Source organism: Rhodamnia argentea, chromosome 7 (assembly GCF_020921035.1).
Source record: "Rhodamnia argentea isolate NSW1041297 chromosome 7, ASM2092103v1, whole genome shotgun sequence".
In the NCBI taxonomy this organism is placed as follows: domain Eukaryota; kingdom Viridiplantae; phylum Streptophyta; class Magnoliopsida; order Myrtales; family Myrtaceae; genus Rhodamnia; species Rhodamnia argentea.
In genome coordinates this window covers 19,744,376-19,816,464 of record NC_063156.1, presented here as the reverse complement: position 1 = coordinate 19,816,464, position 72,089 = coordinate 19,744,376, and the positions used below count along the sequence as shown (strand labels likewise).

General features: G+C 39.5%; 4 protein-coding genes across 6 annotated transcripts in view; 3 read left to right on the top strand and 1 right to left on the bottom strand.

The window, feature by feature from the left end:
* LOC115745852 (jasmonate-induced oxygenase 4-like) overlaps nt 1-1,313 on the top strand; it is a 3,578-nt gene extending 2,265 nt beyond the window's left edge. Inside the window, exons 2-4 of one of the 3 annotated variants that reach the window (XR_007199393.1) lie at nt 1-274; nt 530-877; nt 1,300-1,313. The exon at nt 1-274 is cut by the window's left edge and continues 60 nt beyond it. Coding sequence is in view for 2 of the 3 variants with exons in the window: in XM_048283112.1 (XP_048139069.1) it covers nt 1-274; nt 530-796 (541 nt within the window). In the remaining variant the exon portion in view is untranslated. Of the gene's footprint in view, nt 275-529; nt 1,073-1,299 lie in introns of those variants that run through there. The other 2 variants (XM_048283113.1, XM_048283112.1) reach the window with 2 other exon arrangements.
* A 14,154-nt stretch (nt 1,314-15,467) lies between these two features.
* On the top strand, nt 15,468-18,278 carry LOC115745876 (pyruvate decarboxylase 1-like). The gene is made up of 5 exons (XM_030681491.2): nt 15,468-16,170; nt 16,328-17,142; nt 17,217-17,334; nt 17,602-17,790; nt 17,894-18,278. The coding sequence occupies exons 1-5, from the start codon at nt 15,535-15,537 to the stop codon at nt 18,062-18,064; spliced, it is 1,929 nt and encodes a 642-aa protein (XP_030537351.1). The 5' UTR covers nt 15,468-15,534; the 3' UTR covers nt 18,065-18,278.
* Nucleotides 18,279-25,214: 6,936 nt separating this feature from the next.
* Nucleotides 25,215-30,025, top strand: LOC115745860 (BAG family molecular chaperone regulator 4). The gene is made up of 4 exons (XM_030681474.2): nt 25,215-25,593; nt 27,252-27,508; nt 27,618-27,764; nt 29,569-30,025. Exons 1-4 carry the CDS (start codon nt 25,371-25,373, stop codon nt 29,764-29,766), a joined length of 825 nt encoding a protein of 274 aa, XP_030537334.1. The 5' UTR covers nt 25,215-25,370; the 3' UTR covers nt 29,767-30,025.
* Nucleotides 30,026-44,640: 14,615 nt separating this feature from the next.
* LOC115745842 lies at nt 44,641-47,227 on the bottom strand. The gene is made up of 5 exons (XM_030681453.2): nt 46,889-47,227; nt 46,580-46,656; nt 46,353-46,389; nt 46,143-46,251; nt 44,641-45,310 (listed from the first exon to the last, which is right to left on the bottom strand). Exons 1-5 carry the CDS (start codon nt 47,178-47,180, stop codon nt 44,728-44,730), a joined length of 1,098 nt encoding a protein of 365 aa, XP_030537313.1. The 5' UTR covers nt 47,181-47,227; the 3' UTR covers nt 44,641-44,727.
* Nucleotides 47,228-72,089: the final 24,862 nt, after the last annotated feature.

Sequence of the window (72,089 nt, the reverse complement as noted above, 5' to 3'; positions counted from 1 at the left end):
AATATCAAGAAGCTTGGGATTGGAAGGAGACTACTTGGAGAGGGCATTTGGAGGACGCGAGGAGTTTGGGGCATGCCTGAGGACCAACTTCTACCCGAAGTGCCCTCAGCCCGACCTCACTCTCGGCCTCTCCGCACATTCCGACCCGGGCTTCTTGACCATTCTCCTCCCCGATCCACATGTGTCGGGTCTTCAGGTCCGACATAGAGACCACTGGGTCACGGTCAAGCCCATCCCTAATGCTTTGATAGTCAACCTGGCTGACCAGATGCAGGTGTATCCCTTTGATTTCCTCTCTAGATGTGGTGCCACAGTACTTGTTTATATAGTTTGTCTACAGTGTACAATTTGAATTTCACAACAATTAATTCATTTTATCAACTCTGATGCATGTGGGCTCACCGTATACAAACCTCCTCCTTTATTCTTGAACAGCAAGAAACATAGCTATATAGTTATGATTATGAACATTCTGCATATTTACCAAGATTCAGCAAGTTCTAACACTTTCTGCTTCTGCGTGATTAAACACATTCAGGTGGTGACGAATGCAATTTACAGGAGCGTGGAGCATAGGGTGATCGTGAATTCGGCGAGAGAGCGAGTCTCGTTGGCATTCTTTTGCAACCCCAAGAGCGACCTACTGATTCAACCTGCCAAGGAGCTTGTGACCGAGGACCGGCCTGCTCTCTACTCTCCGATGACTTACGAGGAGTACAGAACTTACATCAGAACCAAAGGTCTTCGTGGCAAGTCGCAAGTTGAATCCCTAGTTCGATTACCCACCAAAAATTGATGCCGTAAACTTCTGACGTTTGATAAATAGTATCCTATGAGGAGGACTTCTGTCCCATCTCGCAGCATCTATGTATGTGAAGTTCGGCTTTGTTGCTGTAGTCGATTTTAAGTCTGGAATGTCAAGTTGTGTGTTTATGTTTTAGTAGTGCGTAACGTGTTCTTCTAAGGTCGATAATTTAGAAAAACCTGTCTTTATTAGGTTAGTTCTTCAACAATCAATCAGTTATTTTAGGTACTCGTGAGGATTGGAGAACTGGACATCCTCAGTTACGTATGCAGCATGTTCTTCGTAGTTTTACACTACGGCTGAAAGTATAATGATATACACATATATAAAATAATATAATGTATTTTAAGGCATTCCGTAACAATTTAAACTTTCAGAGCAAGCAGGGTAAATATTTCGCACGATCAACTTCAATATGACATTAGAGTCACGAAGACAAACTTGAAGTTAATTCCCATGGTAATTTACATGTTAGATGAACCATTTAATGTAAGGCTCCTTTTGTTTCGTAAAAAATGTGATGTTTATGGAAAATATTTTTTGAAAAGTCACTTTTCAAGAAAATGACATTATTTTTCGGTGTTCAACTGAACTTGAAAATGGACTAGAAAATATTTTCTACCGTTTGGTATGGAAATCGAGATCTAATTCCCCTCTGTGCAGTCCTTTCAGTAATTACATTTTTTTTTTACCTTCTTTTTTTTTCATTTCGTTTTATTTTTCGATTATCATTTTCAAGAAAATCAATTTTTATTATTTTTCTCTTTTCCTTTTTTCTTTCCTTTTCTTTTTCCTTCTTCCTCCATCACGACCAATCAAAGACAGCCACTAGCGAACTTGAGGGTTGTTGGCGATGGCCAAAAGCGAGCTCGAGCTCGCTGGGTCGTGTCTATTGCTAATCGTTGGGCTACTAGCCGTCGCCGAGACTTTGTGACCAGCATAGAAAGAAAAAGAAAAGAAAAGCAATTAAAAAAATTTTAAAAAAAATTGTTAAAATAAAAATAAAAAATATTGAAAAAAATTGAAGCATGTAGATAGAGAGAAGAGAGATTGGTCTCCAAGAAAAAATGATTTTTTTCCTTTCAAAAATAGGATGTCATTTTCCCTGCTTTTGGATGTGCTCTTTCCATTAACATAAAATATTTTCCTTGACTATTTTTTTTTTCCGTGAACCGAACGCCGGAAAATTCAAAAAAAAAAAATCTGAAAGTTGTTTGCCGCAAAATGCACGGAGCCTATAATTGTGTGTGATTCCGGTATCGCCTTTCTTTGAAGTCAAAGGCCATGATCGCGTCTTCAAAGCCCAAAAAATTAACTCCGAGAGTACCCAACATTTTTTGCTCAAACTTCTTGCGATTGTAACAGGGGCTACAATTGTGAATTGTGCGGACCACTGGGGCCAACAATTGAATGAGCAGTGCTTTAGATATATTCATTTGATCGGGGGCCCGAAAATTTGAGATATTCCATATCACAGGCCCATAGCATGATAGCAGCTTCTCTCATGCATCCCATCGTAAGTTTAAATTTTTAAATTCGAAAAATCACATAAAAATATTTAACCCACTTGCTGAATTATCATGTATATAGATGAAGACATATACTTTTATAACAGATTGTTGATTTGTGTTTGTGGCTCCGTCCTTCTGTGTCGTCCTCTATTTACTCTTAGAAAAGGCAACTACGGCTGAATTATCACAATAAAATCCTTATAAGAATCGACAACCTTCAGCCCAAAGATGAAGTTCCTTAACCATAACACCTGTGAAGTAGCTTCTAGCGAGCAATATCTTCATCTTTCGCTGTGGATATTAATGAAAATTTAAAGGTGAAAATGCTTACAACTCTTCCAACACACAAAGGAGAATGAGGCGTATAGACCTTTTTCTAATTCACCTTATTTTATTTTATTTTTTTGTAATGAAATGATTACAAAACTTGTCATTATATAAGCTTGTTACATGATTATTAATCTTCCTCTTAAATGACTCATAAATGGATCTAGCATTTCAAGAAGATACATTTTGGGAACTCATAAAACATTAAATATAGAAACACGAATAGACTCTTGAGAAATACATCTAATCAACACCTTTAATAACGCTACAACAAGGACTCTTAATTCTTGCCACAGTCTTAGAAGCCAAACAAACATCGACATCAATTCTAGAATACCGACATCGAGGTAACTAATCGACAATCGCGAATCAACATCGACATCTTTTCAACTAAATTGACAACTCATTTGACAATATTTATGAATTTGGTTTAATTGCTAACATTTTCCTTTAATCAAATTCTCTTACATCAATCATATGAAGCAGACTCTTGAACTTCTAAAATGCATCAACCTTGAGAGGTTTAGAAAAAATATCAACTACTTGTTCTCGAATGAATTGATTTGTAGGCCCACTTGTAGTCCATGATTGTAGACCCTTTAGGTAATTCAACAATATCATAAACTTAAATTATTTTGTCATAGACTCCAATTCTTCTTTCTCAGCATCATAGTATAGTGACGAGTGATCACCACTTGAAGCTTATGAAAATGGGATAGGGTCACGTAAAAGTGCACGTAGAATACTAAAGGGAGTTATTCATGTTCAAGCAAGTTTCAACAATATCATTGTGATCATTACAGATGAATGGGATTGGGTAATTCCTGGTTCTCCATCGGAATGATTTTTCCATTTTTCTTTCTTTTCTTTTCTTTTTCATTTTTTTTTTTTTTTTTTTTTTGCGGCAAAGGGCCGGCGGGGCTGAGGGCCGGGATGTGACGTTGTCGCAACCCCCTCACGGATGTGAGTGGTTTAAAGGACTAAGGGGTTGTCATGGTCCACAACTCGCGGTGGTGTGGGTTTTGGACGCGGGCCTCTCCTAAGGCCCATTACCCAAATCGCTACGGATGAAGGAATTTAAAAATCGGGGTTAACCTTAGTGTGGTAGGGTGACATGTGTATAGTATGCATGCCAACGAAATTGCCACCAATCATTTTCTAGAGGGTATGATTGGAAACCCTATCGAGTGATTGGGAGAATCCATTCGATTCTACGAAAATTAGAGAAAAGGGTTAGGGGACTCGATTACGTCGAAATTGTCAACGACGCCATTTCGATACCTAAGTTGAGTGATTTCCTAAACTAAGAATTCATGGACATGCGTCGGGAGATGAGGTAGGTTCTAACAATCGAAATAGTTTCATGCAAATGGGAATTTTCTATCTTATCGGTCACAATCAATATTGAAAGTGAACAAATCAAAACAATCAAGAACGTGCGGATAAAACGCATCAAATCATCAATCAATTGGTCACATGGCATGCCTAGTATAGCCCTATGGGCTTAGGGAATGAATCATTTTTAGTTCGAGGACAGTTCGGAAAAAGTTCGGGACCAAGTGTCCCGACGGGTAAAACTGTCATTTTTAAAGGTTCGAGAACCCAAAAATCAAAAATTGGGTTGGGCCAGTTGACTATGGCCATTTCCATTTTTTTTTCAAATTTTTTTAAATTTTTCATATTTTTTCAAATTTTTTTTAGAATTTTTTTATGATTTTTTTTTTTAAATTTTCTCACATTTTTACTAATTTTTAATATTTACCGGACCGGATTGACCCGACCCACGCGAACCGAGTGCCCAACCCAAACCCTAATTGTCCCGGGCTGGCCTAAAACGACGATGTATATGCATTTTTTTATTATTTTCTTTTTTTCGAATTTTATCTATTTTCGTTGAATTTTTAATTCTAATTACTAATCCAATGGCTTAGAATGAGCCACGTGGCTACTCCACGACTGTTTGATTCATTTTTTAATCCACTAAAATAGAATTAATGGCATCGCTAACGTAGCGCCACGTCGGCGCCACATCGGACGTTAATCTGGTCAACAAAGTTAACCGTTCTTCGTCTTCTTAGCGAGGCCATCGAATGGACGGCCGAGACTTCTTCGATGCCAATCGACAGCCAAATCTCAACCAAATTGGCTGAAATTTGTCTCATTCAATTCGTCTTGACCTCTAGTTTAACATATCGAAGAACTAGACCTAATTACCCACTAGAACAACAAGACTGAAGCTCGCATACAGCTCGGCCATGGCGACTCAAACTCGAAAACTAGAGCATAACAATTCAATTCAAGCACAGAATAGCATCATTTCAAGTTCGGAAAACTTACCTTGTGCTCTGATCCAGCTCTAGGTTACCAGATTTGGCTGGCTAAATCTCGATAGGTTTGGCTATGGCAGAGGTTTCAACTTCAGATTTTCAATGAAGATCAATGCAAAAATAAAGTTCAATCATGCTTAGATTAGCTTAGGGACTAAAATGCCTCAATTAATTTCAAGAATGAAAACCAGAGACGAGCTCCGCCATTAATACACAAAGCGAAGGTCAAGAGCTCGATTCACCGGTTTCGGCGGTGTTGAGCTGCGAGACCGGTGGCGATCAACTCTTTGGAGCTTAGGCAAGCTTCCCGTGGTGGTCCGATGCTCCGATTTGGCCTAGTTAGCTTGGGCGGAACTTCCACAGTTTCAAGCTCAAAGCTTCGTCTATAGTGATCGCAGAGAGAATTCTCTCTCTATATTCTATTAGTCCGCAAACGTAATGAACTCCCTTTGATAAAAAATGCACGAGGTTTTTATACTTCCATGTCAAATTGAATATGCGCGCGGGAGGGGTATTCACCGACTTCAATTGCACGTGATCTCACGTACATTATGGTCCAAACGGCTCTAGAGACAGAGATGATTCTGTCCAACTTAGTTTGCCTCTCCGGTGTGCGCAACTTAACGTCCGATTTGGTCATTCTATTATAGTTGACTTTCCCGAGCTGTCACAGCATTAACCGAGCTCGTTGGTGCAACGCCGATGGTCCCAAGCGGCGAGAATGGTGGCGATGGGTTTGATCCATCAAGATCTTCAAAGCCGACCCCATGGCACCGTTGATTATGGCCGGGAAGGCCATCAATTTGATCGTTGAATCATTGCGCGGGAGAGGGGAAGTTTGGGAAAGACGATCGCCCGAGTCGCTAGGTTGGATCCATTTTGACCCAAAGGACCCGATCGGTCTAAAATGACTAAATTGACCCCTAAGACTTCAAATATTTTCAAATTAAATGTCAAAAGTTGAATCGGGGGCATGAATTTGATTAGAAAATGTGATTTTCCCCAAAATATGTGAAGAATTATACAAAAACCCCAAATTCGCCATTTGACCCCAAAATAAGAATTGTACAATTGAAACTCTAAATAGCATAATTAGACCCTATTAACCCTTCCAATCAATTCGGATGGTCAAAAACTATAGGATAGTAGTCTTGGTTTGCTTTGGCAGTCCTTAGATTTTGATTAATTTGAATTTAGGCAAGATCCAAGGATTAAACTGAAATTTTTTACGCATTTAAGTCCTTTTCGCCAAAATTGATAAATCTGCTAGACTTTTGGACCGGAAAGAAATATAGGGGACACGATGCAAATGTCATAACTCGTAAAAAGTAAAAAAAGAAAATTAAATGACTTAAAACATATTTTTTGGCTCGAATTGGAATTGTGTTTAATGAAGGAGCTTATTTTTGCGTATTTTTTCGTCCTTGAATATTTTTTTTCCCAATTTTCTAATCATTTTTCTATTTTTGGAAAATATTAAAAAATGAAAAATATGAAAATTTATTTTTGTTCAAAAATGGTTTCTTAGGCTTGGCCAAGGCTTCCATAGTAGATTTTGTAATTTTTGACTTTTTATGGATTTTCTAAAAGTTTTCTAAAAATAAATCTGATAAAAAAATCGGGTGTCAACAGATGTCCCAAGATAATCCCCTCCTAATTTATCAGTTACTAAATCCTCTACCCAATGTCTCTATGATGGGAATTTCCCTACAATTTTAGCACGCGGATAAAAAGCAACTAAAACTTCAGGTAATAGACTTCTTCATTTGGGCCGAACAACCCTTTTTATTTACTATATTACATCTACTACTTATACAACACATAACTTCCCCGGAGACCTATACCTAGTCAAGATTATGGGGAAAGGAAAAGGGTTAAGCTTACAACTTCTTCCATCAAATAAACACACATATTTAGACTTCTTACTGGACATCCAGGCCCTCGGCCTCACAACCACTCCTATTATCATATTACCCGGCTTGGGGCTCCATGGTAGCTAACTCCCGAGGATGCGACTGTCCTCCATGAAAACCGCTCAAAGCGCCTATCCATTATGAAGCCTTTGACCTAGTCTGAATTACAGTCCTCTAAAAAAACCTTTTCAAATCAATCGGATCATGTGCACTATGAATAGTCCTAAAACCCTAGGTTTAGGTTTTGTGAGGAAATTCGAGTATTTCTTTGAGAATATTTCCCAAAGATGGAGTCAAAAACCTTCCAAAATGGTGAGAAGCCCTCTTTGATGAAGGAACTCTCTTTGAATATTTTAAAAACAACCTCTTTTGAAAAATATTTAAGTCATGTGATTCAAAATTTTCCCCCAACGGAGTTTTGAACACGAATGTTATGTGTTGATGTGTTTGGACAGGTTTCCTTCACGAATCCTATTCAACAATATCCTTTTATGATTCCTAGTCTTTCCTAAAGTCATAGGATCATACTCTTCTATTAAATCTTTTAGTCGCTTAGTGATTCCAAAAAGGATTATCCAATCTTTTAAATCCCTCGGTGATTCCAAAAAGGATGATCCAATCTTTTAATCCCTTAGTGAATCCAATCTTTTGATCCCCTAGTGATTTTGAAAAGGATAACCTAATCTTTAAGAGATATTTCCATAGGCTGTCTTTGTCCTTAAGAGATATTTCATAGACTGTCTCTGTCCTTAAGAGTCATTTCATGGTCTATCCTATCATGCGGGATATTTTTAATTCGAAACCCTTTCATACAAGGTGTATCTTTAACAAATCCATTTTAGAACGAGTTATCCAATGGTCTGACCCACCATACGGATCAAATTTTAATCCACCTTAGGCATTCTTATAACAAATCCCTAGGTTTTCAACCATTATTCACAAACTAATGTCCTTCGAGTCATCGACAGATAAGCTTCGATTAAATCTCTCTCTCAAATTAAAAGGAACATAATGTAATCTCGCCTGGACCTAAGTTTACACTTGAAAGGTATGAAAGCCGAATATCATGACTTGTCATTTCAATTTTTCCCAGTCGAGTTGATTAAGACTCAAGTGTCACCTTGTCTTTCGGAGTAACCTCTAATGAGGTCCCTCTAAAAAAGGATAGCTATTGACAAATGATTTTAAATTAGTTTATTTTTAAAAAATTCATAAAAAATCCATAAAAAGTAAAAAACAAAATTACAAAATCAACTTTGAGAATCTTGGCCATGCCTAAGGAACCATTTTTGAACTAAAAATAATTTTTCACATTTTCGCAATTTTTAATATTTTTCAAAAATAGAAAAATACTTGAAAAATGGGGAAAAAATTAGTATTTAAAGCTGCAAAAATACACAAAAATAGTCAATATTTTTATTTTAGTTCTATTTTCATTTTTGTCTCTTAAATTTTAAAAATTCAATTCAAGATCACATATCTCTTCATTAAGCATAGTTGTGAATTGGGCCAAAAAGTACATTTTGAGTCATTATATTCAAACTTTTCTACTTTTTAGAGTCATGACATGAGACTTTGATACCTCGCATTTCATTTTAGACCACATGTTCAAGAAAATTACACAATTGGACGGAAAAGACCTAAATACATAAATTTTTTTCAATATAGTCCCTAGGTTTCAATCAAAACACAATTAGTCAAATTCTGTGGATCACCATGCAAAAGTAAGGCCACTACTCTATAGTTTTTGACCTTTTGAATCCATTGGTTGGTGTAGCTTGGATCGATTTGATCATTTTGGGTCTGAATTAACCAATTTTCACTTCCGGGTCAAAATCAAAATTTGGGGTTTTCGTATAATTTGATAATATTTTTACCCAATTTTGCCATTTCTAAACAGAATCCATGCTCCTAAGTCCAATTTCGTGATTTAATTGGAAAAATTCTGAAGTTTTGGATTCAATTTGGAACTTTTTGGCGAGCTAGGTCTACCAGGTTGAACTGAATTCGACCCGGAGACCCGGACAACCATCGTCTTCCCCAAATTAGTTTCGTGCACAGGTTCAAACATAGTCAATGCTAGCTGAACTTTAACAATCAAATTGAGTGACCAATTAGCCATGATTGAACATGCTAGGGGTGGACATTGAAGCTCTCGACGGTCCGAACCCATCGCACCAAGCTTCACCTCTTGGGACCGACGGAGCTGCGCCGGCTAGCTCGGTCTTTTCTGCGGCTATATAAAAGTCAACTTTTGCACAAAACCATCCAAATTGGACGTCCATTTACACTCCCCGGACTTGCTAACGGACCTAGACAAAAGCCCAACTAGCTTCGTCGATGTTTGGACTAATTGGCACGTGAGGACACGTGCGAAAGAGAGTCGGTGATCACCCTCCCATGTAATGCCAATTCTCATTCCAATTGGATAAGAGCAAACTCACGCGTTTTTGGACGAGGGGTGGTTCATTCGGCTTCAAGAGATCAAATAGACTAGAGAGAGTGAGATGAGGAGAAAGAAGCTCTCACGAAGCTCCAGCGATGCCATTGTCGAAGTTTCGATTGAGAATTTTGGAACTTCAACCCGGGCGATCCGAGGCAAATCAAGCAATCAAACCACCACCGGAAGTTCGCCAAAGCTTAGAGGAAGCAATCGCGAGGAGTCTCCTAACTCAGCATCCTCGAAATCGCTAAGCCTCGTTCTTGTGCTTCTCACTGTGCATCCATGGCATCTTGCTTCTCCGGTGATCATCTTTCGAATTTTTTGAGGCATTTTGCTTGTTGAACTTCATTGAGCACGATCCCACCTTGTTTGCGCTTTGATTTTGTATGATAACCTCAAGTCGAACCTCCTACCAGTCTTGAATTCATCGTGACTTGGCTAGCCAAATTTAGTCATCCACAGGTCGATCAAGACCTCATGTAAGTCTCTTGAACTCATTTTGATGCTATCTTGTGATTTAATTGAATTGTTATGCCTTGTATTGTGTACCGTGCGGGCTTGATTGTTTGTGTTTTAGTGGATAACTAGAGCTGATTTTGAGATATGTTGCTTTGGAGAGTAGATGAGTCGAATGGGACCGGTCTCGAGTTATTTGGCCGAGGTTATGCCGTTGATCGGTGCCGAAGAAACCTCGGTCATTCATTCTTCGTCGTCTCCGCGATGACGAAGACTAGTCAACATTCATTGACTTGGTCAATGTCGATGACGTGGTGCCATGCGGTAGCCACGTTAGCCAGGCGGGTATTATAATATGTTTTTTTGAAATAAAAAATAAAGCCTAGATCGGACGGTTGGTATTTGACCTCGTGTCATAATCTAGGAATTTTGCGGAATTTAAAAAAATCGTTTTTGTATTATAAAAGAGTTTCAAAAAATAAAAATAACAAAATGTTGATCACATGGTCGAGAATTAGTCTTGCCGTGCGATTATGGCCGTAAGATTTAGTATGCGGATCGAACGGCCGAGAGTTAATCTTCCCATTCGATCTCGGCCGTTGGTGTTAGTAATTAGATCGGATGGCTAGGGATTAATCGTCGTTCAATCCGGGCCGTAGATCTTAGTAATCAGATCCGAGGATTGTGACCTAGCCACGTGGGTGAACCTGGACCGAAGGATCGAATATTAAAAAATAAAAATCCTCAGAAATTCTAAAAAAGTTAGAAAAATTAGAAAATAAAAAAAATGTAAAAACTACATCGTTTTAGACCGGCCCAGGACTATTAGGGTCCGGGTCGGACGTCCGGTCTTCGTGGGTAGGGTCTACCTGGTCCGAAAAACATTTAAAAAATAAAAATTCATAAAAAATCAATAAAAATTCATAAAAAAATTCCAAAAAATTAGAAAAAAATACTAAAAATTCAAAAAAATTCCTAAAAATCACCAAAAGGTTTTGGGGGGGGAGAGAATGGATACATTCAATAGACCTAATCCAAAATTTTTCAATTTTGGATTCCCGAGCTCCCAAAAATGACCATTTTACCCATTTGGATATTTTGTCCCAAACTTTCCCAAACTGTACTTGAACTTCAATGATACATTCTCTAAGCCTTTAGGGATCGACTAGGTATGCCATGTGACAAATTGTGTGATTGCTTTATGTGTTTTATCCACACGTTTTGGATGCCTTGGTTTGCGTATTTTCCATTATTGATTATGATTGTTAGGATAAATGATCCTATTTGCATGAACCCTCTTAGACGTTAGAGCCTACCTCACCCTCAAGACATATGTACAACAATCTTAGGTTAGAAATTCGATTAAGTACTGAAAGGGCATCAATGACAATCTTGACGTAACCAAGTCCCCGAACCCATTTCTCTACGAAAACTAGAGTCACTGTCCAATTACTCAAGCAGGTGAAAGTTCTAAACTTGTCCAATAATCTGAACCCATTAATACTAATTTACCTTTTACTCGAGCAGGTGAAAGTTCGGGTCATCGCATACCTAGCGTCACTGTCCAATTACGTAGCAAGGACATGATTTTCCGGCGAGATTTAGGGACACGCATAGGTCCAAAAGCCGTTCATTAATGTTGGTCTGGCAGACTGCTACAATAAGGTCGAAGACAAGATCGCAAAAATCGTCATCGATTATCTTTAGCAGCACGCTTTGAGGCGACCGCTCTATGGCCGTTGCCAACTTTCGGTAAGGGCGACGTCGCGAGGATGAGAGATTGGTTGTCAAAGCAAGATTCTTCATGAATTGTCATGAATGATATCGAAGTAGGTTTAGCTGCTCGAGGAAGTTGTGGTTAAAGACATAAGCTGTCATCAATTACTCGTTTTTCGCCAACCGCGATGACGGACTATAATTGAACTCCTTCACATGTATGAGAAGTATTTTGAGGCTCGATTTCATCATTTCTGAAAAATTTCGGAGTACATGTACCAACCAAAGGAATGACAATAACATAATTAGGTACCTCAGCGCCACATTGGCTTTTGACTAAGTTAACGGACATTGACTAGTTAGTGGTCGAGTGGTTGAAGATGACTGTGGATGGCTATGGTTTCTCCGGCCCCGATCGATGGTGAAACCTTCACCGATTGCCCTGATATATATACCAATCAAATCCTTATCAAGCCTAGATTAACATACTCCATTTTCAGACAAATCTAACAGCCAGAACTAAGCTAATCGAGCTTGAACCAGCTCGGCCATGGCGGAACCAATCTCGCACACTCAAAGAATCAAAGCAATTTAAGCATAGGCAGCTTCAATGGAGTCTAATGACACTTACCGGAGGTCCTAATCATTCAAATGATATCTAGTTTAAGTTCACAAACTCGCAATAGGTTCAAGGAGGTTCGACAGTTGGACATGAGGTTTTATACCAAATCGAAGCAAAAGTGATGCAATATCTTGATTAGCAATGCTCAAGGAGTAAAATGCACAAAAAATTACACAAAATGAAAGTCGAAGTAGTGATTTGCCATGGCCGACCAAGCTCAAGGTTAAAGATGGCAATTACCTTTTTAGATATGTATAGGCCTCGCGAGCTAGTGCGATCTCTTCCTTGAACTAAGACAAAACTCGAGCACGTGGTGGCGTGGCTCATTCTACCCGGAACGCCTTGGCGAAGTCTGCGAAGCTTCAGCTCAAGCTTGCATCAATGGCAGACGTTGAGAGGAATCTCTCTCTCTCTCTCTCTCTCTCACATTGAGTCTGGTGCAACAGAATGAGCTCTCCCTTGCACAAGAATATGTTAATTGGGATATAACCGAATCAAAAAATTTTGGTGCGCGGGAGGGTGATCACTGACTTACTCCCGCACGTGATCTTATGTGCAAAATGGTCCAAACGTGACAAGGACGGTTGGAAATTCCGTCAGGCTCCGTTTGGTTCCCGACTTGAGCGAATTAGCTCGAATTTTAGCTTGATTTGTGCTCGGCTGTCTTCGGGTGGTAGCAGTGGCAAGAACGAGCTGGCCATCCTAGCTCCGTTGGTCTTTGGCTGCGAAACTGGGTGCGTAGGGCTCGGAAAAGTGTGGCACCCAAAGCCACCAAATTTTCATTTTTGTTGGGTTTGTCATGACTTTTCATGAGTAGTCACATCATGTAAACCAAATTACTTTAAAATCCATTAATTATGGGGCAAAACATCGAAAGGGAATGTTTCTTAAAAAAGGAATCTTTTAGGGTAGTTTTTTATTATTTTATTTTCTCATGATTTTTCATGAGTAATCACATCCTGTACACCAAATTACATAAAAATCAAGCAATTATAGGGTGAAGCATCGAAATAGAGTCTTTTTGGCCAGTTTCTGATTTGTTTGTATTCTTATGACTTTTCATGAGTAATCATATCCCGTACACCAAATTGCATAAAAATCATGCAATTATAGGGCAAAATATCGAAAGAGAATCTTTCTTTTAAAAAATAAAACTTTTAGACCAAATTTCTTTTTTTTTTAATTTTCTCTTGACTTTTCTTGAGTAAACATATCCTGTACACTAAATTACATGAAAATCAAAACATTGAAAGAGAATCTTTCTTGAAAAATGGAATATTTTTGGCCAAATTTCTATTTTCTTTCTCATGACTTTTCATGAGTAATCATATCTTGTACAGCAAATAACATGAAAATCAAGCAATTGCTCTTCTTTGAACAATTTTGCTTCTCTACGATGTTTTATGGGGTAAAACATCGAACAAGAATCTTTCTTGAAAAGAGAAATATTTTATACAAATTCAAAAGGCCGCAAGGAAGATCATACATATTTAAACGGGCTGACTCACCGACGGATTTAAAACAATTAATATATTTAATCCTTTTGAAAGCAACATATGTTGACAACTAAAACTACCTTGAGTTTCAAAAAACCAGAAAGCCCATAAAACATCATGGGCTTGAAGACCCAGAGCCTTTAGAACATGTCAGTGACCAGATAAATGTAGTGGCCAATACCCGAATAAAGGAAGCATTGGTGACACTACAAGAGTGGCAAGTAATATTGAAGTGCAAGCAGAGTAGATAAATCAGAGGACCAACAACTCAGTGGATAAGATGAGCAGTTACTGAAGCCTACTCGAGAATATAGGAAAGTAACCGTTACCGATGATTATCCTTTATACTCGGTATAAGTAGTCGGAGATGAATCTTTGTAAAGAATCACAATCAATAACACTTATCAATTTATTCTATAATTTAATTTATCTGTTTTTACTATTTCATTCCAGTTATCTTTATTGTTCAATTTATCTTTTATTTGCACAGTTACTTCATGTCCGGAATCGCTACAAGAACCCAATTACACATCAAAGCCAAGGATCCAAACCTTTGGTTAAAGATTTTTCATCACGGACATTTTTGGCAAAATAGACGCTAAATACTAGATTAGCATCATGAGTCGGACAAGGATGTTAATGAGTAAGGGCAAAGGCGAAAATTGCAATCCCCACTTCATGCAGTGGTCGACTTGGTTTGGTACCTCGACCAGTTCTTTGTGATTAACTCTTTCCATGTTTTGTATCACGAAGGGCAAGGACTGGACCATGTCCCCGCCGGGATATTCCACGGATCGAATTCGACGTTTGCTGGATTGTGAACCATGTGCCGGCACCAATTTTTCTTTTTTTGGGTTCGAATGTGGATTCTCAAAGTTCAAATCACTACCCTTTTTTGAAATACTGTGACTCATCCTAGATTCAAATTAAAAGCAGCATGAATACGCGGGTTGGTTATGTCGTATGTACGATTTTTATCCTTGCCTGCACTAGTGATATTGACCGTCAAGCGTTGAGGAATTACTACATAGGTGGATTATATGTCTTAAATTGAATCTAAACTATTGAAAGTGATGGATTTCATGTGTGCCAAACCACGAATCTCATTGGATCTGACGGACCAAGTTGAATCTTTACCGAACAATTTACCATCAAATTTAGATTCAAGTGTAAGGCTGTTAGTAAAATAGTTCGTCGTCTAGGTGTTGGTTGTTTAAAGGAGCAATTAGGGGTTAGGAATCCGTTTGGTTGATTCGTTTCTAATAGGATTTGGGTCGAAAAAGCAACTAGCTGAGGAGTTCCAATGTTGGCTTAGGGCCCTAAAACTCATAGGTGATATGCTGGGTTCATGATTTTGGCCCACGAATTAACCCACTTAAGAATTTATTATTCTAAATAGCTGTTAACATAATTATGGAAGTTTAGAGTGAAGTCGAAGGAAGCTTTAGGTTCATCGATTAGGTGCACCCACTACATTTATTGCTCTAAGACAATGAGTGAGGGAATGAGATTATCTACCCGATCAATGTATTCTTTTGGCGTCCGATCCGTCCAAATCATCAATATACATAACAATTCGAGTGGAGAATTTCCTTATTAATGAATGATGGCTGAGCTTTATTGAATCACCAATAAGGGAATCAAGTAAGGTGGAGGATCCTTTGTCCATGTTGGGACACTAGATCCAAGGGCAGTAGATTCATCGGGTGCACTCTATGACGCACGTGAAAAGTTGTCATGAAAAGTAATATGCTATTGCTAATCGCACATATAGGTCGGCTCAAGTTTAGATTTCCTCCCATGTGTTCTTCTTAGTTATGAGGGATCTTTGTTCCTTTGAAATAGAATCTGATATCCGTTTTACAAACCTGCGCGGCAATCTTGTACATTGGTAGCAGCAGCTGCCACGTGGACGGAAATGTCGTCGTTAACCGCGCCGTGTTTCATCCCGATCACACCCTCGAGCCAACGCTGCCGGAAAACCACCCACCTAATTACCAAGTCAGCAAGAATTCGTTGCGCGATAAACCTCGACACCAATATTGGCTCGCTCGAGACGAGCAAGCACCCATGTAACGGCGTGGCCGGGGCCCCCAATGGGGTCGCCTCCATCATCCAGCACTCCCACTCCACCGCGGCCCTTGGCACCTCAGAGGCCACCCTTGGCCGCCATCTGGCGCGTCGGCTCCTTCAGATCGGCGTGGGTGACGTGTTCTCCGTCCCGGGGGACTTTAACCTAGCGCTCCTCGATCACCTCCTCGCCGAGCCGGGCCTCAACCTCGTCGGCTGCTGCAATGAGCTGAACGCTGGGTATGCCGCCGACGGCTACGCGCGGTCCCGGGGTGTGGGCGCGTGCGTGGTGACGTTCACCGTGGGCGGGCTCAGCCTCGTGAACGCGATCGCCGGCGCGTACAGCGAGAACCTGCCCCTCATATGCATTGTGGGTGGGCCCAACTCCAACGACTACGGCACCAACCGGATCCTCCATCACACCATCGGCTTGCCCGATTTCACCCAAGAGCTGCGGTGTTTTCAGACTATCACGTGCCATCAGGTTCGTTCGTTCGAATCGAGATTGCCCATGCACTTTTTTGTTTCTCAATTTCAGATTTTAGGAGGTCCATTATCGTTATGAGGGGCCAGTGCATATTCCATTATGTGTTCGTCAATGTGGATAATGTTGTTGAGTTATTTTCCTTTCAAATCTGTAGGCGGTTGTGACTAACCTTGAAGATGCACATGAACAAATCGACACTGCAATCTTTACGGCTCTGAAGGAGAGCAAGCCTGTGTACATTAGCATCAGCTGTAACTTAGCTGCGATCCCTCACCCTACTTTCAGCCGCAAGCCCATCCCCTTTTCAATCCCTCCCAGGTTGAGCAATCAAATGGCTTTGGAGGCTGCAGTGGAGGTGGCCACCGAGTTCCTGAACAAGGCGGTGAAGCCCGTCATGGTGGGCGGACCCAATCTCCGCGTCGCCAAGGCATGTGAAACATTTGTGGAATTGGCCGATGCCTGTGGTTACGCCCTCGCAGTGATGCCCTCTGCCAAAGGTCTCGTCCCTGAGCACCACCCACGCTTCATGGGGACGTACTGGGGTACAGTGAGCACCGCGTTCTGCGCAGAGATCGTGGAGTCTGCCGATGCCTACTTGTTCGCAGGGCCTATCTTCAATGACCTTAGCTCCGTTGGATACTCTCTCCTTATCAAGAAGGAGAAGGTGATCATAGTGCAGCCCGATCGGGTCATGATCGCGAACGGCCCCACCTTCGGGTTTGTCGGGATGAATGATTTCCTCAAAGCACTTGCCAAGCGACTTAACCGCAACACAAGGGCTTATGACAACTACCGCAGAATATACGTTCCAGACGGGCGTCCTCTCAAGTGTGAGCCTAAGGAGCCACTGAGGGTCAATGTTCTGTTCCAACATATTCAGAACATGCTGTCGAGCAAAACTACCGTGTTCGCTGAGGCAGGCGATCCTTGGTTCAATTGCCAGAAACTTAAATTGCCCAAGGGTTGTGGGTAAGCAAGCAGGCATTCTTTCTCCATGATACTTCAAGCCTTCAATATGTTGAATTACTAGTTCAATGGCGCAGTTACGAGCACCAAATGCAGTATGGATCAATTGGTTGGTCCATCGGAGCGACTCTTGGATACGCTGCGGGTGCGCTGGATAAGCGGGTTGTCGCTTGCATTGGCGACGGGAGCTTCCAGGTATAATACTGCTTTTCTAGTCATTGTGGTGATTATTCATATTCGGCCAAGGTTTGAGATTATCTTCTCTTCGCAAGTTGTTGTGACCCAAATTTTGAAGTAGTTCTTCACATGATCATCATCTACTAACGAATCAATACTCCTTTTGTTTCACCATCGATCCTCGGTAACCATGCAGTTAACAGGCTAGAGGGGTCCGGGACCATTTGTACAACCTTCAATACTATTATTCAGTACGCTGATGTTCGTTATTTTGCTGTCAAATAGATGACTGCTCAGGATGTCTCCACGATGCTGCGATGCGGACAGAAAAGCATCATCTTCCTGATAAACAACGGCGGATACACCACTGAGGCCGAGATTCATGAAGGACCCTACAACGTAATCAAAAACTGGAACTACACTGGTTTGGTGGACGCTATCCACAACGGGGAGGGCAAGTGCTGGACAATGAAGGTGATAAGCTCGTTATAATACCGCTCCACTCCGTTTCAGGACCACATTAGCCTGCCAGGAGATCATGGAAAGGAAGGAAAACCTCACTGCTCTCGTCTTGCAGGTTCGATGCGAGGAAGAACTTGCCGAGGCGATCGAGACTGCGACTGGGCCCAAGAAAGATTGCTTGTGCTTCATCGAGGTGATTGTACACAGGGACGACACGAGCAAAGAGTTGCTCCCATTTGGCTCCAGAGTCGCAGCTGTCAACAGCCGCGCCCCCATTCCTCACTGAACCATTTGATCTCCTTCTACGCTTGCACTGGAAATTCCCGCACTATTAATTGACATGAGTTTGCACAATACCCAGTTAGCAATGATACTTTTATGATTCCGACAAAAAAAAAAGTGTTATTCTCATGATGCAAGTTGGCTCCACAGAGCACTTCAATCCTCTCTTGGCATTAATTTCTGAGAAATCCCTAATGCAAGTTCAGCCTTTGAATTTTCGGGATGCAATGATAGATAGTTTATAATTATGTGGTGTACGACGAAAAAGACCATTCCTCTATGACCATCAAAAAAAGAAGAAACATACAAATAAAGTTAATAATCATTTTGTCTTCCAAGAATCCAAGAAATTATAGAGCTATTTACCAAAAATTAATCAAGTCACTGTAATCGGAATGATATCAATTGGAGCAAGCATATGACCCGAGACCAAGTGAGGTGGCTATCGGCAAGATACTAACTACTGGAGTCATTGTCGATGGCCATACTAATAATAGGTGTTCTTATTAATGGTCATACTTATCGATGACCATGATCATTTATAACTTTCAGATCTTTCTTATCACAATTTCGGCATTGTATCTTTTTATCATCTCGTTTTATCATCGATTAAATTCCAACAAAGTGTTGTATACTTTGACGTTGATTAAATCCCATTGAGGTATATCTATCGGTTTCCTTGTGCTCCAGTAATGTATATCATGTCTAAAGTCAACACAAGACCTGTCTCCTCTCATATAAAGAAAAAAAATTCACAAACGACTTTCGGTCAAAGGTGGTTTGTTGTCGAATGTACTTACGATAAAACAAGAACTCTCATTTTCTCGTCATACTCGTACATTAAACGCGCGCTACTCATGAAGTGACTTTTCTAGAGGTGAACCACGAAAGGGAAAGCTAGTGGAATTTCTTTTTTTTTTTTTACAAAGCTAGTGGATTATTATTGCCCCCATAAACTTAGCACGCAATCTCATAAGCCCATGCCAACTGGATTTTTTGGGTTTGATTTTAATCAATTTAACATGTAAATTAATTTAATTAGGGATCGCCTCTAATCGGTTTGGTAAGTCGTTTAGACACCTAAGTAAAGTGTCAAAGCACAATTTGCATTAACAAGCCCAAGATTCGTGGATACGAGTATTTGACTACGCCAAATAAATCTAGCACCATTTCGATACCTTTTCTCTTAAATTTAAAAAAAAAATTAACAAGCAATCTTTGTTGATTATAAGCCTAAGCCACTAACATGCAAGAGTGATCATGCAAGTGTGCAATCAATGATATAACAATCAAGAAGTCAAAAAACTAAATAAATTGTTAGAATAAGGCAAGAACTTTAATACCTCAAGCAAGCGAAAGCACTATTAATTCTAATATTTATTCTACAGGCATAGCCTAGACATGACTTATAAATGTGATTATGCAATTCTAACTAATTCTTTCCGGGTTTTTTTTTCTTTTTAGGATAACTAAACTATATGCAATTTAACCTAAGTTTCACAAGCATGAATTATCAAACTAATGACATGTAACATGACCTAATTTTAATGATGCGCAAAAATTATGAACTAATCTAGCACAACATGCAATTTAATTTATATGAGTCTAAACGTGCAATCACTAAATAACATCAAAATTATGACATTAAAATCTGAGGATGATGTGGTAGCAATGACATGGCAGCAATGATGATGTGGCAACGATGGCATGGCATGTAATGACATGAAAATGAGGACATGAAATTGACGCAACTATTCATATGATATATGCATGTATTTTTTTTTATTTTCTTTTAAAGTTAAAATAGAAAAACTACCTAAAATATGAAATTCCCTAGTTTAAATTAGGAAATAGTTGAGTTTCAAATCCTATTATGAATTATAAAATTTCCTAAATTACTACATTCTCCTATATTTGCAATTCTAAAAGTAGAAATAACTAATGAATGCAATTTATACTAATATGCAATGAAATTTTTTTGTATTTTCAAAATAAGAAAGTTCACTAAATTAACCGCATGCAATATAACAAACCCATATAATCAACACATTCATCACAACCCAAAATAAGAAATCAAAATAATCAAGAATTCGATCTAATGTCTTCCGGCTCGAATTCTTAATTATTAAGGTTTTCAATGGAATTTTCTTAATTAGAATATGCCTAGAAATCTCAAGATAACCAAGTTAGACTTCAATAATAGAAAATTTGGAAGCCAAATACTTGAGTTGAATTCGGTTTAAGAAATTACTTAGTTTGGGACGCCGTTCCAAAACAGACAGCAGTAACTGACGGCGAACAACGGGGCTAGACAAGGACCGCGGCGATGAAGCTATCGGCCTCAGGTTATAAAAAGGGGGGCTGAGTCGGGTGCGACTAACAGGATTGGTGCACACCTAGTAGCTGGCCTAGAGAAAGCTACTGGTTTTCCGTCGATTCACATGCACGATGAAGATTCCCGTTGAAAAACCTGCAACAATTGTTAAGAAACAACGCAGGACTTTATTGGGACTCATTAACAACGCTGCAGAGCACAGCGGAGGGCTGCAAAACCGATGGTGGTCGTCGGGCTTGTTGGGATGGCTGCAGGAACGCTGGATAGTCCACAAAGGAATGCTGGAAGCATCGGTGAGAGCTGGCTAGTAGTGAGATGGCCACGACATCGAGTTTGCAGTGTTAGTATAATAGGATTTTTCAATCACATGTCAAATTGATAAATATAGCGTATCCGAAACAAAAGAAGTCATTATTGATCTGATGAGAGAGAAGATGTCTTTTTATGGGTATGAATCTTCACCACTCTCCTCCTCCGTAGCAATTGAGATGGGTGTGTAAGATAAATATAGCGTATCCGAATCAAAAGAAGCCATTGTTAATCCGATGAGAGAGAAAAGGAAATATCTTCTTATGGGTATGAATTTTCACCGCTTTCCTTTATAGCAATTGAGCTGGGTGTGTATTTTTCTTTCTAAGATTTTGTAAGAATAGCGAAAACGTGATAATGCGATCATCACGTTCTCCACAAAAAGAGACTTTATATAGAGAGAGTGATGGGACCAACCCTAGAACTGTCAAATCTAAACAATTCATCAAGATTTAAGATATGGGTCTACAAGTCCAATTAGATATCACAAATATATGGCCCATATAATAGACCTAATAGGCCATATAATTAAGGTGGACCTCATCAAATACAACATGCAGGAAATAAAAATTGCCTCAGGACCAAAATGCACTTACCATTACCACGAAAAATGCCACGTGAATCGCACATGCTCACAGACCGGTAAAGATTTGGTTGCTTGGAAAGCTGAAGTTGGATTATTTAGGTTAAGGATCTCTTTGGTAACAATTATGTTCTCGAAACAATTTTTGAGCAGAAATAATTTTTTCTAATTTTGTTTCCGGCAACAGAGAAGTATATTTTTTTTCTTTTTGTTTTTGTTTCCTAACCGCGGATTTGTTCTCGGGAATATAAAATTAACTGACATTACCAATCGGATTTATGTTATTTTTCTATTCTCGGAAAAAAAAAAGAATGATAGAAAAAAAGAATCACCAAATAGATCCTAAGTTGCCCCCTTTTAATGCTTTATTTAACGCGATATCCACTTTGCTTATTCTTTTGAAAATGCGACATCATTGCAAGGACACATTAGAAATTTTCCCGTATTATGTGTATCCATATAACAACTAGAATCATTAGAGCTCATGGTTAATTATGTTGTCAATTTTTTCTTGGCAATGTTGTGAAAAAATAGATATGAATATAATAGCTTTTACGTTGGGTGCTCGTTGCAAATATTTTATTGCAACGAACAAGTTAATTTGAAACATGATAAAACCTATGTTGAAGTTTGCACTTTAGTGATGCGGTTGCAGGGCCAGGACAGTGTTGGTTTGAGTGATGTCTGAGGAAGTATAGGTATATCAGAGTGTGTAGAGATGGATGTCAATGGATGAAGGTAAATGTAAGGTAGATTACAATTGCCCGAAGGCGTAAAAGACGCACCACCAACAAAAGAACAAGATCCGAGCGATGAAGTTCACCACTAAGGCTTAAAGGGCGAATCACTCGCCGAGAATCAAGGATTTCGGGATAAGAGAAGCTCGCACCAAGACCTAAAGAATGAACCACTCATCAAGGATAAAAGGAATAATCCACTTTCTGAGGATAAAGAAACCGGGATAAGAGAAGCTTACTTCCAAGGCCTAAAGGAAAATCCATCAACTAAGGATAAAAGACTTATTGGCTCACCACCGAGGAGGTATCCACATTCCAAGAATTAAGAAATCGAGAAAGGATAATTGGTCACATAGAGAAAAGTCTTTTATATTCTCAATATTCTAGTTGACTTCTCTTATAATTGAGATTACACCTCTATTTACAAAGATATTGCTATAAAAAAAAAAGACTCTTAATTTTTGCAAACTGAATAGACTCTTAGAGAATTCACCTAATTATGACTCTTCAAAGCAATGCCACACCAAAGACTCATAAAAAATTATAAATTAAAAGACTCAATAAACAAATACATTTAACTTTGAAACTTGTTAAGATCTCTAACTCGTGCACCAATCTTGGAAGCAAGATAGTCACTGTAGAAGGTCATCAAATAGCTATAGAAATCAACCAGAATAGCCTCCGGTTGCTAGGTAGTCGACAGTAACCTTGGAATCGACAACAAGCTTCTAAATCAATGTTTAGGTATTCGATTAACTACCATGAAATAGCCAACTTGTCCACTGAATGGACAACTCATTTGTAGAATCGACATCTTCAACTTAAGCTCGTCGAGTCAAAGTGTAGTTGAAATCAGTTTTTGCTTGTTGGAATATAGATCAATCAACTAGTTCGATGTTGAGCTTGAGAATTTATCAATAGAGCACGATGCTCTACCATCAACTCCCCAGGTTGTTGAAGATTAATTTGTTCTTTTGTCATGGCTTCATCTCCAACATTTAAACTAGTCAATTTGCCACAATTACCCTTACCGAAGGAAGTTGATTTGAAAAATTCCAAGACAGCCTCTCCAACGAAATATATTATACATCAAATTCATACTAATGATTATCATCAAGGCTCATTGACGCTAAAAATAAGTCAAATTTATTTTAACAATTGATGAAGACTTTGAGAGAGAATGCTTCGGGACATACTACATGAAAGTGGTAGTTAAGACGTCCAGCCATTATAATCATTCCCTCTTCGCCTATGACCTCGGGATTCACCTCAACAATTTTATTTTGAGATTCACCATCCATAATATCATAGTTGCTTATTGGCATCTAGATGACTAGCATCTCTCCTTCTTCTATTTGCTCCACGACCTCGTCTTGCTCCTTGGATTCGAACTCTACATGATATGGATCTTCTTGAGTCTCTTCAAGTTCCCAATCAATGCTTTTAATTTCTTGAATGGTGATAGCCCTTTGGTTATGACAACCCACTTGTAGATGCTATAGCCGTAGCACTTGAAACATTTGCTATTTTCACCATTTAATTCTTTTTGGAGCTTTTTGACGATCTCATGGGGAGTTTTCCATTTCTTCTTCTTGTTTGGAAGTATATGCAGCTTGGTTAGTAGAATAAGTACCTTTGAAGAAATATGCGCCTTTAGTTGAAGGCGTAAAAGAATATTTGCTGCCACCATTTAGTCGTTTCTCTAGGAGAGTGAGAACTCTCTCCATTTGTCGCTAAAGATTCTCTATATCATGGTCTTGCCTTTCATTGTGTGCTTGCTCCAAGAAAAGCCTCTTCAAACCTGATGAACCATTGCCCTTTTTTTTTTTTTTTTTTTTTTTTTTTTATATAATGGAAGGATGAGATAGAATGAGACAGTAACAAAAAGAATCACTCAAAACGAGTTCAACCTTGAGTTTTGATGCCAATTTGATGCGATTGCGGGACCGGGCGAGTGTTGTTTTGAGTGATGTCGGAGAAAGTGTGGATAAATCGAAAAGTGTAGGATGGACGTCTACAGGTGAAAGCAAATGTTGGATGGAATATGGTCGCACCAAGGTCCAAAGGACACACCACTTACTAAAGATCAAGATCGGGATCGATGAAGTTCACCATCAATGCTTAACGGACGAACCGCCCGCCAAGGATAAAGGATGGCGGGATAAGAGAAGCTCACCACCAGGACCTAAAGAGCTAACCACCAACCAAATATAAAAGGCTTCTTGGCTCACCGCTAAGGAATGATTCACTGTTCGAGTATAACGATACAAGGATAAGAGAATCTCACTATGAGGGCCTAAAGGAAAATTCACTAGGTAAGCATAAAGGGTTTCTTGGCTCATCACCAAGAAAGTATCTACCTTATGGGGATAAAGAAATAGGGAAAAAAATAATTGCTCATATAGAAGAAAATCCCATATGTTCTCAATATTCAAGTCAACTTCACTTACAATTGAAATTACACCTCTATCTCTATAGATGTTGATAAACAAAAGAAAAGATAAATAGAATTCTCGGAAGCTGAACAGACTCTTAAGGAATTCACATAATTATGGCTCTTTAAAGTAACATTGCAATAAAGATTCATAAAAAAAACTTTAAATTTTAAAACTCAATAACTAAATGCATAAAAACTAGTCTTGGAAGCGGAACAGTCATCATAGAAAGGTGATCAAACAACCATAGAAATCAACGAGTACAACCTCCGGTCGCTAGATAGTTGATTAGTAGCATCGGAATCAATAACAAGCTTGTAAATCAACATCTAGGTTGTCAATCAATAATCATGAAATCGACAACTCCCTTATAAAAGTGACATCCGCAACTTGAACCATCGAGTCAAAGTTCAGAGTTGAGCTTAAGAAATGATCGATAGAGTCCAATGCTTTTGCATCATCTAGACTTGGTGTGTTTGGTACGTAAAAACAATTCTAGACTTGGATTATAGAATATAAGCAAAATATAAAGCTTTTAATTGCAAGAAAAATCCTTTATTTTTTATTTTCTTTAGTTATTTAAAATTTGATTAATTTTCGATAATCCCTCCTCGGGGTGTTCTGTCTCTCACATACATCTGCCGTGTAATAAAATAATTAATCCCATTCATCCCCGTTGTCCCATGACTTTGGTGGGTGCTTCTGGGTTTTGGGGTTAACTTGTCATTGTCGTACTTAAAACAAGTACGCGACCATTGCCTTTTTCCCTCGCTTCAGGGGCTTTTTGGTTTCGCAGCAATTTGATTGCGACTATTCCTTATCCAACTCCGGAAACCATCGCCGTTTTCTTTTTACACGATCGACAGTCCAGAGCGAAAATTTGAAGTCGCGGGGAGAATATCAAAGTGAGAATGAAGTCAAGCCGGCCTCAGAGAGAAGCAGCGCAGGTGGGTTTGCAGAAGAACGAGAATGAGATAGATTGGGAGATGAGGCCTTGCGGCATGCTTGTGCAGAGACGGGAAGAGGACGATGCTGCTTGTGACGGGGCCGGCGGTAATGGGCCAGTGATCAAGATCAACGTCTCTTATGGTTCATCTCAGCACGAGATCTTTGTGCCCTCTCACTCCACCTTTGGTATTCGTGTCTTCTTGCTTCGCAGTTTCTCTCTATTTTCTTTTTCTTTTGCTCTATCTGGGTGACGTTCTGGAGCTTCGAATTTCTTGATTATTTGGTTCTTTTCTCAAATTTTTGGCAATGCTGTAGTAATTTGCCGATGATGTGCGAGTGTTAGGTTTTTGGGTTATTTCAGGGGTTCTGCTGTATTGATGTTTGTCCTAATGTTTGTCTGGGTAGTCGACGCGGGAGTTCAGCTTCATGTGCTTTTTGCTTGTTTCGTGCCCGTAATCGGTTCTAATCAGAGTTCTCTCATTCTTGATTGTGTGTGTATGTTAGATGGTATGTGGGCAATTTTGTATGTTTTACGGTTCCCTTTCTTTCTTTTGGCTGTGCAAATTGTGCTTTACTATGTGTGACATTGATAGGATGAGCTCGCTGCTTACACCGGGTTGAACGTGAGGTTTTCCACCACTGCTTGTACATATATTTTCTATTAAAGAAGATACAGCAGATTTGTTGAAAGGAACAATAGGATTGCGACTGCGAGAATGGAGAGATTGCAATCCCAACCCCTTTATGTTGTTACAGTGATGAGCCTAGGTTATGATTTAACACATTGCTTTTAAGAGCCTAGGTTAGTGTTGGTAGGCATCTTTACATGAGAAATCCCAGTGCCTATATGTCAAGATGTTCATGTAACTTAAGTCCTCTTTTCATACAGTGGATGGTATTTATGATCTTCTTGAACTAAATCTTCTTTCAACTAGTACAATAGTAGCTGAACATAGAACATTGGTGTCATTCAATGTGCCCCATTGTTTAAGCACTCTCAACACAATTCTCTGAGTAGATACAGTTAGCGCTTCATCTTAGGAGAACTATATCCACATGACCAATTTTACAATACTTGAATTCCCAATCCCTGTATTTCAAGTTTTTCATTATAACAAAAGTGAAGTCCTCTTTGCGTAGTAGGTAATATACAATAGGAAAAATTCAACTTTTCGTTCCTATATTTCTCGCCTTTTCTAATCAAGTTCCCGCCCTTTTAATTTATCTAATAAAGTCATTTACTTTCACAAGTTTTTTAATCATGTCTTTTGAACCAAACCCGATTAAACTTTGTTGGTATGATGGTTTGACAATGCCAGAGTATGATGCACATGAAGTATGTGGATTCCGACTTGGACGTGTGGAAAAATTAGCCCATCTAGACTATGCCAGAGTATGATGTTGATAATGTTTAGTCAATGTGGACACCCACGTGGATGTCCACATTGAAATTTTTTTATCCACATCACATAATGATGTTGTTCATTGGCTATCTTAGCTGGATTTGGTTGGACTTGGTGTCAGAGGGACTCGATTAGAAAATTTATGAAACTGAGACTTAAGTAGACATATAAAAGGTATAGAGACTTGATTAGAAAGAACGTGAAAGTGCAAGTACAATAAGTAGGATATTGTCTATATGATATCTTGAACTCAAAGTTCCTTCAACTAGTATAATAATGGCTGAACATGGGACATTGGTGTCATTCCATGTGTTCCACCATTATAGCACTCTCATAATCCTTCTCTACGGAATAGATACTGTTAGAGCTTTATCTTGGGAAGACTTCATTTGCATATACTTTTGTGCCTTAACTTATGCTCCAGTTGGCTCTTAAATGCAGGGGAAATGAAACAAATTGTTGCTAAAAGAATTGGCTTGGACCCTGCAGTGCAGAGACTTTTGTTTAGGGGTAAAGAGCAGGAGGATGAAGAGCGTTTGCACCTTGCAGGCATAAAGGATAACTCCAAGGTTGTGGTTTTGGAGGATCTAGCTAGTAAAGAGAAAAAGCTTGAGCAGTCCCAGGCGAGTGAAGAGGTCTCCAAAGCATCTGAAGCTGTTGCTGGCATCACAGCAGAAGTCGATGAACTCTCTAAAAGGGTAACTTCTCCCAACTTTGTAATTGCTTGCTTTGTCCTTTTCTTGTTTGATCAGTCTAGCAGCTTGGCTGGTTAAGTGGAGATTCGATTGATTTTTTCCTTAATTTCAGGTAGCTGAGCTGGAAGTGTTTGTGCATGATGGCACAAAAGTAGAGGAGAGGAAATTTGTGGAGCCTACGGAGTTGCTCATGAGGCAGTTGCTGAAATTGGACGGTATTGAGGCTCAAGGAGTGGCTAGGGTGCAGAGGAAGGCTGAGGTGTGTATTCAATGAATTGTCTTTAGAGGTTCATGTCTTTAGTTGGAAGAGCATTGAGTTTCATGGAAACCATGTTGATGATACTCTTCTGCAAGCAATACTAATACGATCACTAATTCTGACACGGAGTGTTTTTCAGGTCGTGTGAAAACTAAGTTGTGTAATAGATTACCTTGGACTGTTTAAGCATCTGTAACTGTTTTAGTGCACCAACTGATTAACATTTCAATGAGCAAATTGCAGCTGGAAACTTAATTATGGGGATTTAGTTCCCTCCTTCGTGTTCAGTCCTGTTTATTGGGATAGCCAAAGAGCTTTATTTGCTTGGTGTCAATCAGGGTATTAATGGTTTATTTTCTCCATATGGGGAATTGACATGTGAACGAGGTAGTGTTATTAAGAATGGCATTTAAACTTCAAGATGAAAAAATTAGGATATTATATAGGGGTTGTATCAAAATTCTTGCTGTCTTTTATATTTCAATATAGGAAGACATTGTTTGTGGTATGTTCATTGGTTTAATCTTATAAGAGATAAAGTTCCAAGTGAATATAGGGTTCTTAAAACATGCATTTTTGCTTGGCAAGCGAGCTGATACGGAAAAGAGATCTAAGAAATACTGAGTAAACGGAGTGCTATGGGGTTTGGTGTTGCTTTTGCCTTTTCAAAAAATAAAATTTCTTAACTTTGACTTTCAAATCACATGCTGTTATTAATGCTGAGCATGACAAATTTTTGAAAATACATAAATTACCTCTTTTTAAGCCACCTTAACTCTTACAATTGAGGTTTCCTGTTAAGTGTCTTGTCCTCGACGAGGAGTCTTGATTATCTGCCTCTCTCTCTTTTGCCCTTGTCAATAGAAAGTAATGAGGAGACTTCAATTAAATGGACTTTACACCGAGTTGTGTTTTCAACCTAAAAACCTCTTTAAATTTCTGTATGGGGTTGAGGGGAGCACACATGCATGCTCGATAGTTTAAGCTGATGAGGAAATAAATGTGCTTCTTGCTTAAGCTGTGCAAGATTTCATCACGCTTCTAGTAATTTAATTGTTCTGGCAGGTTGTTGTATTTTTGTAGTATTCTCGTAGGTCTGTTTATCTTAACAATCTGTTATGATGTGTTTGGTTGTGGAACAGGCTGAAATGTTTAGCTATTCTATTGTGATAGAGTAGAGTGGTTGCTGATGAGGGATAGAGATAAAATAGTCAAAGTTCTCTATAATTCTTGATTATCTCCACCACTGTTGCTGCTGAACGCGTTCCATCGATGGTGGTTATCAACATGGGGTCACTTGTGACAGTGTGGTGGGTTGCCAAAGGTGGGTTGGCACTCGCCAGCAAAGGGGTGGCAGGATGGTGGCTTGCCAGTGGGTGGTGGAAGGTAGTCGCTGGTCGTCATGGTTGCAGGTGGGAGTCCCACCATGAGTTGGTAGTTGGAGAGATTTTGGAGACGGAGGGGTGTTTGTGAATGAATATTGTAGTCCATCTAGCATAATAGGAGTGCACCATTGCTCGTAGGTGGCCCTATTACGCAATAGCTGTTACAAATTTGAATGTGGCGCAATATCTGCTGCATAATAGCTATTGTTGCAAAAAACTACCTACTATATCTAGTGTAATAAACTTTTTGCATGCAAATGTGGAGTTCGTGTCATGTAGTCATGCATCGTGCTTTCAAGGCTGTGCTAGAATATTTGGTCCATGTTTTACTTTATATTATATTTTGAAATTAATGAAACCAAAAATATCTGTATATCAATGACAAATGCCTCTGTTTTTTTGTCAATTTCCTTGGATAGGTGCATCGAGTGCAGGGTCTTGTGGATAAATTGGACAGTTTGAAGGCAAGAAATGTCAATCCATTTAGCAACAGAAGTAGTGCGGTTTCCATAACAACAAACTGGGAGACATTCACGTCAGGAGTGGGAAGCTTGAATGCTCCTACCCCCATGCTATCTTCAACGGAAGTTACTAGTGATTGGGAGCAGTTCGATTAAGATATCCTTGTTGGTTAATGAGCAGATGGAGAGCAGAAGTCATACTACACGTGCAATTATCTAGATTAGTTTGAGACTTCTAGTTTAGCTACGTTTCTTTTTTGGGGTGTTTCGAGTTGCTCCTCATGTGGTGGTGCCTTCATAATTAAAAAAGCAAACTCTCCACTGCTGGATCGATAATTGGGATCTGCACAATGGCTGTAAATTTATAATATTTGTACTTTTGTAATGTCATTAATAGATTATTCGTTTTTCACTATTTATGTTACATTCCTTGCACACTGACTTGAGGATATTGCTTGCTGCTAGCTTGATCTTGTTCTATTCAGGTATTTTGTTGCATCACTGTTTGGTGAAGTCATAGGTTGATTATCTTGGAGTCGCATCAGGCTGATTATATTCCCTTCCTCCGACATTTTCCAGGAGCTTCAAGAGAAGCACATCCGAGTTAAGTTCGTACAAGATGCCCATCAAGTCACAGGTGAATTTCAAGAACTGCAAAAGGGAAATGTTTTTTTTTTTTTTTTTTGGTAAAGTGCAAAAGGGAAATGTTTATTCGTAGTGTTATCGACGACGATGGCCTTGGGCTTGAAGGTCAAGGAGTTGCTCTGGTTTTCTTGCAAGCGTGCCAAGACGAAAGCCAATGGTGTATAGATAGGTCAATGAGAGCGCGCAAGTCCAATTTTGCTCCAGAAGGGGTCAAACGGGCTCCTGATGGCACCGTGAATATGCCTTCACGGCTCGTACCAATTTTCATTGTCCGCCTCCAGTCACAGCTTCAGGTCGTCACATCTAATGTTTCAATGACCCATGGGAATCTTCAGCTGTTACAGGTGCATATTTTCCCTTTGAGACTTCGCTTTATGGTTTGATGCATGTGTAACTGCATCAGCAGCATCAAGAGAACATTGGTTCTGGAAGAAAGATAGGCTGGATACTTTTGAATTTCTGTGTGCTGGATTCTCATATGAGACCTGTTTGTACAGTTCGTCCATTGAGGCTTGATCTTTGCCATCTCTGGAAGAAGGATAGATTGCTTTCCCTTGCCTGTATTTCTTAAGCTTTACCGAATCATGCCGTGCACGAAGGCTGGTGCAACAACTTACTGAGCTAAGATCAAGCACTATTTTGGATCTTATTTGACTGTAATCCATAGCTAAACCTGGTTTCATATGCTTCAAACATGCATGTAGGACTTTGGAGCATGACTGATATGCTGTAATGTAGAATCGAACGAGAAAACTCAAATCTAAAGGTTAGTCTGCATGTCAGCGTGAACGGGCAATTGTCTGTTGCTGGAAGTTAATATGTGGTTGATGCTGTTCGGACAATATCGCATGAACTCAGCTGCAGCGGTGCACTATAATCGAACGAATAGCTTACCTTTGTCGATTTGGAGGCTCGGTCTAGAGTTTGACTCCGGCGTTGAATAGTTCCGCGTGCATTAAAGACGAGGATTTTGGGTGTGTTGGGAGAGCATTTCCAAGGTCTTTTGGGCCTCCAAAGGCCTTTGTCCCAAAGTTAAGCATTTGGTAACACAATTTCAAAGAACCTTAGGCCGAAGTCGAGCATTTCCAATGTACTTTCAATGGAACTTTCACCCAATATCGATTTTGAGCGTTTTCAAAATGCTATTTCGGGAATGAATGAAATGTCTTTTCTTCTAATTTCGGCTAACTGTATTTTGGAATTTCTGTCTTGATTGCTCATTGTTTGTCTCTGACATTGCCGCTCCAAATCTAGGACATCGGCCATTGGTTGACGCTCGCTGAGGGTTGAAGGTTTCAGGGGTCTGCTCGAGCTAGCTGAGGATAGCCCAAAAAGATTCAATGAGGGTCACTATGAGGCGTGCTGATGAGAAGGTTTATGAGGAAGAAGGTGTTGAAGTGCAGGTAACATTTGGTTCTTCCAAAATATGGGCGAGGGCGTGGTGACGTTCCCGGGGACAAGAGGAGCTGATGGTGGAGGAGAGGAGGGGCTGAAACCCAGATCTGGTTTAAGGTTGAAGATAAACAGTAACGGAAGAAAAAGCGAAGAATAAAGACAAGAAGAAAGAAAAAGGAAAAAAGAAAAAGAAAAAAATTCAAATACTTTTTTTTTTAAATTGCAACAACTGTCAATGTCGGCGCCGACCATCCTATGTCGGCCGCGTCACGTTAGACGGCCAGCATTCACGTCAATGATTTTCAGTCAAAATTAATCATAAAGACTATAACGATAAATCGTCAAAATGTTTAGATGACAAAAGTAAAGGGTTCATAACTACAATTGGTTTAAGACTTTTTGACAATTTTTCCTAGTCCTATTTAATGGTATTTGAAATGATTTTTGAAGCACGTTGGTGTAAATGATTTAGGGAACATCTCAAACTATTTACTTCACATTCATGAAACAAATTAAGAATTGCTCGATCATCTTTTCCTTGAATGAATGTAACATTACTAGCTAGACTTTCTACTTTAAAAATCAAGTAGTTCCAAATTTGAATAGAGTCAATCTTACATTTCCAAAAAAAAAAAAAGCGAGATACATGTTCATGTGTGGATGCGACTTAGTGAAAAATGGTTCATCTTGTAGGCATAAATCGGGGAAAGTCCACTTTTAGTGCCAAAAGTTATGTACGGAGATCACTTTGGTGCCAAAAGTTTCAATCGGATCACTTTGGTGCCAAGTTTTTTGAAAAATGATCACTTTAATGCTAGGTCCGATTTGCTCCACCGGAATTCTAATGTGGCGCTTTTTTATTAATATTTGATGCTGACGCGGCTCGTCGGCAGTCCACTGTGAAATTTTTTTAAAATTTGAATTTTTTATTTAACATAATTTGAGAAATAAGCTGTAAAATTAAAAAAAAAATAAAGAAATTCAAAAAAAAATAAAATAAAGAAAAGATCGCAGGCAACGAGGGTTACTATATCCCTCGCGACCTGACATTTTTTTTTTCTAATTTTTTCATCTTATTTTAATTTATTTTAAATACAGTTTTTATTTTAAAAATTTCCTGTTAGTTTTTCTTTTTTAAAAATTTTATTTTATTTTTTAGTTTTTTTCTGAATTTTGAAGTCCACAAGAAATGTAACATTCTAAATTTCGACCCTTTTCAAAGCTTAGGAATGAAAAGATATTTATCGATGTATTTCGGTTAGATCTCGCTCGGATTTGATCACTCTCGAGTTAATTAACCAAAAGAGAAAGGCTAACTAGAGTTTAAATACGTGAACTAAAGAACTCGAGTGTGGCTTAGCACTTTGACCATAAGGATTGCCGAAGAAAGATTTTGAGCCATTAAAAGCCGATCCGAGATTGGTCCTAAAGCGATTTGCCAGCGTTATACAATTGGATCACGGTGATTCCATTTGACCATATATATAATTTGCAAATTAAACTAAACCGATTCTTGACGATCGTGTCCTTAAGGACTAGTGATCAACCCTCGCAATTATATGACAACTAAAGTCGTCATGGCTTGAATAGCTCTTAAACGTGATGTTAATCACAAGCCGCCCGTTAGTTTGAGATGCACCGAAATTGCTATTCATGGATTTTGAGCATGAATTGGACTTCGAAATGGGACATCGAATATTCAAGAATTCCAACAGTAATATTTTGGACGTCACCTCATCGAGGTCAATTAAGATTAGGATTCGCCCCAAAGTGATCGAAAATGGACCAAGAATTGGAAATTACCTTTTACCCCCTATTTATGCTCATGTCTCTAAGATTAGTCAAGGACAAGATGGTCAATTTGAAATCCCTCATGTAACCGAAAATCCAAGGGCAGGGTGGTTGAAGTTGTCTTGAATTATTGGCTAGAGGATAAGAGGTGAAAAAGTCAAAACCCCAAAAAGCAACCATCAATCAAGCTTGTCTTTCCAACTTGTCAATTACTCTTACACATATCATTCAAACTTGTCCATCCATCACCTAGTCATTCTTGTCCCCCCACTTGCATGCTAGCTTCTTGAGAAAGCTTTAGACAAGCTTGGAAGAACTCAACCCACCTCTTTCTTCCTCTCCATCATCCGAACATCTCTCTCTCTCTCTCTCTCTCTCTCTCTCTATATATATATATTCCATTTTTTTTTCTTCCTCTCACTTTACCCTCATCACCAAAGCCCCCTCTTTCCCTCAAGCCCTTCTTGTGAGTTCCGTGGCCATTTATCGCCGTGAAACTCGAGAGAACGCCACAAAACCGTGAGCCACCGAGAGATCAAGTTAGCCATCAATTCCCTGCACTGAACCGTGAGTTTGTGGGCTGTTTTTGGAGAGTTCTTTGGCTTGGTTCAAGATAAGAGACTTCCTAAGCTTAGTTTAGCATGTTAAGAGGTTGATGTTGAAGTTTAGCGAGGATTACATGGAGTTTAATAGTTGGTTTTGCTTTATCTTCATGAACCGAGCCAGTTTGCCTTTCCAGTCTAAAATCGTGACCTTGGAGGCTATTTAATTGCTGATATTGCTTGAAATTTGTGGTAAGTAATCTCTAAATCCTAGCTTGGTATGTTAGGAGTTTAGTGGTTGAGGTTTGATGTGGATTTAGGAAGTTTAATGGTTGGTTCTTGCATGACTTTTCCTAGAGGGCGAATCTGCCATTTCTGTCCAGTTTTTGGAACTGTGGACTTCACCGGTTGTCTTGAGGTTTTCGCTTGCTCAAATCAAGGGTAAGTTGTCCTTAAACCTTTACTAGGACTCTAGGTTACTAATGGATGATTTAGAATTTGAATTGGAGAGTTTTAAGGGCTGTTATCATGCGAAAAATGTCATAAGATTCGAGAGCTCGTATTTCCGTTTTTCAGCGTGCGTCAAAAGTAAAAGGGCTCGTTCGAAGTCGTCCGGAAGCCGAATTGAGCTCTATTTTCTCCCACGTGACCATAAGATCATGAGGAACATGAATCTAAGGTTGGTTACTCAAAAAAGTGAATAGAATCATGTCAGTTTTACTGGGAGTAGGTCTGGACGTGGAAACCTTTTGGGAGTCAATGTGTGTTTGGTTGTTTTAGAGCTTAAAATGTGAAATCCATGGCTAAACCATGATTCTTGGTACTCGATAATGAAGTTCAATAAGGTAATAAATAGTTGAGTTGTGGCATGTGATCGAATGATTGAAATTCGAGGCTTGTAAGTCGAATTGAGTATATTGGATGGTGGAATTTCAGATTCCAATAGTTTGGCCATTGATTAATTGATTTATGAGTATATGTGCACATTTTACCCTAATGCATTGCTACGTGAGGTTTGAGTATATCCCGAGGCGTTAAACGCGGGATTTGACCTAAGGCATACTAACGTGGGTTTGAGAATGGCATTGTAACCTGAGGCGTACTAACGCCGGTACAATAATTATGTTAGCCTAAGGCGTTAATACGTGGGCATGGCCATCGAAATTGGAACCACAATGAGTGAATTGCTATCCTATAAGCTTACGAGCTATTGAGTGCCTAAAGTACGAAACTTAATCTTAATTGAGTAATTGAATCCTTGAATTGTGAAAAGTGTGTAGTGCCAATGATTCATGACTTTGATTACTGTATCGATTGCCATGTATTTATCCTTGTTTAGTATTGCATATTTCAAAAGTGTTTGGAAGTACTTTTGGCTTAGTTTAGGTTTAGGGTTAACTTGCTGAATTATAAACTCACCCCATTGTGGGATCAACTTTTCAGACCCTAAGCCTTGACCCGATCACCATGCCACCACTTTTTGGGATGCCGATGGACCTTGAGACCGTGGTCACCAAGTACCCAGTAGGAAGAAACCAGGCGTACTATAGGAAAGTTGGTACAGTCTAGGTGGACGAGGAAGGCGATTCCCGGAGACACCTAACCTTTTTGGCTTGGACCTACTAAGATGGGGACACGTATTTCGGGCCACTTAGGGAGTGTGTCATACTCGACAAGGTACTTGGAGCTGTGGGCCCCTCTGGAGCTATTCGTCTAGGTAGCGTAGTGGATGATTCCAACATAGGACTTGCTGAGATGGAGCCGGAGATGGAGCTACCGAGACTCGAGCTAGCTAGAGTTAAGGTGCTGCCCCCCGACACCGATCCAAGGATGGACACCGAGGCCGATCCGAACTTGCAGAGTAAGAGGAGCACACCTTTGAATTCCGATCCTGTTTCTATGGAGCCGAGACTATCAACTAACGGTAGTGAGGCCAATGTTTAGGTGTAGTAGTAACACTTACATTTTGGTTACTCTCATAGGTTAGTGGAATTAGTTTTGGGTTAGTATACCCTTTTGATATTATGTATCGTCTTTTCCCGAATCCAGCTATATTGTATTCCCTATTTAAGTTTATTGTGTAAGACTGATTTAGTGTTATGATATGTACCATCGTATGTTATCCCGAGTCATCTCATTTTAAACTATATGGAGTTTAGTCCGCTTCCGCTTGTATATCTCATATCGCGCTTAAGAACACCGTCGTTGTATCTTGGGTTTTTTTTTTCTTTTTCATGAAGTTAACGACCGTCGTGGGATGTTATCGGTTCCGAAGGGTTCGGGGCGTGACATGAAACCAACGTGGACTTCATATTTTTTAAAATGCCAATTAAAATTCAAAAATTAATTAAGAATGCCACGTGGCAATTTTGGTCGGAATTTTTGGCCAGAAGCACCAAAGTGATCTTTTTTTCTCCAGCTTGATACTAAAGTGATCCAATTGAAAATTTTGGCACCAAAGTGATCTCCATAGACAATTTTTGGCACTAAAAGTGTACTTTTGCCAGCATAAATCTAAACACCAGTTTGGTTAAAAATAATACTATAGTCATGTTAACAAAATACAAATATTTTATAATTGAAAGGCATGGGCATAAAAGTTCAGTTACTTGGACGCTCATGAAATACCCCGTAAGATTTGAAAAACCTTAATAAATTAATATCATAAGGCAACAAGAATTGCGGCTAAAGGTAGCCATATATTGTGTTTATAATATTTTGTGCATCACTAATGAAAGGCACATGTGCATATTTATAGGCTTTAAAGGTTAACTATCTAAAGTAACAAATAACAAAATATCAATTACATCAAATCAAAATCAAGACAAAATCCCCTCGCAAGGTGATGTGGCGGGGGTCACGGTAAGCTTGATCTGAAGAAGACGGAACCGAGGAGTAGAGAGACTTTAGTGAGGATGTCGGTTGGTTGATTATGAGTGGAGATGTACTGAAAATGAAGATGTCCTTTGGTCACACGCTTGCACACAAAGTGGTAGTCAATCTCTACATGTTTAGTGTAAGCATGGAAGATGGGATTGCCAGTAAGATAGATAGTAGAAAGATTATCAAACCAAAGTATAGGAGGAGAGGGCGGACAAGCATGAAGATCACATAGCAGAGCTTCTATCCAGATAAGTTCTGTAGTGGTCTCAGCAAAACAATTAAACTCGGTTTCGGTATTGGATAGGCCAACAGTTCGCTATTTGCGGGAGCTCCATAAAACAAGATTTGAACCCAAAAAGATGCCAAACCTACCAACAAAGCGACGAGTATTTGGAGCACTAGCCCATCCCGTAGTGGAAAAAGCATGCAGTTGAAAAGAAGAGCTAGGAGTGAAGAGAATACCATGATGTTGAGTGCTTTTGATGAAACGAAGGATCCTTTTAACAAATTGCCGGTAGATCTCGGTGAGAGAGTGCATGACCCGACAAGCTGTGTTGACATCATATGTGATATTTGGGCGAGTAAGCGTGAGATACTATAGAACCCCTATAATGCTGCAATATAGCAGCGGATCGGAGAAGGGTGCACCAAGATGAGCAGATCGGACACTAGCCAAAGTAGTACACGGCATGGAAACAAGACGAGCCTTGGTCATTTTGGCTCGTATAAGAAAATCAGTAACATATTTAACCGGATGGAGAATAATGCCTTGATATGTCCATTGTATTTCAAGGCCAAGAAAGTAATGAAGCTCTCCCGGATCTTTAAAATTCCTACTATAGAGATTTAATGAGAGCCAACAAAGGCGCATTAGGTGACCCAGTGACTCAACATAAACCGGAAGGAAGATACTTAGCTGTATTGTATGAAGAATAAAGAGTGAGGAATCGGTAATTGAAGGAATGAAGCCCACTTGAACCAGAAAAGCACTAAGACATTGATGCCAAATGCGAGGAGCCTATTTGAGACCACGAAGAGATTGCTGTAATTTGCAGATATAACGGGGATGAACAAAATCAACAAAGCCAGGGGGCTGCTCCATGAAAATTTCTTTTGTTAAGTGACCATGAAGAAAGGCGTTCTTCACATAAAGCAGCCGGAGTTGCCACCCATGAGAAAAGGCATCAGAGAGGACAAGTCGAACTATCACATGCTTGACAACCGGGCTGAAAGTCTCATTGTAGTCGACACCTTCTTATTGATGGAATCCCTTTGCAACCAATCGAGCTTTATACTGCTCAAGAGAACCATTGGCAAGGAGCTTAACTCAGAAGACCCATTTGCGGTTGACATGTTTACAATTCGGAGGAGGAGACAATAATGTCCAGGTCTGATTTTTTATGAGGGCAGTGCATTCATTTGCCATAGCCGTAAGCTAATTTGCATCTTTCATAGCCTGAAAAAAGCAAGAAGGTGTGACAAAATTTGACACAAAGGTGGCCAATTCATAAGTGTGAGCAGTATGAATGTGTCTGCGAGCGAAAGTGCCATCACGAAGGCGTGTCACCATAGGATGTGCGGCTAAGCTGGTGAATTCGACGGAGAAGCTACGCGGGGATTGGTGAAGTTGCGGATTGAGAGGGAAACCCATTAACGTGTTCTTACAGTGAGGTTTCGGATATACTTGAATTGCGTTGATTCTGCAGCAACGAATTAGCAAATTGTAAATCGCAATTAGAGGGAGAATAGGCCTCACGTGTTAGTTGCTATGGCAGAGGAGTTCTAGACAACTCAGCAAAAATAAGCGGTTGAATTGTTGCAGCGGCCTCCAAAGATGATTGTGAAGTGTTTTATGCATAAGGAAGATCTAATTTGTCAAACACTACATCAACAACAATGTAGAACCGTTGATGCTGAGGGGAATAACACCGGTATCATTTGTATCCCGATGGGTAGCCTAAAAATGCACCGGTGTGACCGTGGTTTTGTTCTTCGCATAGGGTCGAAGATTGGGATACACTGTGCAGCCAAAAACTCTAAGATGAGCAATAGATGGAACCATCTGAAATAAGATTTCCCATAGTGATTTATTTTGCAGAACTGGTACGGGTAGCCTTTTGATAATGTGTACAGCTACTTCAAAGGCAAAGTCCCAATAATTATAGGGGTTAGAAGCATGATAGGGCATAATGAGTCCCATTTCAACTATATGGTGATGTTTGCGCTCAGTTGAGCCATTCTGAAGAAGGTGTGGATAGGAGGTCCTATGAAAAATACCTTTTGCCCGAATAATTGAACAAATGGTGTAGAGATAAATTCATCTACACAATCAGATTGAAAAGCTTTGACCTTAGTGTTAAGTTGATTTTCAACGAAGGTGAGGAAAACAATGACAATGGATAAGGACTAGTTGCGAGAGTGAAAAGGAAAAAACCAAAAAAAATTAGAGTAATTATCCATAAAACAAACATAGTATTTATTATTTTGGGATGACTCGATAGGAGCAGGCTCCCAACATCAAAGTGAACTAGTTCTAGGGGAGCCTTAGACCTATTAGTTATTGGTGGATGAGACTGTTTATGACTCTTGCTAGAAAGACAAGCTGAAAAAACTAGAACATGACTTAACGACTTATTGAAGATTCTTGAAATAGTAGGAAATACGGCATGACCAAGACAACAATGCTAATGGGTGAGTGACTCCACTTGATAAACGAAGCAGGTTGGAGTCGTAGGCGACAATGATGAGAGTATGTAGAGGCCTTGATTAATGCCCCATCGGAGAAGGATCCTGCCCGTACAACGACACTTCACAAAGAAGCAGTTCGGTGAGAAAATAAGGTCACGAGAATTTTCAGCAGAGAATTGACGAACATAAATTAAGTTTTTAGTGGTAGACGGAACCACCAGGATATTAGACAAGAGAAAGTCATGGGTAATAAGGGTACCTATGTGAGTGATGGGAAGACTTGACCCATTACCTATGGTGACCTGCCGAGTGCCATGATATGGCTGAACCGAGGACAGTTGATGAGGATTGTTGATAATGTGATATGTGGCACTTGAGTCGGGATACCAAGTATCGGGAGAAAGCACCAATGGTGGAGGAGGTATCTCAGCCAATTGAACTTGTGGTGGAAGTGACTGCTGCTGGTGTGTGTAGCTTCCAAAGAACCCAAATTGTTGGTTAAACCAATTGTGACAAACAACGGCCTTGTGTCCTAGGCGATTGCAAATCCGACACCTTATGTTGCTACGTCTTTGATTTTTGTTGCCATTGAAATTTAGGTACTAAGAGTTGCTCGAATTATTGAAGTTGGGTTGCTGTTCATGAGGATTAAGATTCCTCTATTGCCTTGTATTTGAGTTGGGGCTATTGAAATTGGAAGCGGGGCTACGCTGTGAATGTGAATTTTCGCCCAAGTTGGTGTTGTGCGTGACAAAGGCAGCTGGTTGGGTGGTTTGTGGTTCTTGGAGCTCCAACGGTGGCTCATGAGTAGAGAGAAGGCCATGAAAAGACTCCTTGCTCATTTATTGATGCTGAGTGAGAACCGAAATTGCAACAACCAAGCTTTGAAACTTAGCTCCTAGGCCTTGAAAGGTATGCGTTCGGTACTCTTGTGGTGAGATGATCTCACCAATGGAGGCCAATTGATCAGATATAAAAGTAGCTTGTTGATGGAATTCGGTCACAGTTTGGTTACCTTCCCACATCATCCGAAGTTGCGGCCGTAATTGGGTAGCTTGTGCACTATTTTGGGCAGTGAAAGATGCATATAAGAAATTTCATACGGCATGAAAAGGTGTTCAGATTAGATAAATGAACGACAATTGAATCGGCTATCGTGCTTAAGATCCACCCGAGAGCAATCTGGTCTCGTGTACCGGCTATCGTATTTGGGATTGGGCACAATATTGGAAGAACCATCTGTATTGGTTTGAGTAATATGAGGTGGAGGACATGGCATCATTCCATCGATGATCAAATCAGTTTATTTGCTTGAAGGAAGGGTAGGATTCGAGCTTTCCACATCTTGTAGTTGTCCCCGGTGGATTTCACCCCAAGATTCGGACAACCGGATAACCCCATGAAATTTCTAGATGACATAATGACAGGGTTGGTGAGAGACAAGATTGTTGAACTGGATGACATTGAGATACTAACAACAACGTAAATTGTAGGACTCGATTTTGTTGAGGAACTTAGATTAGAACTCATGGCTATGATGCTTTTGCAATTGATAGCTTTGATACCATGAAAAAACTTAAGAAATTAATATCTTAAGGCAACAAAAGTTGTAGCTAAATGTAGCCATATATTGTGTTCTATAATATTTGTACATTGCTAATGAAAGGTACATGTGCCTATTTATAGGCTTTAAAGTTTAATTATCTAAAGTAACAAATAACGAAATATCAATTACATCAAATCAAAATCAAGACAAAATCTCTTAAATACATTTATATCTCTAACACAGGAAAATAATCATGGAGGAAATCTCTGCTGAATTGTAGCCTTGATGTCTAACAAGATTAATGAATCGGTAAAATTCAAATATTTAGTCTATGCAAGTAATTTTGATGCTGGACAATTTGCATACAGTCAACGAAATTCGAACTGGTGATATTCAATTTATAAATTGAAAAATTTCCAACTGCCGCAATCAATTTCGCCAATTGGGGTTGATAAAATATTCACGAAGGAAGACTGTTGTTGGAGGAAAAGAGAATATATTCTTGTTGCCTCATTTGACGCAGTGCTGCACGCACGTAGAGAGAAGAAATGTATGCACACACTGTTTGATTTGACAGTAACTATAATTTTTATTTTTGGTTGGCAGTGACACAGATATCCTTTTTTGTTGTGTGGGAAACGAAGACCACGTGACAACTTTGTCCCGACCTGCTAATAATCTCTGGTTTTTTATTTTAATGTGTAACTCGAGTGCATGTAAGCCTGCTGTGTCTATGCCCTTGATATCGGTAGATCCCATATAATTGACTCGATTCATGATGATTGGGTCTATGCAAACTCATTTCTTTTCGGCTGTATTTGGTCGTCCGGATTTCTAATTAGGATGGGATTGGATATGAAATCTAGAGATTTGTCATATCCTATTCAGTGTTTGGTGAATTGCAATAATAGAGCCAAATATATTCATATTATATCATGTTCATTGTTTGATATTTACAACATATCAATGTAAATGAATTTGAAAATGTATGAATGAAAATTGTAAGAATATCTCATAATTCACTGCCAAATCTAGTAAGATAAAGAAAATATAACTATTCATCTTTATGACTATGAAAAGTTTTATCTCTCTTGTTATATGTGTTATACTTCAAAGGAGAAGGAGGTTTGCATCTTTTTCTACTTTTCTTAGACTTTTGATGTGAACCGGAAAGATAAGAAGAAGAAGAAGTTTCAGCTCTCTTGCTGTTTTCGTAGAGTTTGATCGTGAACTAAAAAATTATAAAGCAATCATGAAACTTCCACATGAACTAAATATATAGAGGAGAATGAGATAGAGATGCTATTTTTTTTTTTTATAGAAATTTCATTGCCCATCATTCTTTGGGAATTAAAAAAATCATCTTCAAGCTTAAATATATTCACTCAAAATTTGGGTTCTTAACTTCATTTTTACTTATTTTTCAATTATAAATCTCTTTTTATCATTATTTTGATTCCCTTCCATCATTTTTTAATAATTTTTTTCATTATATAATAAACTATACTATTATACTTAAAATATGTAATGATATAGATACTAGGATATATACATATATATATATATATATATATATATATACACACACACACACAAACATACAAACTATGTATTATAAAGAAGAAACAAATCAAATTATGAATAAAATTTATAATAAATAAAAATGAAAATTATTTTTTTTATTTTGAGTTTTCTTTTTAACATTAGAATTAAAATTTATTTAAATATAATTATTATTTTAATTTTATTATATAAGAAGTTTGTTATTCAGAAAAATAGTTTTTATATAGTGAACAAAAGAAATCCTATCCACTTTTATCCCATCTTCCTCATGGAATAATTATATCTAAGCTATATCCCATTTATATCTCATTGTATCCTATCCCGAGTAGGAATCAAACACGGGATAGGATAAAATTTATCCTATACTGACTTTTATCCCGATCGCTAAACATAGACTGAGGATCTTGCTAGCAAAACCGCGTGACAGTATAATGGTAGAATGTCGGACATAAGATTAGAAATGAGTTTCGTCATAATTGATATATATTTATTGTTATTCATAACACTTGCTATTGAGATTGCACCGTTATATTGTTACATTATCAATTTCTCAAATCCCTTTCTTTTAATAGTAGTTTGACAAGGAAAACCATACAAGTTAGACAAGAAAAATTACTTTTCACAAGAAAACCTTGGACCAACGGATCCATGTCTAACTCTAATTTATTCTTATAGTATCATTGGCATCATGCCAGTCACTATAGGATGCATCAAGAGCTGCGTACGCACATATGCGTACGCACATATAGTTATATGTATCAATACATAAAGATACATATGTGCAAACACACATTGCATTTTTACTTAGTTGTTTGTCAAACTGTCCTATTATCAGAGCACGAGTTGTACTTTCATAATAATAGTTTGACAGGGAAAAACCATATAAGTTAGACAAGAAAAATTACTTTCCCCAAGAAAACCTCCGACCAGTGGATCCATGTCCAACTCTAATTTATTCTTATTATATCATTGGCATCATGCCAATCACTACAGGATGCATCAAGAGCCACATACGCACATATAGCTATATATATATATATATATATATATATATATATATATATCGATACATAAACATACATATGCGCTAACACACATTGCATTTTTACTTGGTTGTTTGTCAAACTGTCCTATTATCAGAGCACGAGTTTTACTTTAATATTACATTTCTCTTGACAAATTTATATAGGTAATGTTATTGGGGACAAAATATTGTTTTTCAAATCTAACTATAACTTGGCAAAAAAAGAAAAAACAAGAAAATAATTATCACGTGGAGTGGATGAAGCCTTAGTACCAACAAATCTTCCCATCTGTTTTCACCGTAATTAATAATCCAGTCTGTTGCTAGTGTTCAACTTGTCCATCATGGACCTGTGGATAAATTACTCTGATAACTTAACTGGCAACTAAAAGTTCACTTTTGACAGATCCACAAAACCTCTTTTTTGAGCTTGTCCTCGTGCTTCTCGTGTAGCCATGGTTGTCTGGAGCTGACTGATCCGATATTTTCTGTCTGAAGAGTATCCAGATTTGTCTCTCTCTCTCTCTCTCTCTCTCTCTCTCTTTGCAATTTGTTTTGATGCTTTTATACATGTGAATGTAAATCATCGAAAGATACACGTTCCAGGACTATATTATTATTCATGTGGCCTTCTACTCTAGCTAACTGTTCATTCCAAGTATTCAACCAAGTGCATGATTGTTAAAGAACTTCACAGGTGAAATTTGATGCCTTTGAAGTATGTACTGTAGGTGCCTGGTTTGAAATGTTAATATTGGCTAAATTGCCATGTAAATGATTTATGTGCATTGAACCAAGTGATCGTGCGTGTTTGCAGAGCTAGTCAGGCATTTCCCGTGATGCTGCTACGTTATTCTCGCAAGACAACCCCATGAGGAAGAAATAGCTGGCTTATGTAGAGGAGCAACATGGGATTCGAGAGAAAACTATATCACCTCAAATATATAGTCGCTAAAAGCACAAATTTGTAGAGACAAACATGAATTACTACATCATTACTCCGGATAAGTACCTCGAGATCTCACTTAGAATGGTCTCATTCATAGAGTCAGATCAAGAGTACTTGCCCTTCCAACACTATGTTCTTTAATTTCATTACTTTCTTCATTCAGTTTCCTATGTTCGGATGCTCTTGCAGAAAACAAAGACAAAGACAAACTACTATCGACATCATTCTCCTCCTCTGAACTCCCATGTCCTTCGCCATGGTCATGGTTCACCTGAAGAGAGAGATTTAGGTCGATGTCCGCGACATCGAACTTCCTCTTCAATTCAGAAGTGATACTCTTGTAGAAATTTCCATTTTCTCCACCTTCGGCTCCTAGTTGTGCGACGCACTGATGCTCAATATGGCTCATTCTGCTTTCGATATTTTTCCAGGTTTCTTGATTGTGTGGAGATGTGTATGGATACCTAACTTCTTGTTGGTTGGTCCAGTTGGGTTGGCGGCTAAAGGAGGAAGCACCCAGCAAGAAATTAGACCAGATGCCATTTTTACTGCCAAATAATATCTCCGCAACTCTCCCATGTAACCCGGGTCTGGTTTCGTCCCTTGAGCTCCGACCGAAGAAGGAATTCTTATGCATTTGGTATCCGCCAGCTCTCCAACAGGGATCTCCATATCTTTTAGAAGTACAAAACAGACACATACTAGACAGATAAGATTCGCGGAGAGGTCCTCATACATTCACATATATCAATGTCGAAGATTATATCGTTAATGTTTAGCTTAATTGAGAATAGATAATGAGGGAGCTTCACAATGTCTGCAGTCAGTTGAAAAGAAATTTTCTGTTGGTGTCGAAGATCGAATGATATGTGCTTAAAGTATCTAAATAAATAGGTATTTGAATCTTTTTTGAATAGGAACAATAGCAGTGTTATATTTCGTTTAGCAAGTAGAAGAGCATTGAACCTCGATGCCACTTTTTACTTGTCAATGAACAAAACATAACTCCACTCTAACCCTTGCTTAACTTACTAAATCTTGAAAAGGTTAGGTTTAATTCCCCTTGTTTTGTTTAAGCATCTGAACTTCACTAAATAATTGAGATTTTCCCCCTAAAATTTCCAAAATGTATTGTAAATGCCAGAAGTGACATTTTCGTAAGTCTAGCACATGCCCTTGCGTTGGTTGTTGTGCACGGTAACCCGCAATTTTAGGGGAGTTTTTCCTCAATCGAAGAGGTTCTTGAAGGTTTAAGAGCTACAGTACCCGAATTAAAAATTGTTGTGGCTAAATTGATTAACAATTCCATTTCCAATTTATGACGGTATTTTTCTCCCATACCAATGATCCAGGAATAAAAATCAAATAACAAGTTTTAATACATGGATTAAACTAAACCTCTGTTTAATTTTAGTGAATCGTAGATGTTTAGAAGGAGTGATGGTGGAAATTCTACATAAAAAGTTTGTAATATCTTGAGACATAAATGGAGATGGATTTGATTACCCGAAATTTGAAGTTTGGCCAGTATAGCCTTGAAGCATTGGCAGTTGACTGAATTTATAGACAATATTGTTCTCTCCACATTCCGCAAGATGCCTATGATCCGCCAGCACTGAACAAGAAAAGAAGAATTCAGGATATCCGAAAGAGGAGAAATCCTAATCTCGTCTCTCGCGATGAAACGAAAGGACCATAGGTTATATTGAATGTTACCTTGACCGTTTTCATCCATCTTTTTGTTTCTATACATCTGATCAAACATTCAAATGAGAAATGTCAGAGAGAAATGAATTATCAAAGCAGGAATCGGAACTGAAGCTGGATTAGCTAGGTAGGTTGCTGGAAAATGCACCTAAAACCTAACTGAAAAAAGTTATGTGCATGTGAACATCAAGACGTATAAATTGATGCTAAATCGAAGACCTGGGGAAGAAAATAACCTGAAGATGACTCTTCACATGAGCAATGCTAAGGCCTTTAATGTTCATCAACTGAAGAACCAGCTTTGGCGTCGCTCCTATGAACGCGAGAAAAAAATGAAAATCCAATTAGATCAATCTGTTTGATGTTTCCAAACTGATACGACGACGAGTTAAAACCAAAAGACCTTTTCATTTGGTAAAGGATTGAAAGAAAAGAAATTCAAAGACAAATTAACTACAATTGTGCCTATGCTTTGTCTATGTGTTGATTTAGCCAAAAAAGAATAGAAAAGGAAAAAGACAGTTGTAAAAAGAAAAGAAACTCACTGTCTTGACCACCAAGCCTTTCAACAGCATGAAGAAAGCGGAGGTGAAGATCAGGTGTCCAGCGAAGCCTTGGCATCTTGGATCTGATGTACGGACGCACAGACGGCTTCTTCTGATGATGACGACGACCATCATGACTCATCTCTTCCACGGTGCTGTTGCTGGAGCTCCCATCATTCACAGCCTTACTTTTGTCTTCATTGCTGTCGCTCTCGCCCTCCTCCTTGTTCTGGTAGGATGACTGACACTCCACCGAACACTCCGTACGGCTCTCTCCCTCCATCTCCTTCATCTTTTGGTCTCTGTGTGACCCTGTTCAAAGTGCGGAGTTAATCAAATCTCGAACCTGTTTCTTGTAGCATCGGTCATCACTGTTCTTGCTAGCAGAAACACAAAAAGGAACAGAAACCCTTCAATTCAATATGGAGAATTTTGGAAGAGGGAAATACCTAGCTTCAAGAAATGACCTTGAAGATGAGCTTATTAGCTCTGTGAAGAAGAAGAAGGAGGAGGAGGAGGAGGAGAGGAGGAGATATGTAAACCCTAGAGTCTGTAGATCTTGACAGGGGGGAGATAGAAATGAGCCTGCGTCACCTCTCCCTTCATCTCTAGGGGCGAGTAAACAACTACTGACCTAAATAATTAATCGGAGACAAGGCTTGATCTAGTATGCATGCATGCATGTCATTCATGTGCATGCGTGCATGTCATTCATGTGCATGCGTGCATGCCATGCCATGCGTGCGATGCGAGGAAATGCATAAACTATTAGGAAGAGTCCAAAGCTTTCAATGCTCCAACTTCACTATATAATAAGCATTTCTTAACACGCCCACACTGTTAAGAGATAGAAACAAAATCAACCTTAGACTTAACTATTCTAGAGCCTTAAAATAGAATAGCTAGGTAGATAATAAAATAAAAAAAATATAATTTTGGGATACACCATTCTCCACTTTCAGCTACTGAGTGAGAAAGTTCAAAATTTTGTCCGTTGTATCAGTTTGCTTATTTTTTATTTTTGACCGGGCGGTGGCTTGCATTTTTAAGAACTTTATATATCCTTTGGTAAGATGATGCTTTGAAACTCTTCTTCTTTCCCTTCAAGTTCTTTCCTCATCAATTTTAAATGGTTTCATCAGTGGCGCTATTGTGAAGAGTTTCGGAATTCCTAATATTAACCATCCTCACATTTACACTTTCGGCACTTTACACTCTATTTTTGAAAGCGATGTGAATCGTTGCGGAATTGATCGTTCTACGAAAATCCGGAAGGTGAGAATTGCGAACCTCAACCCCCAATCAAACCTGTGATTGGTAACCTCGGTACAAATGTGACCTGTTGAGGAACCCGTGTCAATCAACCAACGTTATAAACGCCACGAATAAGAGAACTTGCTATATTGTTTGATAAGTCGAATCGATTGCCACAAGGAAGCCTTGATAAGACCAAGTCCTCAAAGAAGAGAAAATCCTCTCATTGTATTAAAAATCGTAAAAGTGATGTCTATCGGTCTCGAAACCCTAAGTACCCTTGTATATGATACTAATTCTATGAAATGCAATATCACAAAATATCATTAAAATCACGAAAATTGCCTAAAAAAAAATGCCCAAAAAACCCATCTAAACAACTCCAAAATGCGAAAAAATGTCGTCAGTCATGGCATAGTGTGAGTATGGATTAGTGGCCCGTTTCTATGCAGCCGACCAAATTTGAGTCCATTCGGAGTTCGCCAACCCTTCCCCTACGGTCAACGGCTCGGGTCAACAACTCGGTTAACACCAGTCCAAATAATCGTGTTGCGCCAAGAAGTCCAAGATTTGTTAAGTCTCGAACCAAGATCATCTCCGCTCCAAAGATCACGAACCATGACACCAACAACTTGCTTGAATTGCTTCGCTCTCTCTCGAGTGATCGGACCAAGTGGATAGGACAACGGGTCCCTAGCACCTCCTCACCGATATGGCTCGATGTCCATATCATTTCTTCTTATGTACAAAGGATTTGCCCTCAAATCATCCCATGCATCGAAAAGAGTCAAGTCAGAAACATTAAAAGTAGCACTAACACCATACTCACCTGGAATATCAAGCTTGTAGGCACTATCATTGACCCTCTCCAACACCATGAACGGTCCTTCCCTCATGGTAATAACTTAGAACGTCGCTGCTCGGGAAAACACTCCTTGCGCATATGAACTCAAACCCAATCGCCGGGCTCAAACACTACTTTCTTACGCCCTTTGCTGGCTTGCCTTGTATATTGCTCGGTCTTATGCCCAATATTCAGCCGCGTCTTCTCATGCAATGCCTTGACAAATTCAGCCTTTTTAGCACCATCTAAATCCACATGCTCATCAACAGGCAAAGGGGTTAAATCTAATAGAGTTAACGGATTAAAACCATAGACAATCTCAAACAGTGTAAATTTAGTAGCAGAATGCATGCTCCTATTATAAGCAAACGTGTGGCAAATAATCTTCCCAAGACTTTATGTTCTTTTTAATGATAGCAAGCAACAATGCCCCTAAACTCCTATTAACTACCTCGGTTTGACCATTAGTTTGTGGATGACAAGTAGTAGAAAATAAAAGCTATGTACCTAACTTCTTCCACAATGTTTTCCAAAAGTAGTTAAGAAATTTAGTGTCTCGATAAGAAACAATGGACCTAGGCATTCCATGCAAGCGCACAATCTCACGAAAGAACAAATCAGCAGCATGTGATGTATCATCGATTTTATGATATGATATAAAATGAGCCCTCTTTTAAAACCTATCAACAACCACATAAATAGAATCCCTACCATGCTTAGACCTAGGCATTCCTAACATAAAATCGATAGAAATATCAACCCAAGGATGAGTCATGATAGGCAAAGGTGTATACAAGCCATGTGGTTTAAAGGTAGACTTAGCTTGCTTACATGCAATGCAACTCTCACAAACACGTATGACATCTCATTTCATGTGTGGCCAATAAAAATATTCATGCAGCACTTCATAAGTTTTATTAATGTCAAAATGCCCCATTAAACCACCACCGTGCGCCTCTCGCACCAACAACTCACACAAAGAATATATAGGCAAACATAACTTATTTTCACGAAAAAGATAGCCATCATGGTTATAGAATTTATCAAATGCAGCATGTTTACAAGCTTCAAACACTTTTCCAAAGTCATCATCACCAGTATATAAGTCTTTGATATGCTTAAAACCTAGACACTTTGCTTCTAGAGTAGTTAGAATTGCATACCTTTGAAGAGGTGCATCCGTTACCACATTTTCCTTACCTTTCTTGTACTTGATCGCATATGGAAAGGTCTTGATGAACTCCATCTATTTGGCATGTCTTTTATTCAACTTTTATTGCCCCTTCAAGTACTTTAAGGTCTTGTGGTCGGTGTGAATCACAAACTCCTTCGGCCATAGGTAATATTGCTAAGTCTCCAAAGCTAGCACCAAAGCATACATCTTCTTATCGTAAATAGGATAATTCAATGTTGTTCCACTTAATTTCTTGCTGAAATAAGCTATGGGATGCCCTCCTTGCATCAATACGGCTCTAATTCTTGTACCAAAAGCATCGCACTCTATCTCAAAAGCGATGATGAAATTCGGTAAAGATAACAAAGGAGCATTAGTCCACTTATCTTTTAACAGATTGAATGCTCTTTCTTGCTGTTCTCCTCACGTGAAGCCCACGTACTTCTTGATAACCTCAGTCAAAGGTGCGGCGATGGTGTTGAAGTCTTTCATAAATCGTCGATAAAAACTTGCTAAGCTATGAAAACTGTGCACCTCTTCCACGATCTTAGATGTCGGCCACTCATGGATTGCTTTCACCTTTCTCTCATCAACCCGTATACCATCAGCACTAACAACAAACCCTAGAAACGTTAATCTATTAGTCGAAAAAGAGCACTTCTTTAGGTTGGCATATAATTGCTTGGCTCTTGACACCTCAAAACAGCTCGCACATGCTCAATATGGTCATCAAGACTTTGGCTATATCAAAATATCATCAAAATAGACAACCGCAAATCGACTAAAAAAAGCACGCAAAACATGATTCATAAGTCGCATGAAAGTGCTAGGTGCATTAGTTAATCCAAATGGCATGACCAACCACTCATACAACCCGTATTTGGTCTTAAATGCAATTTTTCATTCATCCCCTTCTTTCATCCTAATCCGATGATAACCATTTTTAAAATTGATCTTAGTAAATATGCAAGCACCATGTAACTCATCCAACATGCCATTTAACCTAGGAATATGATATCGATACTTTACCGTAATGTTATAGATTGCTCGACAATCAACACACATTAGCTACAACCCATCCTTCTTCGGCACCAACAAAACAGGAATGGGGCACGGGCTAAGACTCGCTTGCACATACCCGCGCTCCAAAAATTCACTAACTTGCCGTTTGAAGTTCCTTTGTCTCCTTGGGATTGCTTCAATATGCAGGTCGGTTAGGGAGTGGCGCACTAGGAATCAAATCGATTTGATGTTCTATGCCTCGGATTGGTAGTAACCCTCCAAGAAGCTCATTAGGAAAGATATCTTCAAATTCATGCAATAAAGAAATAATAGAACTAGGCAAACTTGGGTTAAGATCGTTAGTAGAAAATAAAGTCTCATCGTACAAAAGTATAAGCAACGGTCGGTCCAAAACTAAAGTTCTTCACACTTCCCTCGGTTTTGCAGAGAAGTTTTTTTGCCTCTTTTCTTTTCTCTCCTTTTCCCTCGGCTTTTACCACTCTACTCCTCTCGGCCTCCCCTTTTCCTTGTGTCTTGGACTCTCCACACAAGCCCTCGATTCTCTCACCTTTTCTCTCCCTCTCGGCCTCACTCTGTAGCTTCAATTGATCTTTATATACCTCACTAGGTGTCATTGGTACCAAGGTGTAAGTCTTTTGATTAATCACCAATAAATATCGGTTAGTGTATCCATCATAATGTACCTTTTGATCATATTGCCATGGCCTACCAAGTAAAACATGGCCCGTTTGCATAAGTACAACATCACACACCACCTCGTCCTTATATCTCCCTATCTCAAATGGACCTCAGATTTGCTTCGACACATTCACCTCACCACTATCATTTAATTATTGAAGTCTATATGGTTTAGATTCCGTGCATGAGAAGATGTATTTAGCTGAGGAAATTTGAGTCCGACTTTGACCAAGATTTCCTTGCATATCTTTTCGTATATATCTATTTTGTTTTCATTAGACGAAGGTCGGTCGCTAGCGTGGGTCTTCGTGATATTTCGTCCAAGAAGAAGTTCTTGAAGCGCCGGTTTCTAAGCGAGTGCTTGACATTGGGACTTCGTTTTATTCGTGAAATTACATCAAGAACTCAAGTATTGAAGCCAATTAAATCTTGAGGTTAGATTTGTGTTAATTCATTTGCGAGATTGAGAGATTATTTCGCTAGGAATTGGAGGGCTAAACACTATGTGCGTTCTTGAATGTAATTGGGACCGGGAAACACCAAGAGTGTTTGAGTTACTCGAGTTTGGTAAGTAATCTCCGTATATCGCTTGATTTATAGTGGAATTCGTTCTTGCTCTCCATGTGGATGTAGGTCTCTATGATCGAACCACGTACATCCGGTGTTCGATTTATTTTCTTGTTATGACTATTTATTGTTCGATCGCTTATTCTGCACAACAATTGGTATCAGAGCTAAGTTTACTTGAGTTGAAGCGAATTGATGGTGACAAAAGAAAGTAAATTGAAAATCGACAGATTTAAGGGGAAAGACTTTGGTTTTTGGAAGATACAGATTGAGGACTATCTATGTCGGATGAAGTTGCACTTACCCCCGTCTGGAGAGAAACCCGAGATAATGAAGCAAGTTGATTGGGAATTACTGGATAGACGAGCGATGTGTATTATTCGGTTGATGTTGGCTCGTAACGTCGTGTTTAATATTGTTAAAGAGAAGACCACTACGAGTTTGATGAAAAGTCCTGTCGAATATGTATGAGAAGCCCTCTGCGATCAATAAGGTCTATTTGATGTGACGTCTGTTTAATTTGAAGATGAGCGAAGGTAAGTCAGTTACTAATCATATCAATGAATTCAATGTGATCGTTAGCCAATCGAATTCAATGTTGGCTCATACTACATTTATTCTTGTTAGTAATTCCTCTGGATTAACAAGTTTGACGTTTGATGGGATTCAAGATTTAATTCTGAGCGATGACATCCGTAGAAAAGAATCTAGCGAATCTATATCTACTGTTTTAGTAGGTGAAAATAGAAGAAGAACTAGTACTCGTGTTAGCAGAACTAGTATGAACTTGAATAGATGCGATCGGTTTAGGACTGGTGGTGCTGTCTGTTGGAACCGTGGCGGGAGTGACCATCTCGGAAGGAATTGCTTAAAGCTGAAAAACAAAACGGGTAAGGGAATTAGAGTTGAATCTGCGGATGATATTGCAGCTATAGCTGATAATTCTGATGGTGTCGAGAAGGTCTTGTCTGCCATTGAAAATTCGTCATTTGATGGAAGGATTATGGATTCTGGTTGTTCTTTTCATGCTACACCAAATAGAAACCGGTTTCTTGCTTATCGGTGCACGGATAGTAGTAAAGTGCAGTTAGGGAACAATACGAAATGCGATGTTGTGGGTGTTGGTGATGTTAAAATCGGGATGCATTATGGTATTATAAGGACATTGACCGGAGTAAGATACGTTCCCGAATTGAAAAAGAACTTAATTTCCTTAGGTACCCTATATTCAGCCGGATACGACTATTTTTCACAAGGTGGAGTTCTGAAGGTTGTTCGAGATACTCTGGTGATAATGAAAGGAATCAAGCATGGTAGCATGTATGAACTTCAAGGCGAGACATTGACGACTTTCGCTCCGGAGACGTTGACATCTGTTTGAGAATCTAATGACCGCTTGAGGAAGATTTGGGTATCTGTGCCGATGCACAAATTTGATGCTATTGTCAGGAACATACGATCGAGAGCTTTGATTGAGACGGAGACTAGTAAGTCAATCAAGCATTTACAAACCGATAGAAGCATCGAGTAATGCTCGAAACCGGTAAATAAATTATGCATGATAAAGGGCATTGTGAAACACCGCACTAGTGCCAATTAACCACAACAATTTGTAGAATTGATGAGCAAAACATTACTAGAGATAACTCGTAAAATAATCTCTAGTGCTGGTATGGCTAAGAGAATTCTAACCGATGTGCTTAGTATGATGAGCTACCTAGTAAACAGATCTCCATTGATTGTGATCAACTATCAGACTCTCGAAGAAGTGTGGTTAGTTAACGTTGTTGATTATTCTATTTTTAGAATGTTTGGTTGTATGTGTTATTATCGAGTAAGTGACGGTAAGCTCGATGTGAAGGCAAAATGCATATTCCATGGCTATGCACGAGGTGAGTGGGATTATCAATTGTGGTGCCCGAATATAAATTCGCAAGTTCGTAATAGAGAAATTACATTTGATGAGTCTCCAATACTTTTGGCTACGAGTGATTATAGTAGTGTTCATATGGATCTAGAAGGTGTTCATCTTGAGGTGGAGTTGCAACCAGAAACTCCCGAGGCAGTGAATATTACCGTGGTAATCGACATATATAGTGCTTGTAGCGAGGTGGAGCCTATAGAACCAACGGTTGCTGTAATCGCTGATGTTGACAAGGGGAGTATTTGATCTTCCGACAGATATGGATGCAATGGTTTTGCTTTATTTGTGATTAAGGAGCTTGTATCAGAAAGTCCTTGTGGAGCAGTTAAAGGTGTATGTTAAGTTGGTATTCTGATGAGGTCCATAGTTATGGCGAAGTTTAAGTGCGGCTTGGACTTCAAAGACGTTTGTGGCGGTTGAGCCCATTAGGGTTGTGGGAGAGTAGTAGTGAAATTCGGATTCTAGCGAAACGATTGTAACATGGCTCAAAATCGAGCCAAGGTGGAGATTGTTATAATATGTCTCGAGTTTGAACCGGCAAATGAAATTGCCATAAGACGAATTGTTATTTACGTGGACCTTCAAGTATTGAGCAAAGAAAGACGGCATGAGCACGTAACAAAGATGGGAATTGTCGAATGTAAAAACAAAAAAAGAAAGGGAAAGTGCAATCTTTGATTCTTTGACCATGGGATATTTATTCACAATGGGACTCTTCTTGAAGGTAACCATAGGAAAGAAAGTAAATAGCAGAAAAAAGGAAAAGTCCAAGTCCACAAGAATCTTATTCGGCGTTGGATTCCATGTGTGAAAAGATATATTCGGCTGATGAAATTTGAGTCCGACTTTGACCAAGATTTCCTTGCATATCTTTTCATATATATCTATTATGTTTTCGTTAGACGAAGGTCGATCGCTAGCGTGGGTCTTCGTGATATTTCGTCCAAGAAGAAGTTCTTGAAGTGCCTGTTTCTAAGCGAGTGCTTGACATTGGGACTTTATTTTGTTCGCAAAATTACATCAAGAAATCAAGTGTCGAAGCCGATTAAATCTTGAGGTTAGATTTGTGTTAATTCCTTTGCGAAATTGAGAGATTATTTAGCTAGGAATTGGGAAGGCTAAACAATGTGTGCGTTCTTGGATGTAATTGGGACTGGGAAACAATGAGAGTGTTTGAGTTACTCGAGTTTGGTCTGTAATTTCTGTGTATCACTTGATCTATAGTGGAATTCATCGATGTTCTCCCCGTAGACGTGGGTTTCTACGACCGAACCACGTACATCCGGTGTCCGATTTATTTTCTTGTTCTGTCTATTTATTGTTCGATCGCTTATTCCACGCAACAAATTGAACGAGTATTCGATTCCCACTCATACTCGGATGGAAAGTGATACCAAGTTGTTGTTCTCGAAATGAAGACATATGCTTTACTTTGGCGGAGAAACTTGAAGAACCATAGGATTCATGAAGCCCGAATCAAGTCTTTTGGAAAAACTCAAGAAAATTAGGAAGAAGAAGTTCTTGCGGGCAACTACAAGAAAAAGTTGTTCCTAAAAATGAATTCCCTCCCGCAACGCAGATTGAGTGTTGAAGAATAAATTGGGGAGTTTGAACAACTCTTTGGGAGGTGTGATATTCTAGAATTGCGGGAGCAAATCATCGCTTGTTTCCTCAGTGGTTTAAACAAAGAAATTATTGATTTGGTTCAAGATTCTCCCATTCTCAAGGTGATCCCTTTTATTGGTGCCCAAACTTTTGGATAATCATTATAGGTCCCCACAGTTTGAACACTTGATGGAGTCAGCCAACGGGTTTTACATATTGTTTTCTGAAATGATTTTTGTAAGCAAATTTTGAACGTCTTTGCCTCAATCTTTCTTTAGCTCTAGGAAAATTATTTCAAAAAATTGATTTCCTTTTCGAGACCAAGTCCAGAATTGTTATAACATGAAATTTGAATAGAAAGAATAGGCTCCAAATTTTTTGTACCAAGAGAGATTTTTTTGGAAATGTCTGAAACTTCCTTTCCGAGGGAATCACTTCCATTTGCAAACAAATCTTGGTTTTCCTTGATTTATGAAATTTCCTTTAGCAAACTCTCAATCTTTTCATTTCGCAAAGATCATGTTGGCTCAAGTTTGTAATTCTCTTCTTCAATTCAGAGATTCTCTTTATAGCAAATTTATATTTGAAACATAATTCATCAATATAATCTGACACTTCATCGGGGATCTCAAAATGATTTACCTCGATTTCTTCTTATGAGTCCAAGTTAATCATCAGACATAGGTGTGCGTATTCATCCTCATCGCTTTCCTCACACTTCCCATCGCTCCAGGTCTCTACCTTTATAGCGGCAATGTGATGGCATGGGGATGTCGAACACCGGAGGTGCAAGCGACAATCGCGAGGGAGATTTGGTTCCTTCATGTGTCTAACTTTTTGTGTTATGTGCCCCCTTTCTATATTGCCAACCTCCTCTTTGGCTATTGAACTCCCCTCTTTATTTGATAAGAACAAGTCATTATATAGGCTTGATCTACGGTATTCTTGCAAGAAGGATATCTATATATCCTATCTTAGGTTATGTGATCTTTCTCACCAGGAAATTAGAGTATTTCTTTTTTCCTATTTCCCTATAATCAAAATTTGACAATGTAAAGCTTAATTACCCCCAAGTTTGCTTCAACAAGTCAATACTTCCTAATTTGAAGTACCAATGTGCAAATTACCATGTATCTTTCGGCCATGAATGGGCTCATTCCAATTTTTACTTTCTTACAGGCTTAATCCAAAATGATTTAATCAAGCTCAAAGCATCCCTGCACCAGTCCAGTCAAAATGTAATTTATGTGGGCTTGTTACTATTAAAATGCTCCTAATATGCATATGCAATCACTAGTAGTTCTGTTTAGGGAATGGGCCTAATCCCTGATTTTCAATATGATTCGTTACTAGAAGAGTAGCCAAAATTTAAACTTCAACACATCGCAATTTATCCAGCCCATCATTTCACTGATAAGCTTAGTCTACACAATATATTCTCCAGTAGTACGAGATGCCCAAGGTCTTTGATATCCCTCCACCCTATTGCTTAACAATTTGCAGAATAACGTCACTCAACAAGCATGCATGACGCAATGCGGTCGCTGGTGTAGACCTCCGTCCGAAATGGGAAAGCCAAAATAGCCTTCCCATTGTGAATCACGAGGGATGGTTCCATTAAGATAGTTTTAGCGTTTCACGCTACGTCATCGTGAGCCACATTTCAAGGTTTACAGAGAATATTCGATATCATGATTTATAATTCTGATTATATCCTTGGCCAACTTTTTTCACTATACACTCTACCCACTAAGTAAAAAGATTGATTACGTGTCCTGACATCGCTATCATATCATAATATTGTAACAATGCTATGTTAATTAAGTTTTAATTTGAACACGATGCATTTATTTAATATTTTCAGAATTTTGAAAACCAATCACGATATCATTATTAAAAGAGTTACACGACACAAATCATCCGATTCACTTGAAATACGAATTTATTTATAAACACGGACAGTTTGTTAACCATACATGAGAAAAGCTCGATATATCTAAATGTATCATGTCGACACATGACACGTTTGATTTTGTGTCATGTACGTATTGGGTAAACGGATTGTGTCCATATTGAGAGCCTTAATCCTCAGTCCGTTTAAATGCAATCATGCATTGCTGGGACTAGAGTCGGAGAAATTTCTTTTTAGGGATCCATCCGAAAGGGACGATGGAAAGTCTCTCTTTTTTGTTTCTTTTTTTTTTTTTTGTGTGTGTTATTATTATCCTGGTGTAAGATTATAATGAGCCGGATACCACAATAATCCACAGCCTCGGCCTCCCACTTAATATATTAGTTCTCCAAGGTAGGAATTGAACCGATCGACAACCATCGATTCCTAAGTCAAAAGCATGGGAATGCTCTTACCACTGGGTCGATCTCAATATGGGTCGAAAGTTTATTTCTAACACCCATAGTTGCCGGTTAATGTGTCATTTGTATTCTTTTTAGTTCTTTCGAATTTCATAAGTGTAAATGGTACAATATTATGAGCTGAACTTAATCAACAATTTGGCCAATCCTAATAAAGAATGCTTGTCTAAGAACCCAAAAATTGGGCCATTCGTTATGTCGAGGGACTAAGATTTCTCGATGCCTACATTAGTTCAGTTTGGATGTTGCGTGCACAATAATTTGATTTGATAAATAGTTAGAACTATGGCAAGGTGATATTAGGATTCAGCGCACAACCACAATGAGATAGAGCGTAAAAGCGAGAAAAAGAAAATCGAGACATCGGGTTTATCATGATTCATCCTTAAACTAGGATTACATCAAGTAAAAAGTTCTACTATAATTAGCACATCGCACCTATCAGTTACATCATTCAATTATAAGTCAAAAAAAGTATATCTAGCAAGAACTATTCGTGTTGCATCCCTTTTACCAGTCCAAGTCATCTACAAGTGTCTCGGCTTACGACTCCTCACTTGAACGTCTCTTTTCTTTCTCTCTTTTTTGCTTTTGAAATTTTGGCAATTTCAGAACAATAAATATAAGTTGACTCGATTCAAGTTGTCGAGATAGTGACATTGTTCCACACCATTTGCGGTTGCATCCGAACGTCGTTTCTCGTTTGATTCGAAGCTCCTTAACACTCTTCGTCTACCATTTGGCCACAAGTTTGCAAGAAATTGCCCTTTCCTCCTATTCTTTTAATTTCTATCTTTTGAATTTCGTAGAAATATCTATTTCCCGTTGTTTAAAACCGAGATGGAAAAGACTATTAATTATCACATTCACATGGCTCGGCAGAAATTTCGCAGAATACTACATAGTCTTTCTCTTATCTAGACTGCTTTTATCATATACCCTTGTTAGGATACACGTGTGAGTTGTGTTAGAGAAGTTTAAGATCAGATAATTGATGTGGTGTGGAGCGGTTAATATACTTTAGTTGGTACATAACTCATTGACTTAATATTTTGAGTGAAGGTAAATCCAACTAGATATGGTAACGGGTTCAGACTTGGGCTCTCTCTTGGTGATCTCTCGGGCCCAAGGTATCGGACTTCTACCGGGCGCTCCAAAAAAATTGTATCGGAGCCGATGGTTGATTGGTGGCCCACTCCCAATATGTATCGGTATTTGGTGAATATCTCAAGGAAGAAATATGGTGGCCAACGCAGTTTCTAGGTAAGCATTGTAGTGCAGCAAATGCGGGCCCGATGGGCGTTGATGGAGATTCAAGTTGAGATAAGTTGGTGCAAAAGGATACTTGGATTAAGGGAGAGCAAACCTAACACTTGAGCTCACACATGAATGGAAGATTGTTAGGATGCATGCATGAGTTGTGTTAGAGAAGTCTTACATCCGACAATTGATGCGGTACAGAGCGGTTAATATACCTTAGTTAGCCTATAACTCATTGGCTTAAGCTTTTGAGTGAAGTTGAATCTAACTGGATATGTTAACGGGCTCGGACTAGGGCTCCCTCTTGGTGATCTCCTCGAGCGAAGGTATTGGACTTCTGCTGCGCACTCCCAACAAATGGTATTAGAGTCGATGGTTGATTGGTGGCCCACTTCCAAAATGTATCGGTATTTGGTGAAAATCTCAAGAAAGCAATCCGGTGGCCAACGCGATTTCCAAGCCAATGGGTGTTGCGATGTAACAATGCGGGCCCAATAGGCATTAATGGAGATTGAAGTTAAGATAAGTTGGTGCGGAAGGATACTTGAATTAAGGGGGAGCAAGCCTAACACTAGAGCTCATACGTGAGGGGGAGATTGATGGGATGCTCGTGTGAGTTATGTTAGAGAAGTCTCACATTGGATAATTGATGCGGTGTGGAGTGGTTAATATACCTTAGTTGGCCCATAACTCATTGGTTTAAGTTTTTGAGTGAAAGTGAGTCCCACTTGATATGTTAATGGGCTCAGACTTGGGCTCCCTGTTGGTGATGTCCTCGAGCAAATATATCGGACTTCTATTGTGCACTCCCAACAAATGGTATTAGAGTCAATGGTTGATTGATGGCCCACTCCTAATATATATCAGTATTTGGTGAATATTTAAGGAAAGGAATCTGGTGGCCAACGTGATTTGCGAGCCGGTAGGTATTGTGGTGTAACAATGCGGGCCCGATGAGCGTTGATGGAGATTTAAGTTGAGATAAGTTGGTGCGGAAGGATACTTAGATTAAGGGAGAGCAAACAAAACACTAGAGCGCACACTTGAGGAGAAGATTGTTGGAATGGATATGCGAGTTGTGTTAGAGAAGTCCCACATCAAATAATTGATGTGATGTGGAGCGATTGATATACCCGAGTTGGCTTCTCACTCACCGACTTAAGCTTTTGAGTGAATGTGGGTCCATCGAGATATGTTAACAGGCTCGGACTTAGGCTCTCTCTTGGTGATCTCTTCGGCTGAATGTATCAGATTTCGGCTGTGCACTCCCAACAAATGGTATCAAAGTCGATGGTTAATTGGTAGTCCACTCCCAATATGTATCGACATTTGGTAAATATCACAAGGAAGGAGTTTGGTCGCCAACGCGATTTTTGGGCTGAAGGGCATTGTGGTGTAGCAATGCGAACCTAACGGGCGTTGATAGAGATTCAAGTTGAGATAAGTTGGTGCAGAAGGATACTTGAATTGAGGGGGGGCGCAAACCTAACACTAGAGTTAACACGTGAGGGGGAGATTGTTGGGATGCAAGTGTGAGTTGTGATAAAAAAAAAGTCCCATATAGGATAATTAATGTGGTGTGGAGCGGTTAATATACCTTAGTTGGCCCATAACTCATTAATTTAAGCTTTTGAGTAAAGGTGAGATTAACTAGATATGCTAATGGGCTCGGAATTGGGCTCCCTCCTAGTGATCTTGTCACGTCCCATAATCCTTCTCGAACGTATATCTACCTAAGCCGTAAAATACTAATCCAGGATACCACATAATCGTATACGATAAAACATGTAATGTGCAAACAGAAAGTAACTAAAACCCCGACAAGAGAACAAGTGGACAAAAGAGTAGAACCAAACATTCACAAATATATACAACATCAGTCATACGATATACATCAGCGAGATTAGATGCAGCACCCACAAAAGAACAAAAGTAGGAATAAGAGAACAAGCCCCAAAAGAGAACCACTGGGCCTCAAAAGATCTAACAAAGAGAACTGGAACATCCAAGCTAGACGGAAGAACTACCGGTAGCCCCGCCACTCTCGTCCTCAGCGGTCGTCGGTACATAATCTGGGTCCGTCTCTGCAATCTCCTCCTCTGTTTCACCGTTGGTGTCCTCCTCATCCTCCGAGTCCGAGATCACCACAACATGCCGATCGTCTACTGGAGTAGGGCTTCTCTCTGATATGTTCCTAGATCCAGCCGCGGATATCTCTATGCCTCGTCGTATCTTGGGATGAGTCGCGTCGCACCACTCTGGAACAACCTCCACTGGAACGTCCTTGGGTTGGAGAGGACCCCGTAAGTCGCCATCTCCCAAGCGGAGGAACCAAGACTCAAATGGATGAGGCTGCATCTGTCTCGCTCCTAAGTCTACCCAAACCTTGGTATACTTTCTAACATATACTATACCCCTACCTTTGGAAAACTCCTCAAAAGTTTCCGTCTTCTCCTTTGGGTCGCCTAATCCGACTAGAAACATCTTCAATGTCGGGGTTCCAAAAGGGGGATCCCACAAAGGGGTGAGATTGACATCTTAGCAAGTAAATCTTATCCCTAACTAGACCACCAGTTCAAAGACAAAATAAAGGAAGGAAATGTAATAGCATGGCATAGCAGAAAACTCAACTTTAGTAACATCACACAATTCGGAGAACTCGGCATGAATGACATTCAACTGTAACAATTTATCAAAATAAAGACCCAAGTAGTCGCACTAGCATCACACGAATTTCAATAACAAAATCAAGTCACCCGCGTAAGAACGCCTCGGGCATCACATCAGTTTCACTCTCATTTGCCCGCGTAAACATGCTTCGTGCATTACATTTCAATTTCAATACATTAGCCCGTGTAAAAATGCCTCGGGCTCAATTCAAATTCAATACATTAGCCCACGTCAAAACGCCTCGGGCTATATGATCTCAATTTCAATAAACTCGCCCGCATAAACACGCCTCGAGCTTAATAATTCGTGGAACCCACATATTCTACGCCGCAGGTCCCCTATGCCACCTCATTGGCCCAAATAATACATAATTATCTCATTCTTTTACTCGAACAACATCACAAGACAAACAACATATTACCAATATTTATTGGCTTTAGCGACTTCATGATTGAGTATAGTCGGCTTTAGCCCATTCTCTCACCAATAACAAGGAGTATAAGGATCAAGTATATCATGCCACATTCCATAATCATTCAAGCATACAAGCTTGTTCATATAGATTTCAACTTCAATTCTAATCACATATCTTATCCATCACAATTCTACACACAAATCTCATATCCAACAATTCCAGTCACAAATCCTATCACATTGTATTACATTCCAACAATTATTAAATCCATGAACATATCGATGTTCTAGGAAGGGTAAGAATTACTCACCAATTATTGTTCCAAGTGCCAAAGCCAAATGGATTCCTTCTTCCTCTAACCGGCCAGCAACAACTCAAGTCGCGCCTATGGAAATCAATCCAAAACTTAATCAAATCGAACTCCAATTGCGCCCAATTTTTAACCATACCTTAATCACTATCTTAAGACATCCCACAAATAAATTCAAGACCAAAAGACTTTAATTAGGCCCTTAAACAATTCGGTTTCTCCTATTCAGAAACAGGGCATTCCCGGTTTTGCACTAATCTGTCAATTTCAATCCATTTAACTATTCTAATCACTCAATCTTCACTAATTGCATTTGCCAAACCCTCATTCTACATGTTAATGAGGTCTACCAAAAATTTGGCAGCAATTTACTTCAATTTGGGACCTCTAACAGTTCAACAATCAGCAAGCATCAACCGGCCAGAAAACTACTATAGTAATGAGCTCCAATTCAACTGTATAACTCTAATTTTTTCCAACATAACATAGCAGTCTCAAATCATCCAGACCTAGTCCTATCATTACTTGAGTCATAGTCGAAAATTTCATGCCAAACGGAGCTAAAATGAAGAAGTTATGCTACTTACCCTCAGCTGACTCCAAAACCGTCGACCGATTTACTTTTAGCAGGCCGGAATTGTTCTGGTGACCAAATGATGTGCTTCCGGTTGGAGAAGGTCGGCAAGAGACTGAACTTTCAGGGGATAGTTGGCTTGTGGCTTGTGGTTTGCCGGGCAAGGAGCAAGGACCGATGGAAGGAGTAAGCGTAAACCGGTTCAGCTGAGGTAGTTTCTGGTTTACTTGCATTCGTAAGGAGGGGGAGAAGAAACTGCAAATGGAGGGGAAAGGGAAGCTTACGGAAGGTCCTCAGCTGAAGCAAGTCTTCTTCTTTGTTATTATCCCTCAATTTTTGAATTATTGGCTTCAAGAAAGTATTAATCAACAACACACCACCCCCATTTGACACTTGGCAAATAAATCATCCACCACATAAATTACTTTCAGCCATTATTAACCCTAATTTCTGTGTAATTTCAGTTGAGATGTATTCCCAAAAGACTATATTGCCCTTCTTTGTACTTTAAACAAAATTAATACTTTAGGGCAAATTGGTCACTTTACTCCCGTCGGCTGAAAATTTGATTTTTCCACCATAGGTTGCTTTCGATGAGGTGACGTCTAATCCAAAACCAAAATTTGAATTCTTCAATTCTTTTGTCTTAATTTTAAGATTTTATTTCCTGATTCATTTTCTATCAAATGTAATTTCAGTTTGTTTCAAACTGACGAGCGGCTTTTACAACGATGTTACGAGTATTGACTCGGTGATTTTCATCACCCTTAGGCATACTCAAGTCATGGCCACTTTGGTTGTCATGTAATTGCGAGGGTTTATCACTAGTCCATAGGTTTCGATCTTCAAAAATCGATTTAGGAAAAGCTCCCAAATTATACATTGGTTAAGCGGAATCACCCGCGTACCAATCGTACAATACTAGCAATGAATTCCATAATCGTCTTTAGATCGCACTTTCTTGGCTCTAAATATCCCATCTGCAATCCTTATGGTCAAAATGCCAATTCTTATTTGAGTTTCCTAGGTCCAAGTACCTTGTCGCGCGTTAGCCTGTCCCTTTTGGTCGGTTAACTCATGATTGATCAGATTTGAGTGAAATATAACTGAAATACATTGATGGGTCATTCCTCATTCATACATCTCAAAAATGACGGGAATTTCAGAATGTCACAATTCTTCCCCCCTTACAAAAATTTCATCCTCGAAATTTAAAACAAAGTACATTACTCAAACAACTCGGGGTATCGACGCCTCATTGCTTCTTTGCTTTCCCACGTGGCGCCTTCCGTTCCGTGATGCTCCAACACCACTTTAACCAATGGAATAGTCTTGTTTCTCAGTACTTGTTCTTTTTTATCATCAATCCTTATCGGCCTCTCTATATAAGCAACTCTGTCGTCCACTTCTAATGTCTCGTGATCCAATATATGAATCGGGTCGGGTTCATACTTTCTCAACATCAACACATGAAACACATTATGTACTTGGGATAAACTCGGTGGTAGACCAAACCCGTACGCTAAGGTTCCGATCCATTCTAAAATTTCAAACGGGCCTACATATCTCGGACTCAACTTCCCTTTCTTTCCGAATCGGGACAAGCCTCGCATTAGTGATACTTTGAGGAAAACGTGATCACCAATCTGAAACTCTAAGGGCTTCCGTCGCTTATCGGCATAACTCTTCTGACGACTTTGCGCTGTTCTCAACCTTTCGTGAATTAGTTTTACTGCTTCTACCGATTGTTCCACCAGCCCGGGGCCCGTGATACTCATTTCTCCCACTTCATCCCAACACAACGGAGTTCGACAAGCTCTGCTATAGAGTGCTTCAAATGACGCCATTCTAATACTCTGTTGATAGCTATTGTTATAGGCGAACTCGACCAAATGTAAGTGGTCTTCCCATCCACCTTTAAAATCAATTATGCAAGCTCGTAACATGTCCTCGAGCGTGCGAATTGTCCTTTCCGATTGTCCATCGGTCTGTGGATGGTATGTTATACTAAACCGTAATCTGGTTCCCATGGCATCTTGAAGACTTTTCCAAAAATTTGCCGTAAACTTAGGATCTCGCTCCGACGTTATCGTTAAAGGCACTCCATGCAACCGTACGATCCGCCGCATGTATAACTCTGCGTATTTATCCATGGCAAAGTCCTTTCTCACGGGGATGAAGTGCGCGGACTTGGTCGGCTCGTCCACTATTACCCGGATCGAATCATGTCCTCTCTGAGCCTGCGGTAACCCCATAACAAAATCTATTGTCACGTGTTCCCATTTCCACTCTGGGATTTCCAAAGGTTATAATAATTTGCCAGGCTTACAATGTTGTTCTTTTACTTGCCGGCAAGTCAAACACTTCACTACATATTTGGCTACATCCACCTTCATACCGGTCCATCAATGATGCTGGCGCATATTTTGATACATCTTCGTACTCTCTAGGTGGATACTGTAATTACTTCGATGGGTTTCAGACAAAATTCTTTCTTTAAGCTCCTCATCACTAGGTACACATAGACGTCCATGAAATTTTAAAATTCCATCCTCTGTCACTTGAAAATTGTCTTTCTTTTTCGATACATTCATGCTAAGAATTTTCTGGATGTCGGGGTCTGTAGCCTGTGAAATTTTTATCCTTTCTTAAATCTCTCGGTTCAATTCTCGAGTCGCTATCAAGCTTGTCGCTTGACTCATTTCTAATTTGAATTTAGAGTCCCTCGATCCTTCCAAGACCGACCATCCTCCGACCAATAAATGCGCAATACTAGACTTTCGGCTAAGCGCATCAGCAACTCTATTCGCCTTTCCAGGATGGTATAGTATGTTGCGGTCATAATCCTTAAGCAATTCCATCCACCGACGTTGTCTCAAATACAACTCTTTACGTGAGAATAAATACTTCAAGCTCTGATGATCCATGTAAATCTGGAATTTCTCTCCACAAAGGTAATGTCTCCAGATTTTCAGAGCAAAGATGATCGCCGCCAACTCCGGATCATGCGTCGGGTAGTTCATCTCATGGGTTCTTAATTGTCGAGAAGCATAGGCGACAACTCTCCCATGTTGCATCAATACGCACCCCAATCCCTTTAGTGATGCGTCACCGTATACCTCATAACCTCTCGGTCTAGAAGGAATGGTTAACACAGGTGCGATCGTCAAACGATGCTTCAATTCCCGAAAACTTTGTTGACATTTATCAGTCCATTCAAACTTCGTGTCTTTCTTTGTTAACCTTGTCAATGGAATGGCAATCGACGAGAATCTTTCTACAAAACGTCGATAGTAGCCAGCCAATCCCAGAAAACTTCGGACCTTAGTGACCGTCGTAGGTCGTGGCCAATTCGTTACTTCTTTTATCTTCAAAGGATCCACATATATTCCTTCACCGGAAATCACATGGCCAAGAAATGCCACCGTATTCAGCCAAAACTCACATTTACTAAGCTTGGCATACAACGAATGCTCCCTTAAAGTCTGCAGAATGATTCTCAAACGTCTCTCATGCTCAGCATTACTTCTTGAATATATTAAGATGTCATCGATAAAAACAATGACAAACCGATCAAGAAACTCCTTAAATACATTATGCATTAGATCCATGAAAGCAGCTAGAGCATTAGTTAATCCAAAAGGCATTATCGTGAACTTATAATGCCCATATCTTGTTCTAAAAGCAGTCTTCGAAACATCTTCCTTTTTAATCCTCAACCGGTGATAACCAATCCTTAGATCAATCTTTGAAAACACAAAGGCTCCTTGCAACGATCAAAAAAAATCATCTATTCTTGGCAAATGATACTTATTCTTAACGGTCACCTGATTTAGTTGCCTGTAATCAATGCACAACCATAAGGATCCATCCTTTTTCTTCACAAACAACACTGGCGCTCCCCGGGGCAACGCGCTCGGTCTAATGAATCCCTTGTCTAACAATTTCTGCATCTGCACCTTTAACTCTTTTAATTCTGGCAATGACATTCTATAAGGTGCCTTTGAAATCGGTTCTATCCCAAGTGATAACTCAATTACAAACTCGATCTCTCTCTCTAGAGGTAATCCCGGTAACTCCTAAGGAAAGACGTCAGGAAATTCACATACCACCGCAATATCTTCCAATTTGAGTTCTCCAAAGGTCGTATCAACAACCGCAGCCAAATACACTTGGCATCCTTCCACCATCAACTTCTCTACTTCAAGTGACGATAATAAAGGAATTGAGGTCCCACCTTGACTTCCTATCGGTTTATAACTCGGACGACCAATAGGATTAAACCAAATCATCCGATTACCACAATCAACTAGGGCCTTTTTTTTACCTAGCCAATCCATCCCAATAATCACGTCAAAGTCATACATAGATAATACCAACATATCTATTCTTTCTTCGCTACCACCCACAACTATTTTACAATCAAGACATCCCATCGAGAATAGTACCTTATCTTTCAATGGCGTGGCAACATGCAAGAACATATTCGGTGGTTTTAAAGCCATGCCAACTAACTCTGCAAATTGAGTAGACACAAACGAATGCGTAGCTCTAGGATCAAATAAAGCATACGTAGATTGATCACATAGAGAGATCGTACTCGTGACCACTCCCGGTGTTTCCTCGGCATCTCGACGTGCAACAGCATAAACCCTTCCTTGGGCCGGTGGTCGGTTCATCTCATTCTGCCGTGCTATTGCCGATGGTCTTATCTGCGGCCTTTGTCCTTGTGGTCCAATTCTCGGGTCTTGCCTAGGACAGTTTCTCATCCGGTGGCTTAGCCGACCACACCTGAAACATGCACCTGTTTTAGTAGGATAGGGCCCCTTTCCATGTCTTCTACCACAAAGGCGGCAATTCTAGTTCGGCTGATTTGACGGTTTTCCGATGTTCCCTCAAACTGGAGGAATGAAACGTTTGTTATTTACTATCGGCCTCTTACCCAGCTGTCGACTATCTCTCGAAGGAGTGAATCGCAATCCAGAAACATCGGCTCTTTCTTTTATGTCTCTTTCAATCATCCGACTTCTCTCATAGATATCTCTGTACGTTCTTAAGTTCACAGTTATGATTTCACTGCGAATCTCCGGTCTCAAACCATCCCGAAACCTCTGCGCTTTCTCCCAAGGATCCTCAACTGATCTTGGCGTATATCTTGACAATCTCGCGAACTTAACCTCGTGCTGATCCACGATTAACTGATTCTGTCTTAACCGTTGGAATTCGATCCGTTTCCTCCCACTTGCCGTCTCCGAAAAGTACTTATCGTTAAAAGCGGATGTAAAAGCAGCCCACGTCAAGACAGTACCTTCAGAAAACACTCCATCTTTCGAAGTATTCCACCAATCATTGGCGGTCCCTTCCAGGTGATATACGACTAATAATACTTTCTCTTCATCGGTGCACTTTAGCACCCCAAAAGCTTTCTCAAGTTTCTCAATCCATCTTGGTGCCAGCTCAGGATCTCTAGTGCCATCAAACTAGGTTGGTTTTAACTTTATAAATTGTTCAACCAATTGATTCATCTATCGATTGGCATTAGCATCACCTTGAGCGTTCCCGGCCTCGGCGTCCCGAGCATTATTTTCATGCGTCATATTCACAGCGGCCACTGCGGCTTCAGCAGCTTGAGCAATGATCTCGGCTTTATCCTCGGCCTGTCGAAGAGCCGCAGTTGCCCTATCCTGCGCCTCCTTTCCCATTAACTCCCTAATTTGTTCTAGGGCTCTAAGGACTCCATCGATTCTCGAATCCTCAGCCACTGGTGCTCTTGAACTAGATGCTCCTCCTCTCGGTCTTCCTAGTTTGTTGCTCATACTTGCTCGAGCTTAGACTACCCGAGTTACTATAATTCCACCGAGGAATTAGAAACTTAGGTCTAATAAATCCATGCTACACATCAAAGTAGCAATACAGCACAACGGTCAATTACTCGGGCATTCACGAGAGCACAACATCGGGGTACATAACCATACCTCAAGTCCGGATGCATCTGCAACTTCTTAAAGGTAAAAGCAATCATATTAATCAACACTCTTAAGCAATACAAACGCTAGTACGACACTTAGTCTTTACGAACTTATCACATCCATACTATGCCGGATGTCAATCACATGTGCCAATTCATATGCCATGCACACTTGACTCTAAGAGGTCCCCTTAAGGTCTCACTACCCCACTGTCCACATTTCACTCCTCCTTATTACTCCAATCCTCAATCACCTTAGATTGAGTTGACCTTGCTTGATACCAACCAAACGGGGATGTCACGTCCCACAATCCTTCTCGAACGTACATCCACCTAAGCCGTAAAATACTAACCCAGGATACCACATAACGGCATACGTTAAAATATGTAATGCGCAAACAGAAGGTAACTAAAACTCTGACAAGAGAACAAGTGGACAAAAGAGTAGAACCAAACATTCACAAATATATACAACATCGGTCATGCGATATACATCAGCGAGACCGGATGCAACACCCACAAAAGAACAAAAGTAGGAACAAAAGAACAAGCCCCAAAAGAGAACCACTGGGCCTCAAAAGATCTAACAAAGCGAATCGGAACATCCAAGCTAGACAAAAGAACTACTAGTAGCCCCGCCACTCTCGTCCTCGGCGGTCGTCGGTACATAATCCGTCCGTCTCTGCAATCTCCTCCTCTGTCTCACTGTCGGTGTCCTCCTCATCCTTCGAGTTTGAGATCACCACAACATACCGATCGTCTATTGGAGTAGGGCTCCTCTCCGATATGTTCCTAGATCCAGCCGCGAATATCTCTATGCCCGTCTGTATCTAGGGACAAGTCGAGTGGCACCACTCTAGAGCAACCTCCACTGGAACGTCCTCGGGTTGGAGAGGACCCCGTAAGTCGCCATCTCCCAAGCAGAGGAACCAAGACTCAAATGGATGAGGCTGCATTTGTCCCGCTCCTAAGTCTACCCAAACTTTGGTACACTTTCTAACATATACTATACCTTTACCTTTGGGAAACTCCTCAAAAGTTTCCGTCTTCTCCTTTGGGTCGCCTAATCTGACTAGAAACATATTCAATGTCGGGGTTCTGAAAAGGGGATCCGACAAAGGGGTGAGATTGACATCTCAACGAGTAAATCCTATCCCTAACTAGACCACCAGTTCAAAGACAAAATAAAAGAAGGAAATGTAATAGCATGGCATAGCAGAAAACTCAACTTTAGTAACATCACACAGTTCGGAGAACTCGGCATGAATGGCATTCAAATGTAACAATTTATCAAAATAAAGACCTAAGTAGTCGCACTAGCATCACACGAATTTCAATAACAAAATCAAGTTGCTCGCGTAAGAATGCCTCGGGCATCATATCATTTTCACTCTCATTTGTCCGCGTAAACACGCTTCGGGCATTACATTTCAATTTCAATACATTAGCCCGCGTAAAAACGCCTAAGGCTCAATTCAAATTCAATGCATTAGCCCGCGTGAAAACGCCTCGAGCTATATGATCTCAATTTCAATAAACTCGCTCGCGTAAACACGCCTCAAGCTTAATGATTCATGGAACCCACGTATTCTACGCCTCGGGTCCCCTATGCCACCTCATTGGCCCAAATAATACATAACTATCTCATTCTTTTACTCGAACAACATCACAAGACAAACAACATATCACCAATATTTATTGGCTTTAGCGACTTCATGATTGAGTATAGTCGGCTTTAGCCCATTCTCTCACCAATAACAAGGAGTATAAGGATCAAGTATATCATGCCACATTCCATAATCATTCAAGCATACAAGCTTGTTCATATAGATTTCAACTTCAATTCTAATCACATATCTCATCCATCACAATTCTACACACAAATCTCATATCCAGCAATTCCAGTCACAAATTCCATCACACTATACTACATTCCAACAATTATTAAATCCATGAACATATCTATTTTCTAGGAAGGGTAAGAATTACTCACTAATTGTTGTTCCAAGTGCCAAAGTCAAATGGATTCCTTCTTCCTCTAACCGGCCAAGAACAACTCGGGTCGCGCCTATGGAAATCAATCCAAAACTTAAACAAATCGAACTCCAATTTCGCCCAATTTTTAACCATACCTTAATCACTATCTTAAGACATCCCACAAATAAATTCAAGACCAAAAGACTTCAATTAGGCCCTTAAACAATTCAGTTTCTCCTGTTCAGAAACAGGGCATTCCCGGTTTTACACTAATTTGCCAATTTCAATCCATTTAACTATTCTAATCACTCAATCTTCACTAATTGCATTTGCCAAACCCTCATTCTACATGTTAATGAGGTCTACCAAAAATTTGGCAGCAATTTACTTCAATTTGGGACCTCCAACATTTCAACAATCAGCAAGCATCAACCGACCCGAAAACTACTGCAGTAATGAGCTCCAATTCAGCTATATAACTCTAATTTTTTTCCAACATAACATAGCAGTCTCAAATCATCCAGACCTAGTCCTATCATTCCTTGAGTCATAGCCGAAAATTTCATGCCAAACGGAGCTAAAATG

What these genes read in the sequence shown, in the direction of transcription:
- LOC115745876 (XM_030681491.2), top strand. Translation starts at nt 15,535, where the DNA reads ATGTCGTCGTTAACCGCGCCGTGTTTCATCCCGATCACACCCTCGAGC. An exon ending in AGACTATCACGTGCCATCAG is followed by an intron (nt 16,171 to 16,327) that starts GTTCGTTCGTTC and finishes TCAAATCTGTAG; the next exon opens with GCGGTTGTGACTAACCTTGA. An exon ending in GCAAGTGCTGGACAATGAAG is followed by an intron (nt 17,791 to 17,893) that starts GTGATAAGCTCG and finishes CTCGTCTTGCAG; the next exon opens with GTTCGATGCGAGGAAGAACT.
- LOC115745860 (XM_030681474.2), top strand. Translation starts at nt 25,371, where the DNA reads ATGAAGTCAAGCCGGCCTCAGAGAGAAGCAGCGCAGGTGGGTTTGCAG. An exon ending in GCCCTCTCACTCCACCTTTG is followed by an intron (nt 25,594 to 27,251) that starts GTATTCGTGTCT and finishes TCTTAAATGCAG; the next exon opens with GGGAAATGAAACAAATTGTT. An exon ending in GGGTGCAGAGGAAGGCTGAG is followed by an intron (nt 27,765 to 29,568) that starts GTGTGTATTCAA and finishes TTCCTTGGATAG; the next exon opens with GTGCATCGAGTGCAGGGTCT.
- LOC115745842 (XM_030681453.2), bottom strand. Translation starts at nt 47,180, where the DNA reads ATGAAGGAGATGGAGGGAGAGAGCCGTACGGAGTGTTCGGTGGAGTGT. An exon ending in AAGGCTTGGTGGTCAAGACA is followed by an intron (nt 46,657 to 46,888) that starts GTGAGTTTCTTT and finishes TCGCGTTCATAG; the next exon opens with GAGCGACGCCAAAGCTGGTT. An exon ending in GGCCAAACTTCAAATTTCGG is followed by an intron (nt 45,311 to 46,142) that starts GTAATCAAATCC and finishes TACTTCTAAAAG; the next exon opens with ATATGGAGATCCCTGTTGGA.